The sequence below is a fragment of the Ranitomeya imitator genome, chromosome 8, assembly GCF_032444005.1.
Source record: "Ranitomeya imitator isolate aRanImi1 chromosome 8, aRanImi1.pri, whole genome shotgun sequence".
Taxonomy (NCBI): domain Eukaryota; kingdom Metazoa; phylum Chordata; class Amphibia; order Anura; family Dendrobatidae; genus Ranitomeya; species Ranitomeya imitator.
Window position 1 is genome coordinate 5,221,557 of NC_091289.1, and position 69,978 is coordinate 5,291,534.

General features: G+C 48.6%; 3 protein-coding genes across 4 annotated transcripts; 2 read left to right on the top strand and 1 right to left on the bottom strand.

Moving 5' to 3' along the window:
- Positions 1-391: 391 nt before the first annotated feature.
- On the bottom strand, positions 392-14,412 carry GLYCTK (glycerate kinase). 2 transcript variants are annotated; one of them, XM_069736123.1, is made up of 6 exons: positions 14,378-14,412; positions 9,667-9,924; positions 6,075-6,441; positions 3,395-3,546; positions 2,056-2,231; positions 392-1,982 (listed from the first exon to the last, which is right to left on the bottom strand). In XM_069736123.1, exons 3-6 carry the CDS (start codon positions 6,422-6,424, stop codon positions 1,104-1,106), a joined length of 1,557 nt encoding a protein of 518 aa, XP_069592224.1. In that variant the 5' UTR covers positions 6,425-6,441; positions 9,667-9,924; positions 14,378-14,412; the 3' UTR covers positions 392-1,103. The 2 variants fall into 2 exon arrangements, with proteins under 2 accessions (XP_069592224.1, XP_069592225.1); XM_069736124.1 differs by lacking the exon at positions 14,378-14,412 and having other exon boundaries at positions 9,667-10,104.
- Positions 14,413-14,513: 101 nt separating this feature from the next.
- WDR82 (WD repeat domain 82) lies at positions 14,514-27,456 on the top strand. Its single transcript, XM_069736126.1, has 9 exons — positions 14,514-14,951; positions 18,533-18,630; positions 23,318-23,384; positions 23,593-23,692; positions 23,777-23,893; positions 24,021-24,176; positions 24,252-24,321; positions 24,386-24,528; positions 25,748-27,456. The coding sequence occupies exons 1-9, from the start codon at positions 14,791-14,793 to the stop codon at positions 25,775-25,777; spliced, it is 942 nt and encodes a 313-aa protein (XP_069592227.1). The 5' UTR covers positions 14,514-14,790; the 3' UTR covers positions 25,778-27,456.
- A 1,691-nt stretch (positions 27,457-29,147) lies between these two features.
- Positions 29,148-59,445, top strand: LOC138647239 (inter-alpha-trypsin inhibitor heavy chain H3-like). Its single transcript, XM_069736125.1, has 24 exons — positions 29,148-29,358; positions 29,755-29,909; positions 30,506-30,610; positions 33,028-33,190; positions 34,989-35,099; positions 37,723-37,851; positions 37,919-38,035; positions 38,152-38,320; positions 38,590-38,715; positions 40,495-40,676; positions 40,844-41,029; positions 42,904-43,043; positions 43,294-43,448; positions 45,330-45,347; positions 50,505-50,537; positions 51,680-51,700; positions 54,749-54,769; positions 54,882-54,899; positions 55,079-55,120; positions 55,265-55,381; positions 55,486-55,654; positions 57,424-57,569; positions 59,059-59,134; positions 59,242-59,445. The coding sequence occupies exons 1-24, from the start codon at positions 29,278-29,280 to the stop codon at positions 59,372-59,374; spliced, it is 2,613 nt and encodes an 870-aa protein (XP_069592226.1). The 5' UTR covers positions 29,148-29,277; the 3' UTR covers positions 59,375-59,445.
- Positions 59,446-69,978: the final 10,533 nt, after the last annotated feature.

Below are 69,978 nucleotides of genomic sequence, written 5' to 3' on the forward strand. Positions count from 1 at the left end.
AATAAAGGGGATGGGAGAACTACAATACCCAGATAGATTAGCGAAATTAGGATTATTTAGTCTAGAAAAAAGACGACTGAGGGGCGATCTAATAACCATGTATAAGTATATAAGGGGACAATACAAATATCTCGCTGAGGATCTGTTTATACCAAGGAAGGTGACGGGCACAAGGGGGCATTCTTTGCGTCTGGAGGAGAGAAGGTTTTTCCACCAACATAGAAGAGGATTCTTTACTGTTAGGGCAGTGAGAATCTGGAATTGCTTGCCTGAGGAGGTGGTGATGGCGAACTCAGTCGAGGGGTTCAAGAGAGGCCTGGATGTCTTCCTGGAGCAGAACAATATTGTATCATACAATTATTAGGTTCTGTAGAAGAACGTAGATCTGGGGATTTATTATGATGGAATATAGGCTGAACTGGATGGACAAATGTCTTTTTTCGGCCTTACTATGTTACTATGTTACTTTTTATTAGATTTTATTGTGTCGTTGCAAAAACAAATTCTGAGACATTGCAGTTTTCACATTGGCCACTAGATGTCAGCACAACAGGCTGCACTCCAATGCACTGAGCAAACAGCTTCTTGCTTTACTGCCTGTAGTAAAACAAGTTGGGGTGACTCAATTATCGCTAGAGGAGGAGCAACGGCAGAAAGAGACGTCTGATGTCCGAGAAAAATGAGGAGGAAGGGAATGAGGGGGCAGGGGCACCCAGGGTCACTTCCCACAATGCACTGCTTTCCAGTATTCCTTTAGACTGGTGCATATGGCAGTAGAGAGAGGTGGTAACAGAACAGTCAGCGCAGCTCTGGAGGTAACAGAATGGTGAGCACAGCTCCGGAGGTAACAGAATGGTGAGCACAGGTATGTACGTAACAAAATGGCGAGCGCAGCTCCGGAGGTAAAAGAATGGTGAGCGCAGCTCCGGAGGTAACAGAATGGTGAGTGCAGTTCCGGAGGTAACAGAATGAGAATGGTGAGCGCAGCTCCAGAGGTAACAGAATGGTGAGCGCAGCTCCAGAGGTAACAGAATGGAGAGTGCTGCTCTGGTTGTGACTGGGGCACAGTGTGTCTCCTCACAGGTGCCCCTCACCCACGCTCTCTATTGGTCTTTGTGCCGTTGTACCAGCAGGACCTGCACGTCCATCACGTTGGTCCCGGTCAGTCCGGTCACCAGGAGACGTCTGCCATTTTGGAAGTCACTGAAGAATCCGTACGAGTCGCTGGCGGTCAGGAAGGCCTCTACGTCCAGACCGTTGCGCCGCGCCTGCTCCACCAGCTGTGGGTACGAGACGGCGCCAGCAGCCGGTGTGGGACCATCCTGCCCATCTGTGCCCCCGCTCAGGAACACGACCTCACAGCCCTGCATGGCCGCCACGGACTGATGCCACTGTGCAGCCACCCGCAGTGCCAGCTCCTGGTTTCTTCCTCCTCTGCCCTTTCCCTGCACCCGGACTGTGGTTTCGCCTCCGCAGAGCACACAGATGCCACCTGAAGCCCCGGCCTCCTTCATTTCCTGCAGACGGGCAGAGAGGTGGAGGTCGGGGATGTCCATGGACGAGGCCACGGCCAGGAGGGTCTCCTCCAGCTCAGGCCTCTGAGGGGCCGCCGTGAGATAAGAGCAGAGGACCTCGGCCAAGAGGGCGTAAAACTGGGAGACCAGACGAACATCGCCGCTGATGGCCGTGGAGAGGAGCGAGGTCACATACCCCGACCGCTGAGCCTCCTGCTCGGCCTCCCGGAGGGAGAGGAGGTTGGAGCCGATGAGGATGTTGTGGACGCGGCCGTGATCCTGCGTGGGGTCCACCCGGGGTCTGGAGAGCAGGACGTCCTCCACCGCGGCCGGCACCGAGCCCCGCAGGCCATATTTACTCAGGATCTGCAGACAGTCCTCCACTCTGTAGGCGCTGCAGACAGTCGGGCCACTGGCGATCACATCAAGGTCATCCCCGATGACGTCGGACAGGATGAGACTGACCACCTGGAGGAGGGAGACCGAGAGCGTCAGAGTCCACGGCGTCCTTACCTTACAGCTATCATGTCCCTGTACCGACCTGTGCCGGGTGGGCTGCCCTGGAGAGACCCCCGCCCTTCAGCTGGGACAGACCTCTGCGGACGGTGTTCAGTTCCTGTATTGTAGCCCCTTTAAGTGCCAGCTGCTTGGTGACCGCCTGTTTATCCTGCAGGGTGAGGGGTGGCACGGGCGCGGGCAGGAGTGCGGAGCCGCCACCTAAGAGGGAGAGATCGCTGAGAACAGTGCAACCACCAGAAACCGCCACACTGCGAGAAACCGCCATGCTGCGACTGACCGAAAGCCACTATACCACCAGACTGCAAGATACCGCCACACTGCCATACCGCCATGCTGTGACTGACCCTCAGAAAGCCACTACACCGCCACGCTGCAAGATACCGCCACGCTGCAACCGACCCTCAGAAAGCCACTACACCGCCACGCTGCAACCGACCCTCAGAAAGCCACTATACCGCCATGCTGCAAGATACCGCCACGCTGCAACTGACCCTCAGAAAGCCACTATACCGCCATGCTGCAAGATACCACCACGCTGTGAGATACCGCCACGCTGTAACCGACCCTCAGAAAGCCACTATACCGCCATGCTGCAAGACACCACCACGCTGTGAGATAATGCCACACTGCGACTGACCCTCAAAAAGCCACTATACCGCCATGCTGCAAGATATTGCCATGCTGCGAGATACCGCCACGCTGCAAGATACCGCCATGCTGCAACCGACCCTCAGAAAGCCACTATACCACCATGCTGCAAGATATCGCGATGCCGTGAAATACCGCCAAGCTGCAAGATACCGCCACGCTGCAATCGACCCTCAGAAAGCCATTATACCGCCACGCTGCGACCGACCCTCAGAAAGCCACTATACCGCCACAGTGTGATACCGCCACGCTTCGACCGACCCTCAGAAAACAATGTTCCCTGGGATAAGTATGCAAATAGGCTCCCCCAGTAGGAAGGTCAGTGCCGCCTGTAAGAAGCTGCTCTGGGAGTCAGGCGGCCCGAGCCCATGCAGCCCCACCGTCCCACGTACAGATACCAGCACTGGCCAGTGTTGGGCATGAAACTAATGAACTGCAGGGGTGAAGAACTACAGGAGCTCATGCAGCTGTTGGTGCAGCTCTGGGTGTAACTGGAGCACAAGACATGACGCACATACAGGTCCAGTCCGCCAAGGCGTCCGGTCTTCACCCCTGCTGCTTATTAGGCCAGGAGACGCTGTGACATTGCGGGTCCGAGGAAGCGCCCAAGGTGCCAGGATCAGACGTGTGGCCGCCTCGGCGGACCTGACCAGGGCTCATCGCTGACACGCCACCATTCCTCAGGAGGATATTATCACAGGGGTCTCCCCCACCTGAGATCAGCACCAGCAGTAAATGCCCCCGCTGCAGCTTTTCGGCCACTTTCTGAATTTCTCCGGCCGCCTTCATTGCCGCCTCGTCCGGCATATTGTCTGCAGCTCCTTCCATCACACGAATCCTGGACCCGGGGCTCAGGAGCATATCCCTGCGGAGAGAGGAGCCGTGAGCGGGGGACACAGCGGGGAAGACCCTCACAATGAGGACTGTAAAGCGTCACAAATCTGAGCGCACGGTGATACAAGGAGCTGAACAAGCAGGGCATGCTGGGAGATTTCTGCTATGAAGCTGCAGGACACTGCATAGATTATATAGGAAGCTGCAGGACACTGCACAGATTATATAGGAAGCTGCAGGACACACTGCATAGATTATATAGGAAGCTGCAGGACACTGCACAGATTATATAGGAAGCTGCAGGACACTGCATAGATTATATAGGAAGCTGCAGGACACTGCATAGATTATATAGGAAGCTGCAGGACACTGCATAGATTATATAGGAAGCTGCAGGACACTGCATAGATTATATAGGAAGCTGCAGGACACTGCACAGATTATATAGGAAGCTGCAGGACACACTGCATAGATTATATAGGAAGCTGCAGGACACTGCACAGATTATATAGGAAGCTGCAGGACACTGCATAGATTATATAGGAAGCTGCAGGACACTGCACAGATTATATAGGAAGCTGCAGGACACACTGCATAGATTATATAGGAAGCTGCAGGACACTGCACAGATTATATAGGAAGCTGCAGGACACTGCATAGATTATATAGGAAGCTGCAGGACACTGCATAGATTATATAGGAAGCTGCAGGACACTGCATAGATTATATAGGAAGCTGCAGGACACTGCACAGATTATATAGGAAGCTGCAGGACACACTGCATAGATTATATAGGAAGCTGCAGGACACTGCACAGATTATATAGGAAGCTGCAGGACACTGCATAGATTATATAGGAAGCTGCAGGACACTGCATAGATTATATAGGAAGCTGCAGGACACTGCATAGATTATATAGGAAGCTGCAGGACACTGCATAGATTATATAGGAAGCTGCAGGACACTGCACAGATTATATAGGAAGCTGCAGGACACTGCACAGATTATATAGGAAGCTGCAGGACACACTGCATAGATTATATAGGAAGCTGCAGGACACTGCATAGATTATATAGGAAGCTGCAGGACACACTGCATAGATTATATAGGAAGCTGCAGGACACTGCACAGATTATATAGGAAGCTGCAGGACACTGCATAGATTATATAGGAAGCTGCAGGACACTGCATAGATTATACAGAAAGCTGCAGGACACTGCACAGATTATATAGGAAGCTGCAGGACACTGCATAGATTATATAGGAAGCTGCAGGACACTGCATAGATTATATAGGAAGCTGCAGGACACTGCATAGATTATATAGGAAGCTGCAGGACACTGCACAGATTATATAGGAAGCTGCAGGACACTGCATAGATTATATAGGAAGCTGCAGGACACACTGCATAGATTATACAGGAAGCTGCAGGACACTGCACAGATTATACAGAAAGCTGCAGGACACACTGCATAGATTATATAGGAAGCTGCAGGACACACTGCATAGATTATATAGGAAGCTGCAGGACACTGCATAGATTATACAGAAAGCTGCAGGACACACTGCATAGATTATATAGAAAGCTGCAGGACACACTGCATAGATTATACAGGAAGCTGCAGGACACTGCATAGATTATACAGAAAGCTGCAGGACACACTGCATAGATTATATAGAAAGCTGCAGGACACACTGCATAGATTATATAGGAAGCTGCAGGACACACTGCATAGACTTTATAGGAAGCTGCAGGACACACTGCATAGACTTTATAGGAAGCTGCAGGACACACTGCATAGATTATATAGGAAGCTGCAGGACACACTGCATAGATTATACAGAAAGCTGCAGGACACACTGCATAGATTATACAGGAAGCTGCAGGACACTGCATAGATTATACAGAAAGCTGCAGGACACACTGCATAGATTATATAGAAAGCTGCAGGACACACTGCATAGATTATATAGGAAGCTGCAGGACACACTGCATAGACTTTATAGGAAGCTGCAGGACACACTGCATAGACTTTATAGGAAGCTGCAGGACACACTGCATAGATTATATAGGAAGCTGCAGGACACACTGCATAGATTATACAGAAAGCTGCAGGACACACTGCATAGATTATATAGAAAGCTGCAGGACACACTGCATAGATTATATAGGAAGCTGCAGGACACACTGCATAGATTATATAGGAAGCTGCAGGACACACTGCATAGACTTTATAGGAAGCTGCAGGACACACTGCATAGACTTTATAGGAAGCTGCAGGACACACTGCATAGATTATATAGGAAGCTGCAGGACACTGCATAGATTATACAGAAAGCTGCAGGACACACTGCATAGATTATATAGAAAGCTGCAGGACACACTGCATAGATTATATAGGAAGCTGCAGGACACACTGCATAGACTTTATAGGAAGCTGCAGGACACACTGCATAGACTTTATAGGAAGCTGCAGGACACACTGCATAGACTTTATAGGAAGCTGCAGGACACACTGCATACACAATATGTGACATCTGGGGCCCCTCGGTTGTTACCTCTTTCCCGCCTGTCGGAGGGTCTCCTCTATTCCGCGGGGGACGCTGATCACTCCTTCTACCAAATGCTTCCCAACGATCTGCTCCACCGCAGCCGCCATTCCCAGAACAGCCTTCCCAAACCCCACCAAATAGAGGTTGTTCTCCAGGGGGATCTGCTTCCCTCCGCACTCCAGGACGGGGGGTCCGGCGGTATCCCTGACGATCAGCGCTCTCTGTAACATGCGGGGCGGTAAGACAGCCGACACAGCGCTCCGAAATATCCGATGGGCGTCATCCTGCAGAGCCGCCATGTTTCCGATAAGGCGGTGCGATGGGCGGGAGAAGATGCGTCTTAGTAATTGGGCCATATAGGGAGGTCGGCCACCTGCGGGGACACAGCAGGGAAATCCCATTCGTTCATATTAAACTGGACCGGCACCTGCCCCCGAATCATGGGGACGGGACATCGGAGAAGAGGGGGCGCACGTCCTGTGATCTCCCAGCCATGGACATCTGGCAGAGATTCGGACCCCCCTGTGAAGCTGCCGCTTTGTTCTGTGCCACCATTCCCCCCCCCCCCCCATCAAGGCAGCTGAGCGACGTCTTGCGTTTTTTATTGATGGCAGTATCGGGAACATTCGATATTTTTATAGCGGCGATTACAGAACTTTGATTCTGGAGTTTCAATATTTTTTTCCTTTTAGACGTTTTACGTTCAGGTAAATAATTTTATATGTTAACTGATTGGACATAGGCAGAGACAGAAATATCTAATGGTCAATTTAGAATATATTTTTAAAGGGGGAGGGGGCTTCCCATTCGCAGGTTGTGTGTAGTATTGGCCCCCCATCTGCAGGCTGTGTGTGGTATTGCCCCTTCCCATCCGCAGGCTATGTGTGGTATTGGCCCCTCCCATCTGCAGGCTGTGTGTGATATTGCCCCCTCCCATCCGCTGGCAGTGTGATATTGCCCCCTCCCAAAACCCAGGCTACGTGTGGTACTGCCCCCTTTCATCCGCAGGCCGTGTGTGAATTGACCCCTCCCATCCCCAGGCTGTGTGTGGTATTGGCCCCTCCCATCCACTGGCAGTGTGTGATATTGCCCCCTCCCATCCACTGGCAGTGTGTGATATTGCCCCCTCCCATCCACTGGCAGTGTGTGATATTGCCCCCTCCCATCACCAGGCTGTGTGTGGGATTGGCCCCTCCCATCCGCTGGCAGCGTGTGATATTGCCCCCTCCCATACCCAGGCTGTCTGTGATATTGTCCCCTCCCATCCGCAGGCTGTGTGTGGTATTTCCCCCTCCCATCTGCTGGCTGTGTGTGATATTGCCCCCTCCCATCCCCAGGCTGTGTGTGGTATTGCCCCCTCCCATCACCAGGCTGTGTGGGATTGGCCCCTCCCATCCGCTGGCAGCGTGTGATATTGCCCCCTCCCATACCCATGCTGTGTGTGATATTGCCCCCTCCCATCCCCAGGCTGTGTGTGGTATTGGCCCCTTCCATCCGCTGGCAGTGTGTGATATTGGCCCCTCCCACACCCAGGCCGCGTGTGTTATTGCCCCCTCCCATCTCCAGGCTGTGTGTGGTATTGGCCCCTCCCATCCGCTGGCAGTGTGTGATATTGCCCCCTCCCATCCCCAGGCTGTGTGTGGTATTGCCTCCTCCCATCACCAGGCTGTGTGTGGGATTGGCCCCTCCCATCCGCTGGCAGCGTGTGATATTGCCCCCTCCCATCCCCAGGCTGTGTGGTATTGCCCTCTCCCATCCCCAGGCTGTGTGTGGTATTGGCCCCTTCCATCCGCTGGCAGTGTGTGATATTGCCCCCTCCCATACCCAGGCTGTGTGTGTGGTATTGCCCCCTTCCATCCACAGGCTGTGTGTGGTATTGGCCCCTCTCATCCGCTGGCAGTGTGTGGTATTGCCCCCTTCCATCCACAGGCTGTGTGTGGTATTGCCCCCTCCCATCCCCAGGCTGTGTGGTATTGCCCCCTCCCATCCCCAGGCTGTGTGTGGTATTGGCCCCTTCCATCCGCTGGCAGTGTGTGATATTGCCCCCTCCCATACCCAGGCTGTGTGTGTGGTATTGCCCCCTTCCATCCACAGGCTGTGTGTGGTATTGGCCCCTCCCATCCGCTGGCAGCGTGTGATATTGCCCCCTCCCATCCCCAGGCTGTGTGGTATTGCCCCCTCCCATCCCCAGGCTGTGTGTGGTATTGGCCCCTTCCATCCGCTGGCAGTGTGTGATATTGCCCCCTCCCATACCCAGGCTGTGTGTGTGGTATTGCCCCCTTCCATCCCCAGACTGTGTGTGGTATTGCCCCCTCCCATCCCCAGGCTGTGTGTGGTATTGCCCCCTCCCATACCCAGACTGTGTGATATTGCCCCCTCCCATCCCCAGGCTGTGTGATATTGCCCCCTCCCATACCCAGGCTGTGTGTGGTATTGCCCCCTCCCATCCGCTGGCAGTGTGTGGTATTGCCCCCTCCCATCCCCAGGCTGTGAGTGATATTGCCCCCTCCCATCCGCAGGCTGTGTGTGGTATTGCCCCCTCCCATCCCCAGGATGTAAGTGATATTGCTCCCTCCCATCCGCTGGCAGTGAGTGGTATTGCCCCCTCCCATCCCCAGGCTGTGAGTGATATTGCCCCCTCCCATCCCCAGGCTGTGAGTGATATTGCCCCCTCCCATCCCCAGGCTGTGTGTGGTATTGCCCCCTCCCATCCCCAGGCTGTGAGTGATATTGCCCCCTCCCATCCGCAGGCTGTGTGTGGTATTGCCCCCTCCCATCCCCAGGCTGTGTGTGGTATTGCCCCCTCCCATCCCCAGGCTGTGTGTGGTATTGGCCCCTCCCATCCCCAGGCTGTGTGTGGTATTGCCCCCTCCCATCCCCAGGCTGTGTGTGGTATTGCCCCCTCCCATCCTCAGGCTGTGTGTGGTATTGGCCCCTTCCATCCGCTGGCAGTGTGTGATATTGCCCCCTCCCACACCCAGACCGCGTGTGGTATTGCCCCCTCCCATCCCCAGGCTGTGTGTGGTATTGGCCCCTTCCATCCGCTGGCAGTGTGTGATATTGCCCCCTCCCATCCCCAGACCGCGTTGTATTGCCCCCTCCCATCCCCAGGCTGTGTGTGGTATTGGCCCCTCCAATCCGCTGGCTGTGTGTGATATTGCCCCCTCCCATCCCCAGGCTGTGTGTGGTATTGCCCCCTCCCATCACCAGGCTGTGTGTGGGATTGGCCCCTCCCATCCGCTGGCAGCGTGTGATATTGCCCCCTTCCATCACCAGGCTGTGTGTGATATTGCCCCCTCCCATCCCCAGGCTGTGTGTGATATTGCCCCCTCCCATCCCCAGGCTGTGTGTGATATTGCCCTCTCCCATCCGCACGCTGTATGTGGTATTGCCCCCTCCCATCCGCAGGCTGTGTGTGGTATTGCAACCAGCCTGGTTTGCTTGGAGCTGCGGTACCAGGTAGAGCCTGTAGTAGTGGCCCTATTTCTGGATGTGACAAATGTTTCTAGTCCTGGATGCCCCCATGGAGCAGATGCAGGGGCTGCGTCGGCCTCATAGGGTGCAGGTCTGGGGTCCGATAAGAAACCTCCTGCATTACCTCCTCTCTTCACGGAGCAGCCGCTGTCACCGTGCAGGCATTGTGCCTTCCTGTCATCCGCCTCGTTCTCGGTACGCAGCACACCGCAGATCTGCCGGCATCATCCAAAGTCCAGGATTTTATTTATCTTCCTGAGAAAAAACTTTCACCGTCCCATTAATAATTAGCCGACGTTTACTCAGGACTCGCTGTGGGGCCCCTGGGGACGTGGAACGAGCTGGGAATTAAAGGAGCCCCCCGTCCGTCCTCTGAGGTCACCTGTACGATGACAGGAAGAGGGAGATAATGCGGGACCTTTTATTTTTAATGTAATTTTAAAACTTTTTTCCACTTTTGGTCTCACATCAGCGTTAGCGGCAATCGTTGCAGGCAATCCCTTAGATGCTGCTGTCAATCGCCGATAGCGCCATGTAAACCGTGCAATCCTGCCCAGGTATCTGCCCAATACCCACACGTTGGTAGTGGAGTGTCTGAAGTCATGTGGAGGTCGGTAGTTGAGTGATGGCGGCTCTCGGCTTGGTCTGTTGGTGCTGCCTGGACTGGGAGCGCTCCTACCATACAGTGCGGTCGATCTTATTCTCTACTATATGATGGGAGCGCTCCCAGTCCAGGCAGCACCAACAGACCAAGCCGAGAGCCGCCATCACTCCACTACCGACCTCCACATGACTTCAGACACATTTCACTACAATGCAAGCACTGCTGACATCCTATGGCGAGTGACAAATTCGGGCGACTTCCTTGTTCACTTGATATCTTAGCTGTGTAATTCCATCAACAAGCCCAACAGGCGGCCACCCTAACCTCTACCGACTGCGACCACCTGAAGACCAAGACTGATATGATCTTTCAGGAACGCTTCAAAGTATTACAGGAAAGAAAAAAGATGAAAGTTCCAAAGGGACAAAGATTACCTATAACTATAAAATTTATAGATGGAGCGATTCCTCCACTTCAGGTCCTTGGTGCTCCACCTTCAGGCCAACACAACAGGACTCCTTCAGCTGCTCTGGAAGCGACAGCTCCACTGGCCCTCAACACAGATCCCAATTTTTTATCTAGACGACAGAAGGATCCAAGATCCTTGCGTTCATCCAAGAGAAAGAATGACAACATGACCCCAGGTAAGACCTCGAACCTGTTGGTCAACATCTCGTCATACAACTTATGTCCCATCGAACTGCCTTTCATAGAGGTCTGTCTCTTTGTCTGACTCCCAACTGTAATTTCAGATGGAAGAGGACAGACTTTGGACTATAAGAAGAATCCCCTCTGAATAAAACGCTTCCTACGGGGGACCCTCTAGTCCCGATTTCTCGATATCCCACTTGAGTCTACGTAATCTCAGCAACTTGACATCATGCTACATCAATATCATCGTGGCTCCTTCCTCACACAGCACAATCTATCAACCACTGAAAGGCAGCCAATAAACTATTAACAGTATCAATAATATTTTAATTAAACCCGTGGACAAACATGGGGCCATTCCCATAACGGATCGTTGCAATTATCTTAATGAAAGTTCTCATCAACTATCCAACACATCCACAGACAAGAAAGTCCAGCATGACCCTAGCCAACCATTAGAAACAAGCATTATCAAGCTGTTACCAAAGATCTCTATACTATTGATCAGAAAACCGTGACATTCCTTAGTAATCTACACCCAGAGACTCCAGTCTTTTACATCCAACCTAAAATGCATAAATCTTTACACAATCCTCCTGGCCGCCCTTAGTAGCCTCTAAAGACTTGATTATTTCCCCTCTGTCTATTTATCTATAGAAAATACTCCATCTGCTAGTCAAAAATACTCGCTCCTTCATACTAGACACAGGACAGCATTTTGATGACTCTTGGTGTCAACGGCTTCAAACATGATAAGGGTTTACTAGAACTCAGACTTCTCCCATGAATCAACAACCGTATGCACCGATACTCTTTCCCTAATCTTACATGTGAACTTCTTCCTATTTAGAGACTTCTATCCTCAAATCTGTGGCACCGCCATGGGGTCAAAAGTCACCCCAGCTTATGCCAACTGCTACATGGACAACCTCGAGAACCAATTTGTCGATACCGATGATTTATTCATACTTCACTATGTTGTTAAAGATATATTCATGATGTTTTCTGTATCTGGAATGGTCCCCGTGATGCACTCCTTTCGTTTGTCAACTTACTCAACTCCATCAGACTAAAGTTACAGTTCACACTGATTTGGGACACTGATCTCATTTCTTGACACCTCATCATGGACTTCTATTCTCTGCGGCCAGACACCTGGTGTCACAACTACGATTTCAGATCATAGAGCACGTTCCGGAACCCAGACATGGTGGAAGCCACGTATATCTACTGAAATTTAGAAAATCCCTCTGGATTCACACTCTTCAAACTATGGCTCCAAGGAGTCACAATAGGGAATCTGATGCCTTAAATATCACTAATTGCCACGCTCTTAGGCCGCGTTCCTGTCCGATAACTCCTCCACGCACGTGCCGAGCTTCCTACAGCTTCATGCCTCTCTAGCCCCTCGACCAGGAACTCTCCATGACATAATTCTGGTCTGGCATGGGTATTCCCCTGTCGAAGCTTAGGCGAAACGCGCGTCGGGCAGGTGCGGGCTGCCACGGAGGCTCTGGTACCGGTTAGTATCACTTTGGATTCCTTTTTCCTATGGCATTTGACACTTTACTTCTATGAGACCAGGCATTTAAACTGGCGATATATGCACATATTGTAGTGACTTTAATAAGCACTACATTAGTAATATTTTCTCTTGGGCACTATTTGCCACTACGTCACTTTAAATCTTTGTTATTATGGCATATTATGTCAAATATATATGTGCAGACTCTAGATACTAATGACTTATAACATCTACTTTATTTTTTATATATACTTAATTTTATGCACTATTTCTCTGGATCCTATAGTCAATTAGTATCGATCCTAGATGTAGGTATTGGAATCCATATTGTAAATTATATAGGTACCATATATTAACTATACTTTATACCTTTTAGTGCCCACACAACTATTATTAATTTTATATTTGTATACTTGATAATTTATTGATATTATTAATGTTGTTGTGTTGTACTATGTATAACCAAGGCATATTTTAACTCCGTGACACCCCGCATTTTGTAATCCATCTGGTTTGTTTTTTCCCATATTGTATATTTTGTGATGCTTTTATGATATAATAAAATCTAATTTTCTGGTACATTTGTTGTAGATGTGCATCATATTTGTAGGTATTCCAATCTCTTAGTGGATGCACCTCATATACTCTTTGGTTGTGTATATATATATTCAGGGCCATTATACTGCAAGGAAGGCTATGTGGGGGCCATTATACTGTATGGAGGGCTATGTGGGGGCCATTATACTGTATGGAGGGCTATGTGGGGGCCATTATACTGTATGGGGGGCTATGTGGGGGCCATTATACTGTAAGGAAGGCTATGTGGGGGCCATTATACTGTATGGAGGGCTATGTGGGGGCCATTATACTGTATGGAGGGCTATGTGGGGGCCATTATACTGTATGGGGGGCTATGTGGGGGCCATTATACTGTATGGAGGGCTATGTGGGGGCCATTATACTGTATGGAGGGCTATGTGGGGGCCATTATACTGTATGGAGGGCTATGTGGGAGGCCATCATACTGTATGGAGGGCTATGTGGGGGCTATTATACTGTAAGGAGGGCTATGCGGCGGCCATGATACTGTATGGGGGGCTATGTGGGAGACCATCATACTGTATGGAGGGCTATGTGGGGGCCATTATACTGTATGGAGGGCTATGTGGGAGGCCATCATACTGTATGGAGGGCTATGTGGGGGCTATTATACTGTAAGGAAGGCTATGTGGGGGCCATTATACTGTATGGGGGGCTGTGTGGGGCCATTATACTGTATGGAGGGCTGTGTTGGGCCATTATACTGTATGAAGGGCAATGTGGGAGGCCATTACACTGTATGGGGGGCTATGTGGGGGCCATTATACTGTATGGAGGGCTATGTGGGGGCCATTACACTGTATGGAGGGCTATGCGGGGGCCATGATACTGTATGGGGGGCTGTGTGGGGCCATTATACTGTACAGAGGTCTATGTGGGGGCCATTACACTGTATGGAGGCCTATGTGGGGGCTATTATACTGTATGAAGTTGTGTTGTGGCCACCGTACTGTACGGAGGGCTGTGTGGGGGTCACAGGGGGCTTCATACTGTGTTGTCACCATACTTTGCCAGGGTGTCTTGAGGGGAAGTAATGTAGGCTCATTATACCCTGCGTGTGGAGGGCTCTGGGGGTACCATACTGTGGGGGTACCATACTGTGTTTGGGGGGCACTTTTCTGGCATCGTGAAAATACCTCACAATTTTGAATCCCCCTTCGCCTCCTCAGTAATAAGACCCCAAAAAAAAAACAAAATTGGCGTTACCTCTATCAAAATGAAAAATTATTTAACCAGAGAAATAATTAAAATCGCAGGTTATAAGTCGCCTCCCTGAAAAAATTGCAATAATTGTCGTATTCGCCCAAAAAAGGCGCAATAAACCGTACAGATGGAGGAAGGGGTTAAAAAAAATTACAAGGCGGTGGGGACAGAACAAGACACCGGTCAGACTCCGCCATGTGTGTCACGTCCTTGCCACAGCCGCCCCGCGACCCGACACAGCCCCGTACTCACACGTGACCGCCAGGAGTCAGCATGCCACACACAACATGGCGGATACGTGTGGCTATACGTCTGACGTCAACGCTTCTTCAGCCAATAGGAACCGCCATTCTTTACACGTGCTTTTACGTCGTAGCTCCTCCCACCCGGCTCCTGCAGCAACATGGCGGAGACAATGAGAGCGGCCGAGAGGCGCCAAATCTGAGCCGCCGTCAGCCCGGAGCGGCCTCCCCTGACCGCCGCCACAGACCGTCCCCGGCCGCTGACCTCGGGTGTCAGTGACCCGGAACACGACATTTGTGGGAGGGACTCGTCCCTGAGCAGCGCGGAGCCTCACACCGGGGCTGTCACCGAGAGGAGCCGGGAGAATCACTGGCTCCTCCCCCCGGACTCCTCCAGCCTTTCCTGATACCTCTGAGGGCGCCATGAAGTTAAACGACAACGTGCTACGGAGTTTCCGAGTGGCCAAAGTCTTCCGGGAAAATTCGGATAAAATCAACTGCTTCGACTTCAGCCCAACGGGAGAGACGGTGATCTCCAGCAGCGACGACGACTCCATCGTCCTGTACGACTGCCAGGAGGGAAAGTGAGTGCTGGAGAGGGTGGGGCCTGAGTGCTGGAGAGGGTGGGGCCTGAGTGCTGGAGAGGGTGGGGCCTGAGTGCTGGAGAGGGTGGGGCCTGAGTGCTGGAGAGGGTGGGGCCTGAGTGCTGGAGAGGGTGGGGCCTGAGTGCTGGAGAGGGTGGGGCCTGAGTGCTGGAGAGGGTGGGGCCTGAGGGATGAGAGGGTGGGGCCTGAGTGCTGGAGAGGGTGGGGCCTGAGTGCTGGAGAGGGTGGGGCCTGAGGGCTGGAGAGGGTGGGGCCTGAGTGCTGGAGAGGGTGGGGCCTGAGTGCTGGAGAGGGTGGGGCCTGAGTGCTGGAGAGGGTGGGGCCTGAGGGCTGGAGAGGGTGGGGCCTGAGGGCTGGGGAGGGTGGGGCCTGAGGGCTGGGGAGGATGAGGGCTGGGGAGCGCGCGGAGGAGGAGGCTGCGGCGAGGCCTCGCTGGGGAGCGTGCGGAGGACGAAGCGGTGAGGCCTCGCCGGGGAGCGCGCGGAGGAGGCGGCGAGGCCTGGCCGGGGAGCGCGCGGAGGAGGCGGCGAGGCCTTGCCGGGGAGCGCGCGGAGGAGGCGGCGAGGCCTTGCCGGGGAGCGCGCGGAGGAGGAGGCGGCGAGGCCTTGCCGGGGAGCGCGCGGAGGAGGCGGCGAGGCCTTGCCGGGGAGCGCGCGGAGGAGGCGGCGAGGCCTTGCCGGGGAGCGCGCGGAGGAGGCGGCGAGGCCTTGCCGGGGAGCGCCCGGAGGAGGCGGCGAGGCCTTGCCGGGGAGCGCGCGGAGGAGGCGGCGAGGCCTGGCCGGGGAGCGCGCGGAGGAGGCGGCGAGGCCTTGCCGGGGAGCGCGCGGAGGAGGCGGCGAGGCCTTGCCGGGGAGCGCGCGGAGGAGGCGGCGAGGCCTGACGGGGAGCGCGCGGAGGAGGCGGCGAGGCCTTGCCGGGGAGCGCGCGGAGGAGGCGGCGAGGCCTTGCCGGGGAGCGCGCGGAGGAGGCGGCGAGGCCTTGCCGGGGAGCGCGCGGAGGAGGCGGCGAGGCCTGACGGGGAGCGCGCGGAGGAGGCGGCGAGGCCTCGCTGGGGAGCGCGCGGAGGAGGCGGCGAGGCCTGGCCGGGGAGCGCGCGGAGGAGGCGACGACGGCGAGGCCTTGCTGGCGCCAGAACCCATGCTGTAGATCACACTGGATCCGCAGATCCTCCTGCCATCACTGCGCTGTACAGTGTGAGATCCGGAGACGATTCCGTCCGTGAGCCGCGCTGCACGTTACATCTGGCGATGGCCGTCGCCCCCTCGCTGCTCTCCAGGATCACAGTTGTCTTCAGAGCAAATTTTCTTTTCTTTCAAAACTGTCCGGAGCCGAAACTGCAGATGTGAAATTACTGCACCGAGAAATGGTGGAAAGATGGAAATCCCCGGACGGAGGCGTCACTGACCGGCACTGATGGAAACTGAACGATCACGTCCTCGTGCAGAAATCCCGACACCTTCGGCCTCGGCTGCTGTCACTGAGGTCATTAATGGTCGTCCGAGGAAGGTTCTGCAGCTGATTATCAGGATCCTCCGCCGGCAGCTCCTGTGTAATCACCGACTAATGACGTCCCTGATGGAGACAAGTGCGGAGACCCCGCCTGGGCAGGTTGAGGCCACGCAGGCGGCTAACAGTGCGAGGAACACGCGGCTTGGAGATGTGTGACACGGGAGAAATGGCCGCTCCTCTGGTTCCTACCAGTAATGCAACACTGAACTGTTGGTGACGGGATGGAGACCAGAGGGTCCGAGATCCTTATATTACACCCCCCGCCCACCATCATTTCCGGGGAGGAGGAGCGGTGGCCGTTCACTCGTGGTGTTTCCTTTGTGATCTCCGGTTAGGACAGAGGACAGCCCTCCGCTCCAGCCTCACCTGCCTTCGCTCCAGCCTCACCTTCCTCCGCTCCAGCCTCACCTGCCTCCGCTCCAGCCTCACCTGCCTCCGCTCCAGCCTCACCTTCCTCCGCTCCAGCCTCACCTTCCTCCGCTCCAGCCTCACCTTCCTCCGCTCCAGCCTCACCTGCCTCCGCTCCAGCCTCACCTGCCTCCGCTCCAGCCTCACCTTCCTCCGCTCCAGCCTCACCTTCCTCCGCTCCAGCCTCACCTTCCTCCGCTCCAGCCTCACCTGCCTCCGCTCCAGCCTCACCTGCCTCCGCTCCAGCCTCACCTTCCTCCGCTCCAGCCTCACCTGCCTCCGCTCCAGCCTCACCTTCCTCCGCTCCAGCTTCACCTGCCTCCGCTCCAGCCTCACCTGCCTCCGCTCCAGCCTCACCTTCCTCCGCTCCAGCCTCACCTTCCTCCGCTCCAGCCTCACCTTCCTCCGCTCCAGCCTCACCTGCCTCCGCTCCAGCCTCACCTGCCTCCGCTCCAGCCTCACCTTCCTCCGCTCCAGCCTCACCTGCCTCCGCTCCAGCCTCACCTGGAGACTGCATGTTCCCGCAGCTCCGCTCCTCTATCTGCCCGTGGCTCGGTCTAAATACATCCAGATGTTGTTAGCGCCACAAAATGAAAAAACTCTCTAAAATATAACTTTCAATAATAGTTAAAATTCACTAAAGGTGAATATAGAGATTCTCAATTATATCTTAAAAAGTCCAGTGACGAGTATTAAGTACAAAGATTGGGGAGGGGGGCTAGTACCGCTGTAGTATCGCCCTGACCCAGAGCTTCAGTACAGATTACAGCTTTGACTTTCCTTGAATGATATTTACGTTTTTCTAGGCACAATCTCCTAGATTGAGACTATTTAGTCACCATTCTGGCGTGGGCACTGACCCTCCCAATCATTGACAGCACACTCAGCATTCTTCTACGAGGCACAGATTGTCTCCCCATTAGTGTTTGTTTTCGGGGGGTTTTTGTGTTCCCATTTTTTGGTATGGTTTTGTAGGGTGTTATAGGGTCTTTAGGGACCCTGATGTTGAGTGGGGGCGCCACATCGTCAACAACTAGGGTGTCAACCTCCGCAGACAGGGCCACTATTAGGGCGATACTAGCCCCAGTTCCCAATCTTTGTTACTTAATACTGGTCATTGGACTTTTTTTATATATAATTGAGACTCTATATTCACCTTTAGTGAATTTTAACTGTATTATTAAGTTATATTTTAGAGGGTTTTTTCCTTTTGTGGTGCTCTGATCGACAAGCCCTTATATTTGTTTATTGAGGTTATTTTAATCCGATGTTGTCCCTGTTGTTTCCATTTTCCATCTCGTGCCGATCGGTGGCGTTTCCACAATTCCACCAGTTTTCCTTCCCGCCGCGATAATTCCATTGTTGTGTAGATTGGTGTCCGCCATTTGCGCGGCGACTCCTCAGCAAGCAATGGCGATTGTGCAGCGCTTCTATAAATGTGCTGCAGCGAAGTCTCCCCTGTGCGCTTTCTCCAGATGAGCCGGGCGCCGCGTGTTCACTGCACAGGACACGGCGTCCGGACACCGATGAGGAGCTGTTGTCCCCTGTAGTGACCGCGAGGACGCAGCGACGGATATTCTAACATTGTACATATAGCGCTCCCGAAAAACGAGCTGTTGGTGACTTTTTTTTCTTCCTCACAGGCCCAAGCGGACGCTATACAGTAAGAAGTACGGCGTGGACCTGATCCGCTACACGCACGCAGCAAACACCGTGGTCTACAGCTCCAACAAGATTGATGGTATGACGCCATGCACGCTGAAGGGCCACCAGGCACCCTCCGCTCTGCGGCTGCTCTCTGCTTCTACATCCTTAATCATCGTCTTCAAAGATGGCGTCCATCGATCCTGGAGGTGGTGGCGGAGCGCGTGGGCCTGGGCTGAGGTAGTTGTTTGTACAGTTTAAGGGTCTGTGACATCACCCGCGGTCGGAGATAACTGTACAGGCTACTGCCTTGCCCGGGACACGGCACAAGCAGCGATGACGACTACAGAGCGCGTATATTATATCATTATAGTGCTGTAATATCACCTGATACCTCACCTGGTTACAGTGTGTCATGTGACTGCACCAGCAGAATAGTGAGTGCAGCTCTGGGGTATAATACAGGATGTAACTCAGGATCAGTAATGTATGTACACAGTGACTGCACCAGCAGAATAGTGAGTGCAGCTCTGGGGTATAATACAGGATGTAACTCAGGATCAGTAATATAATGTATGTACACAGTGACTGCACCAGCAGAATAGTGAGTGCAGCTCTGGGGTATAATACAGGAGGTAACTCAGGATCAGTAATGTAATGTATGTACAGTGACTGCACCAGCAGAATAGTGAGTGCAGCTCTGGAGTATAATACAGGATGTAACTCAGGATCAGTAATGTATGTACACAGTGACTGCTCCAGCAGAATACTGAGTGCAGCTCTGGGGTATAATACAGGGTGTAACTCAGGATCAGTAATGTAATGTATGTACACAGTGACTGCACCAGCAGAATAGTGAGTGCAGCTCTGGAGTATAATACAGGGTGTAACTCAGGATCAGTAATGTAATGTATGTACACAGTGACTGCTCCAGCAGAATAGTGAGTGCAGCTCTGGGGTATAATACAGGGTGTAACTCAGGATCAGTAATGTAATGTATGTACACAGTGACTGCACCAGCAGAATAGTGAGCACAGCTCTGGAGTATAATACAGGATATAACTCAGGATCAGTAATGTAATGTGTGTACACAGTGAGTGCACCAGCAGAATAGTGAGTGCAGCTCTGGGGTATAATACAGGAGTTAACTCAGGATCAGTAATGTATGTACACAGTGACTGCTCCAGCAGAATAGTGAGTGCAGCTCTGGAGTATAATACAGGATGTAACTCAGGATCAGTAATGTATGTACACAGTGACTGCTCCAGCAGAATACTGAGTGCAGCTCTGGGGTATAATACAGGGTGTAACTCAGGATCAGTAATGTAATGTATGTACACAGTGACTGCACCAGCAGAATAGTGAGCGCAGCTCTGGAGTATAATACAGGATATAACTCAGGATCAGTAATGTATGTACACAGTGACTGCACCAGCAGAATAGTGAGCGCAGCTCTGGAGTATAATACAGGATATAACTCAGGATCAGTAATGTAATGTGTGTACACAGTGAGTGCACCAGCAGAATAGTGAGTGCAGCTCTGGGGTATAATACAGGAGTTAACTCAGGATCAGTAATGTATGTACGCAGTGACTGCACCAGCAGAATAGTGAGTGCAGCTCTGGGGTATAATACAGGGTGTAACTCAGGATCAGTAATGTATGTACACAGTGAGTGCTCCAGCAGAATAGTGAGTGCAGCTCTGGAGTATAATACAGGATGTAACACAGGATCAGTAATGTATGTACACAGTGACTGCTCCAGCAGAATAGTGAGTGCAGCTCTGGAGTATAATACAGGATGTAACTCAGGATCAGTAATGTATGTACACAGTGACTGCTCCAGCAGAATAGTGAGTGCAGCTCTGGGGTATAATACAGGGTGTAACTCAGGATCAGTAATGTAATGTATGTACACAGTGACTGCACCAGCAGAATAGTGAGCGCAGCTCTGGAGTATAATACAGGATATAACTCAGGATCAGTAATGTAATGTATGTACACAGTGACTGCACCAGCAGAATAGTGAGTGCAGCTCTGGGGTATAATACAGGATGTAACTCAGGATCAGTAATGTATGTACACAGTGACTGCACCAGCAGAATAGTGAGCGCAGCTCTGGAGTATAATACAGGATATAACTCAGGATCAGTAATGTAATGTGTGTACACAGTGAGTGCACCAGCAGAATAGTGAGTGCAGCTCTGGGGTATAATACAGGAGTTAACTCAGGATCAGTAATGTATGTACGCAGTGACTGCACCAGCAGAATAGTGAGTGCAGCTCTGGGGTATAATACAGGATGTAACTCAGGATCAGTAATGTATGTACACAGTGACTGCACCAGCAGAATAGTGAGTGCAGCTCTGGAGTATAATGCAGGATGTATCTCAGGATCAGTAATGTAATGTATGTACACAGTGACTGCACCAGCAGAATAGTGAGTGCAGCTCTGGAGTATAATACAGGATGTAACTCAGGATCAGTAATGTATGTACACAGTGACTGCACCAGCAGAATAGTGAGTGCAGCTCTGGAGTATAATGCAGGATGTATCTCAGGATCAGTAATGTATGTACACAGTAACTGCACCAGCAGAATAGTGAGTGCAGCTCTGGGGTATAATACAGGATGTAACTCAGGATCAGTAATGTATGTACACAGTGACTGCACCAGCAGAATAGTGAGTGCAGCTCTGGAGTATAATACAGGGTGTAACTCAGGATCAGTAATGTAATGTATGTACACAGTGACTGCTCCAGCAGAATAGTGAGTGCAGCTCTGGGGTATAATACAGGGTGTAACTCAGGATCAGTAATGTAATGTATGTACACAGTGACTGCACCAGCAGAATAGTGAGCGCAGCTCTGGAGTATAATACAGGATATAACTCAGGATCAGTAATGTAATGTGTGTACACAGTGAGTGCACCAGCAGAATAGTGAGTGCAGCTCTGGGGTATAATACAGGAGTTAACTCAGGATCAGTAATGTATGTACGCAGTGACTGCACCAGCAGAATAGTGAGTGCAGCTCTGGGGTATAATACAGGATGTAACACAGGATCAGTAATGTATGTACACAGTGACTGCTCCAGCAGAATAGTGAGTGCAGCTCTGGAGTATAATACAGGATGTAACACAGGATCAGTAATGTATGTACACAGTGACTGCACCAGCAGAATACTGAGTGCAGCTCTGGGGTATAATACAGGGTGTAACTCAGGATCAGTAATGTATGTACACAGTGACTGCACCAGCAGAATAGTGAGCGCAGCTCTGGAGTATAATACAGGATATAACTCAGGATCAGTAATGTATGTACACAGTGACTGCACCAGCAGAATAGTGAGCGCAGCTCTGGAGTATAATACAGGATATAACTCAGGATCAGTAATGTAATGTGTGTACACAGTGAGTGCACCAGCAGAATAGTGAGTGCAGCTCTGGGGTATAATACAGGAGTTAACTCAGGATCAGTAATGTATGTACGCAGTGACTGCACCAGCAGAATAGTGAGTGCAGCTCTGGGGTATAATACAGGGTGTAACTCAGGATCAGTAATGTAATGTATGTACACAGTGACTGCTCCAGCAGAATAGTGAGTGCAGCTCTGGAGTATAATACAGGATGTAACACAGGATCAGTAATGTATGTACACAGTGACTGCTCCAGCAGAATAGTGAGTGCAGCTCTGGAGTATAATACAGGATGTAACTCAGGATCAGTAATGTATGTACACAGTGACTGCTCCAGCAGAATAGTGAGTGCAGCTCTGGGGTATAATACAGGGTGTAACTCAGGATCAGTAATGTAATGTATGTACACAGTGACTGCACCAGCAGAATAGTGAGCGCAGCTCTGGAGTATAATACAGGATATAACTCAGGATCAGTAATGTAATGTATGTACACAGTGACTGCACCAGCAGAATAGTGAGTGCAGCTCTGGGGTATAATACAGGATGTAACTCAGGATCAGTAATGTATGTACACAGTGACTGCACCAGCAGAATAGTGAGCGCAGCTCTGGAGTATAATACAGGATATAACTCAGGATCAGTAATGTAATGTGTGTACACAGTGAGTGCACCAGCAGAATAGTGAGTGCAGCTCTGGGGTATAATACAGGAGTTAACTCAGGATCAGTAATGTATGTACGCAGTGACTGCACCAGCAGAATAGTGAGTGCAGCTCTGGGGTATAATACAGGATGTAACTCAGGATCAGTAATGTAATGCATGTACACAGTGACTGCACCAGCAGAATAGTGAGCGCAGCTCTGGAGGATAATACAGGATGTAACTCAGGATCAGTAATGTATGTACACAGTGACTGCATCAGCAGAATAGTGAGTGCAGCTCTGGGATATAATACAGGAGGTAACTCAGGATCAGTAATGTAATGTATGTACACAGTGACTGCACCAGCAGAATAGTGAGTGCAGCTCTGGAGTATAATACAGGATGTAACTCAGGATCAGTAATGTAGTGTATGTACACAGTGACTGCACCAGCAGAATAGTGAGTGCAGCTCTGGAGTATAATGCAGTATATAATTCAGGATCAGTGATGTAATGTATGTACACAGTGACTCCACCAGCAGAATAGTGAGTGCAGCTCTGGAGTATAATACAGGAGGTAACTCAGGATCAGTAATGTAATGTATGTACACAGTGACTGCACCAGCAGAATAGTGAGTTCAGCTCTGGGGTATAACACAGGATGTAGCGGACGTATGATTGGACCAGATGTATGATTGGTCTTGTTTTTATATTTTCTCCTGCAGATACAATCCGATACTTGTCTCTTCATGATAATAAGTACATTCGGTATTTTCCCGGCCACAGTAAGAGGTGAGTGCAGGCGGCGGTGCACGTACTGTGGGTTTGGATGGCGCTCTCTTCTTCTTCCTCCTCCTCGTGCTTGCGGTCTCTCAGTTACATCAGTCAGGATCACACGTTCTGGTGACTTCTTCACTTTTGGGGTTTGGGACGTCCTTGTTACGGGGTCTTGCTGGCCCCCGGCCCTTCTTATTGGCGCCGTCTTCCCTTGTTTCTCCAGGGTCGTGGCTCTGTCCATGTCTCCCGTAGATGATGCCTTTATTTCTGGATCTTTGGATAAAACCATCAGGTTATGGGATCTTCGCTCTCCTAACTGTCAGGTCAGTGTCTTCTCCCCAGCTCGGACATCCAGTGATGCCGCAGAACCTTCCTGCTGACGGGCTTCTTCTCTTTCCTTTTACCAGGGTCTGATGCACCTGCAGGGGAAGCCGGTGTGCTCCTTCGACCCTGAGGGTCTTATTTTTGCGGCGGGGGTGAATTCTGAGATGGTGAAGCTTTATGATCTGCGCTCCTTTGACAAGGTACCTGAGGCCGTGATTGAGGGTTCGTGTCCTGTGGATTTAGGGCGGCGCTGAGGGGCCTCTGGGTATCTGGGCAGTTGCTCATCCAGAGCTATTTAGTGCTGACTTCCATTTGTATTTTTCTCAGGGTCCCTTCGCCACCTTTAAGATGAATCCTGACCGAACCTGTGAGTGGACATCGCTCAAATTCAGCAACGATGGTAAATTAATCCTTCTGGCGACCAATGGCGGCTTCCTGCGGCTGGTGGATGCATTTAAAGGGGCGGTGCTGCACACGTTTGGGGTGAGCGAGCTGTGAGTGATGATGAGCCTGATGGGAGTGATGATCAGAATAACAATGACTGTGTCTTCCCGGCAGGGGTATAATAACAGTAAAGGCGTCACCCTGGAGGCCTCCTTCACTCCGGACTCTCAGTTCATCATGATCGGTAAGATGGCGGCCGGCCCCGCTTCTCCTTTTCTCTGCAGAACGCTGACGTCTTGTCTGTGCAGGGTCAGAAGACGGCAAGATCCACGTGTGGAACGGAGAGAGCGGCATGAAGGTGGCCGTGCTGGACGGGAAGCACACCGGACCCATCACCTGCCTGCAGTTCAACCCCAAATTCATGACCTTCGCCAGCGCCTGCTCCAACATGGTGAGGACCCGGGTGCCTACACTGCCGTCCTGGACTCGGCTCCTTATAGTGAAGGTCCAAGACAATCGCCAGAAACATTCTGAAACCTTGTGGAACCATCTTTTATCAAATTTACTGTTTATTGGTTGGAAATTTAGATCTGAGCCCCCAGACTAGGGCGCTACGGTGCCAAAAGTGCATGGTAGACCCCAGGGACAAGGAAGTTAGACCCCTGGGCTGGCTAATATAAATGTAGGAGACCAGCGTAAAGCAAATAGGAGACCCCCAGGTGTAAGTGAATGGGAGACCCCAGGAACAAGGAAGTTAGACCCCTGGGCTGGCTAATATAAATGTAGGAGACCAGCGTAAAGCAAATAGGAGACCCCCAGGTGTAAGTGAATGGGAGACCCCAGGAACGATGAAGTTAGACCCCTGGGCTGGCTAATATAAATGTAGGAGACCAGCATAAAGCAAATATGAGACCCCCAGGCATAAGTGAATGGGAGACCCCAGCAACAAGAAAGTTAGACCCCTGGGCTGGCTAATATAAATGTAGGAGACCAGCGTAAAGCAAATATGAGACACCCCAGGCGTAAGTTAATGGGAGACCCCAGGAACAAGGAAGTTAGACCCGTGGGCTGGCTAATATAAATGTAGGAGACCAGCGTAAAGCAAATAGGAGACCCCCAGGTGTAAGTGAATGGGAGACCCCAGGAACAAGGAAGTTAGACCCCTGGGCTGGCTAATATAAATGTAGGAGACCAGCATAAAGCAAATATGAGACCCCCAGGCATAAGTGAATGGGAGACCCCAGCAACAAGAAAGTTAGACCCCTGGGCTGGCTAATATAAATGTAGGAGACCAGCGTAAGGCAAATATGAGACCCCCAGGTGTAAGTGAATGGGAGACCCCAGTAACAAGGAGGTTAGACCCCTGGGCTGGCTAATGTAAATGTAGGAGACCAGCGTAAAGCAAATATGAGACACCCCAGGCATAAGTGAATGGGAGACCCCCTTTGGGTGCCTTTATTTGCTCGCGGCGCGGTGATGCTCGTTTTGACAATAGTCTGTGCCACTCTCTCTTGCCTGCGCCCTGGCATTGTTCTTGGGGGTCCGGACGATGTGGTTTTCGGGCTGTGGTCTGACCCCTTCTCTGTGGCACCTCCACCAGATGGGTGCAGGGATTCTTCCATGGTGACTGTCCTGTATGGTAATTCTTTCTTTTTTCCTTTTTGCTTCAGGCTTTCTGGCTGCCGACCATTGATGACTGAAGAGCGCCCACGCCGCACCCCAGCCGCCATCCATGATGACGTTTCCAGCCCTGCGCCCTCCATCGTTACCGCTGCCCCTGGTGGGATGTGGCGCAGCGTTCACTTCTCGTGTCTGCGCCTCGTCCTTTACAGATGGAGGATTTTCCTTTTTTTAATTCCTGCTCTGATCTTTTCCTTTAGTCCCCCGTTAAGTCCCGCTGCTGGGGGTCTCCATGTTGCTGCGGCCGGCGCGCTGCAGTTCTTTTTATATATATGTATATTTTTGGGCACACTGACTGGTCCTGGATCTCACAGCGGGGTGAAGACTTACATTTACAATCCCTTCCCCGAAGCCATTATTGCCAGGGTGCGGGGACTCTTTGGGTTGGGGATTGATTATAGACTTTTACCTTGTGATGGTTGGAAAGCTGAAGCCAAGGAGTGGCACTTGTGCCCGCCGTCCTAGTATTTCCTCTCTATAGAGGGGGTTTCAGCCTCTGTTTTTGGGGGGCTGGTTCACGTTTCCTGCAGTTCTCAATAGAAGCAGATCCATTGGATATTGGGGGCTGCTTCATAGCTTCCCAGCCAGTCAATTGGGGTTGCAGCTTTGGATGCGACTGGAGCAGAAGATAAAGGATTTGCAGGATTCCTCCCTGATGAAATGTCGTATCCCGTTATTGGATCTGCTGTTTTTCTTATGATTTCTGTAGACATCAAATTTCACCTCGAGACGTTGATTATTTTTATTTTATTTTTTTTCTGGAAATGCAGAAATGAAGCTGATTTATAACAGCTAGTATTGGAGGTATTACATGTGTATTCTCTTAAAGGGGTCATCCGGGGAAGCGATGCTCGTTACCTGGGGCTGGATTATGTATGAATGGAATAAACAGCCCTTTATCCAACGCTGGCCCCTAGTTTACCGTCGCCATTCAACCAGTCGGGACCGCTGCGGCTTGTGATCGGCTGCATCGGTCCTGTGACTTCGCCCTGACTCCAATGATTTTTTATTTTTTTTCTAATTTCCCCTGGATCTCGTCACTGCACCACTGCAGTCTATCACAACCCGCAGTGTTTGGATGAAGGGTGACTTTGTAGTTTTCCATGTCGATGCAGACCCCAGAGTGGCCAGCGCCGGAGACTGGAGAGTCTGATTTATATTATTTTTACATAGTCCGGCTCCTCGTGTAGCTAGCGCCTCTTACCCAGACAACCCCTTTAATAAGCCAAGACCCTGATCGACTGGGGCCGCTGTCCGTGACAAATGGCCGTTACTGTTTCTAGAGGTTATAGGAGGAGCGGCTGCCACCTGTAGAAGGGTCTCTGCACTGGAGGTGAGTGATATGGGGGCAGGGAGGGTCCCACACTTCCCATCACTCATCCCATAGAAGACTGTCGCTGTCCGTAACATACATGGACAGTGGGGGCCGATGGGTGAGGGCCCCTCTGACCTGCTGGATAGGTGGTCTCTGCGTATCTCTGACCTCACAGGACATGAGTCCTGATGTATTGTATCTTCCAGTATTAGGTGGTCTCGGAGGGGCCGTTCTCTGCTGCGTTCTCAGCGACTGGTTTTATACACGTTGCGTCCCCCATGTATTCATTGTGATGTGGACAGTGTGTGGATGTTCCCGCAGGAGCTGTCCGCTCCCATTCCTTGTATATATGTTTTTACACAAATAAAACAATGGTTACATGTATTAATGTGTCTGGGATGTGATCACGGCTGGACGGGGCAGTGTGATAGAGGCTGGTGGGTTTCCTGGGGTCCACACTCTTCTGACCCAGGTGCTTTCTGTGATAACCCAGTGGATTCTTAGTATGGTGGAAAACATTGATTGAGAATCTATAAGATCCAGACAGCTCAGGCATGAGTATTGGATCCTGTGGGGAGGAGCTATGGAGACAAGCCCCGCCCCCGAGGAGTCTCCCCGCCCCCAAGGAGTCTCCACCATGGGACATGTGTTTAGTTGGCGCCCATCTGTTAGTGTGCGCTTACAGTTACTAGTGGGTCTATGAAGACCCCATCCTTCCCAAGGAGTAACCATTATTAATTGTTTTCATAAATAGTACATAATACTATAGAAACAATTAATTTTCTATGATTCGTAATCCCCTAATATTACCACAATAGTCCCCATTATCCGATTTAAAGTGTAACCTTGAATTCTTACTGCTATTGATTTATGAAATAATGAACTTAGGATGTGTTACAAAGTTTCATATTTATAAATTAATAGTAATATTGGGAGGTCACCGAATAATAAATGCCTGCAACCGTAACCTCATATTAAACCAAAGGCAATGGGACGTCCGACGTATGAGCCGCAAGACAAAGAGTATAAAGCCGACATGGGGACAAAATAACCCTAAAGTGATTATCAAAATAATAAGGGAAAAATAAGAAGCACCAGAAAATGAGACAACAAGTAATAATGTGTCAGAAAATGTAAAATCCTAAAGGACGAAGGTCGGGACAGGAACCTTATAGGAGGGAGGCCTCTCCCCACCACTCTGCTGACCCCGTAACTGCAGGGTCCAGACCTCCTCTGGTATCGGCACAAACATCTCCCAGGAGCTTCATGGCCGAGCAGCCGTACATCACCAAGCACAATGCCGAGCGTCGGATGGAGTGGTGTAAAGCCACCACCACTGGACTCCGGAGGAGACGGGTTCTGTGCAGTGACGGATCGCACTTCTCTATCTGATGGAGGGGTCTGGGTTTGGTGATTCCAGGAGGACGTTACCCCCTGACTGCATTGTGCCCCCTGTACAGATGGTGGAGGGGGATAATGCTATGGTCTGTAATCGGGGCCGCGGACCCTCCGCTCCAGTGATGGGAAATCTTCATCTTCAGCACAAGACATTGTGGACAATTGTAGCTTCAGCTTTGTGGGAACAGTTTGGGGAAGACCCTTATCTGCCCCCCATGACTGAGCCCAGTGCACAAGCTCCATGCAGACTTGAGGGGCCGCACAGAGCCCGGCCCAATCCTATAATGGAGATTGTGAGCCCGGACCCCCAACATCGGGGTCTGACCCCACAAATGATCTTCTGGTTAAAGAGGAAAAATCTCACAGACGTCTCCAAAATCTTGTAGAAATCCCGGGAGAGCGGAGCCGTTATATCTGCAGAGGACGACTCCATATTAATGACTGTGGACAATTTCGAGGGTGCCAACACTTTCGGACATGACTGTATATCATGTTAGCCTACAGAGACCCCCATAGTCCCCTGGCTGCATCTACATAGCTGCATGTTGGGATGTCCCTTTGTGTCAGTAACTTTGTATCTTTGGGCTTTTACCCCCAGTCTTGACCCTGCAAACAAATGGCCGCAGGACAAGTATTGATCGGGGTCCGTGGTGGGCGGAGATGGGATTTGGACGCCACGTGACCCACAAGTTGCAGAATCTCCTTTTAGGACACTAATGTTTGACTTTCCTGTTTGTTTCTACCCAAACGTCCTCTAAAGAGAGAGTTACCCATTAATCCATAGAGGGACTGCGATCCGTCGGAGCCATGGGGACCCTCCGCCGCTGGAGCCTGCTGGTATCGGCCCTTGTGGCCCTGTGCCTGCTGCCCTCGTGTCGTGGAGGAACGGTCAGTGGTCGTCAGTCACCCTGGACTGAGGCTGATAACGGGGGCTTTGCTGTATTATAATAATATTATCAGATACCTGGGGGCTACAAGCTCTGCGGCTTTATTACAGACTTCATGTGCTGATTTATCACCACTCCCAACATTCTTGTTTAAATTTAAGCTCCTAAATATCTTCCTTCTAGAGCTGAAGGTTTGTTACAGTTTTGTCCGGTCTTGAAAATTGCTCATACATTGTAACAAACTGCTCTGCAGGAAAGACACTGCTGACTATTTTGCTAGGTGCGATGGTGGCAGCAGTCGTGGTGATGATTTCATGGCTCCAATCTCAATCTATGACTTCATTGTTTGTGGAACTACAACTCCCATCGTGCTCTGACATGTTTCTCTCTCATCCAGATGGAGATCCGCAGCATGCACGTTCATAGCCGGGTCTCGTCCCGCTTCGCTCGAACCTTCATCACCACCGTCATCCAAAACGTGTTCAATTCCTCCGAAGAATCCATTTTTGAAATGGAGTTGCCGAAGACGGCGTTCATCACCAACTTCAGCATGTGAGTGACCAGTGGAGCCGGCGGTGTATGTCGTGTGTATGGGTCCATCAGGGGAGGCGGCATGACATCGGGGGAGGTGGTGTGGCAGCAGGTGGTGTGACAGAAGGCGGCGTGGCGTCGGGGGAGGTGGTGTGACAGGAGGCGGCGTGACATCAGGGGAGGTGGCATGACCTCATTGGAGGCGGCGTGACATCAAAGGAGGTGGCATGACCTCATTGGAGGCGGCCTGACATCGGGGGAGGCGGCGTGACATCGGGGGAGGTGGCATGACATCGGGGGAGGTGGCATGACCTCATTGGAGGCGGCGTGACATCGGGGGAGGCGGCATGACATCGGGGGAGGTGGCATGACCTCATTGGAGGCGGCGTGACATCGGGGGAGGCGGCGTGATATCATTGGAGGCGGCGTGACATCGGGGGAGGCGGCGTGACATCATTGGAGGCGGCGTGACATCGGGGGAGGCGGCGTGACATCATTGGAGGCGGCGTGACATCGGGGGAGGCGGCGTGACATCGGGGGATCTCTGCGCTCCCAGCGCGGTCGTCGGATGTCGCTCTTGATACTTTGTTTCTAATGACGAGTTCTGTATCTGCAAGGATCATCAACAACGTGACAAATGTCGGGATCGTTAAGGAGAAAGCCGAGGCGAAGAAGCAGTATCAAAAGTCCGTATCCAAGGGGCAGAGCGCCGGGCTGGTCCAGTACGTATCACCGGCCATCCTGTGTATGGAGGAAGTGCCCCGTGCTCCATCTATAGGATCCCCCCGCGCTCCATCTCTTTAGAATTCCCCCCACGCTCCATTTCTATAGGATCTTCCCACGCTCCATTTCTATAGGATCCCCCCATGCTCCATTTCTATAGGATCCTCCCCACGCTCCATTTCTATAGGATCCCCCCACGCTCCATTTCTATAGGATCTCCTGCGCTCCATTTCTATAGGATCTCCCGCGCTCCATCTCTATAGGACCCCCCCGGCGCTCCATCTCTATAGGATCCCCCGCGCTCCATCTCTATAGGATCTTCCGTGCTCCATCTCTATAGGATCCCCCCGTGCTCCATCTCTATAGGATCCCCACACATTCCATCTCTATAGAATCCCCCCGTGCTCCATTTCTATAGGATCCCCCCGTGCTCCATCTCTATAGGATCCCCACACATTCCATCTCTATAGAATCCCCCCGTGCTCCATTTCTATAGGATCCCCTGCGCTCCATCTCTATAGGATCCCCCCACATTCCATCTCTATAGAATCCCCCCGTGCTCCATTTCTATAGGATCCCCTGCGCTCCATCTCTATAGGATCCCCCCACATTCCATCTCTATAGAATCCCCCCGTGCTCCATTTCTATAGGATCCCCTGCGCTCCATCTCTATAGGATCCCCCCACATTCCATCTCTATAGAATCCCCCCATGCTCCATCTCTATAGGATCCCCTGCGCTCCATCTCTATAGGATCTCCCCGCGCTCCATCTCTATAGGATCCCCCCACGCTCCATCTCTATAGGATCCGCCCACATTCCATCTCTATAGAATCCCCCGTGCTCCATCTCTATAGGATCCCCTGCGCTCCATCTCTATAGGATCCCCCCACGCTCCATCTCTATAGGATCCGCCCAAATTCCATCTCTATAGAATCCCCCGTGCTCCATCTCTATAGGATCCCCTGCGCTCCATCTCTATAGGATCTCCCCGCGCTCCATCTCTATAGGATCCCCCCACGCTCCATCTCTATAGGATCCGCCCACATTCCATCTCTATAGAATCCCCCGTGCTCCATCTCTATAGGATCTCCCCGCGCTCCATCTCTATAGGATCCCCCCACGCTCCATCTCTATAGGATCCGCCCACATTCCATCTCTATAGAATCCCCCGTGCTCCATCTCTATAGGATCCCCTGCGCTCCATCTCTATAGGATCCCTCCGTGCTCCATCTCTATAGGATCCCCCCTCTATAGGATCTATATGTGTGTAGTGACATATGTCTAGGGTTATGTGTGTGACTAGTGATAATGTAACAGCTGTCCTGAAGGCAAGTCGCACCTAGGTGTTAATAGGTACTTCCTTGGGACTAGTAGAAATTGTCTCCATATCTCCCCAGGGGGTCTAGCTAGGGCCAAGAAGAAAGGTAACATTTGGCACCTCCTAGGTCTTGGAGGGGAGATGCTAATTGCGGCCTGAGGGGATCTATTCCTGAGAACCTTTTCACAAGTGTCTCAGGAGAAAAATAATATATTCATTAGTAGCGCGGCCGTGGTCAATCAACAAGCCAGCAATTATTATATTAACCTGAGGGGCCGGTCTAGAAACCTGGCCTCCAGACCAAAGTTATAAATTTAGGCTGCAGACAGAATTGTGTTCACATGATGGGGACAGCCTGAGAAGCTGGTGCGATCCAATCTACATTCTTCATACCCTCAGGGAGCAGAAAGCAACTACCAGTTAGATAATTTCTGTAAGTTTCTCCTGTTTATTTTGATACTGTTTTACATAAGTTGTATGTCTTTTTATTATCATATTTTTATGCCTTTTTCTTATTGTAAGCATTGAACCTTTTGTTATTAAAGTCTAAAAATTTAACAAGTTGAACCTTGAATGTTCTAAAAGAATCCATAGCCTAAGGTGTGTGAGCCTTATGAGTGATAGACATTTTTATTAGTATTATTATTAGTCCGGGACTCATCACCCGTGTATTCGGTGAGTGGCGGCAGCGTGTATGAGCGGGTGTGTAGCCTGGGTCGGTGTGTGATTTATGCTCCCATTACAGCATAGGACAGAGGTTGAATGCTGGACTGCGAGTGGGGAGATAGATTAACGCTTGCAGGCACAACCCCAAGTCATGTGTGAGAGCGGGCACGTGACGAATAAGTGACACCACGGAGAAGGGATCCGTGACAATGGTCTATTCCACGGTCCTCACACCCCACAGTTGGTCTATTCCACGGTCCTCACACCCCACAGTTGGTCTATTCCACGGCCCTCACACCCCACGGTTGGTCTATTCCACGGCCCTCACACCCCACAGCTGGTCTATTCCAGACCCCACACATTACATGTCCCCCCGCCGATCTTGCGTCTTACATATAATAACTTACGGCTCCTGGAATTTCTTTTTGCAGATCTACTGGACGTAAATTAGAGAATTTTAAAATCTCAGTGAATGTGGGGCCTCTGTCCACGGCGACGTTCAGACTGGTCTATGAGGAGTTACTGAAGCGGCAACTCGGGAGCTACGAGTTATACTTGAAGATTAGACCCAAAAAACTTGTGGAAGATTTTCAGGTGAGAAAACTCTCACTACAATGATAAACCTCAAGCTCTGTTCATCCTGAGCCACCTGGTGCATGTATATACACCGTGTTCCAAATTATTATGCAAATGACTTTTTTCTCGGATTTTCCTAAATGGTCGGTGCAGATGACAGTCAGTCTAATAAGTCATCACCCGTTAGATTATACATCGAATTTTATTGAAGAAACCTCCCAATGATAACAGTATAATCTCCAAAAAGAATAAAACCCCACAATGCACTGTTGCAAATTATTAGGCCCAGTAGAATTTCTAAACATTTGATATAAAAACCTGAAAAGTCTCATTTGTGGAATTTGCAGCATTAGGAGGTCACATTCACTGAACAAAAAAGCTATTTAACCCCAAAACCTCCTAACAGCCAAGTTACATGTAACATCGGAGCCTTCTGTGATGTCACCTTCACAATTCTTGCCTCCATTGAACTTGTGAGTTTTTGGAGAGTTTCTGCTCGTTCGTATTTCTCTGCTTGTATTTCTTTGCCTCCAAGAGCACATACTGATAGGGAATTTAGATTGTGAGCCCCGCCGGGGACAGCGATGATAATGTGTGCAACCTGTAAAGCGCTGCGGAATATGTTAGCGCTATATAAAAATAAAGATGATGATTATTATTATTTTGATGTGAACGGCCTCCCACCCTCATAGATCTTTTGCTGGATGATCCTCCAAAGGTTTTCTATAGGGTTGAGGTCAGGGGAAGATGGCGGCCGCACCATGAGTTTATCTCCTTTTATGCCCATAGCAGCCAATGACTCTGATTCTTTGCAGCATGAGATGGGGCATTGTCAGCATGAAGATGATTTTGCTCCTGACGTTTCTGCTTTTTATACCCTGGAAGAAAGTTGTCAGAAACTCTATGTACTTTGCAGAGGTCATTTTCACACCTTCAGGAACCTTAAAGGGCCCCACCAGCTGTTTCTCCATGATTCCGGCCCCAAAAATGACTCCTCCACCTCCTTGATGACGTCGCAGCCTTGTTGGGACATGGTGGCCTCCACCAACCATCCACTACTCCATCCATCTGGACCATCCAGGGTTGCTCGACACTCATCAGTAAACAAGACTGTTTGGAAATTAGTCTTCATGTATGTCTGGGCCCACTGCAGCCGCTTCTGCTCATGAACACTGTTTAGGGGTGGCCGAATAGTAGGTTTATGCACCACAGCAAGCCTTTGAAGGATCCTACACCTTGAGGTTCGAGGGACTCCAGAGGCACCAGCAGCTTCAAATAACTGTTTGCTGCATTGTAATGGTATTTTGGCAGATGCTCTCTTAATCCAATGAATTTATCTGGCAGAAACCTTCCTCATTATGCCTTTATCTGCATGAATTCTATCTGTGCTCTGTTTCAGTCACAAATCTCTTCACAGTATGATGATCACGCTTAAGTTTTCAGGAAATATCTAATGTTTTCATACCTCATCCAAAGCATTGCATTATTTAACGCTATTCAGCAGCAGTGAGATCCTTTTTATTTCTCATATTACTTGAAACCTGTGGCTGCTTAATAATGTGGAATGTCGTTTTTAAGTAGTTTTCCTTTCATTAGAATGACATGGAAAACTAATTATCACATGTGTTTAAGATTGATTTCAGTGATCTATTGAGCCCTGAGACACAAGACCATCCACAAGTTTATTTGAAAAACAAAACAATTAAATCTTTGACACTTAAATCCAATTTGCATAGTTATTTGGAACACGGTGTAGTACAAGGACCATTGGGCCATGAGCATTTATGTAGGAATAGTTTTCATTGATGTTTTGCAGGTTAACATCGACATAATTGAACCACAAGGAATCAGTTTCCTGAAAGCCGTCGGGACATTTATGATAAATGAACTCTCTGATGTGGTCAGAATAAATCGTACAGACAGTAAGGTATCGGCAAAGTCATCTAATGCCGGGACTAACTGGGGGAAAAGATGTGAAATCATGTGTCTGTGGTACTTAAAAACATCCAGACATCGCATAACCATGCAGGAGAGGGAGGACTGTGCAGGAGGGGTAGTGCAGGGAGGACTGTGCAGGAGGGGTGGTGCAGGGAGGACTGTGCAGGAGGGGTGGTGCAGGGAGAACTGTGCAAGGAGGACTGCAGGAGGGGTTGTGCAGGGAGAACTGTGCAGGAGGGGTGGTGCAGGGAGGACTGTGCAGGAGGGGTGGTGCAGGGAGGACTGTGCAAGGAGGACTGTGCAGGAGGGGTTGTGCAGGGAGAACTGTGCAGGAGGGATGATGGAGGGAGGACTGTGCAGTAGGGGTGGTGCAGGGACGACTGCAGAAGGGGTGGTGCAGGAGGGATGATGGAGGGAGGACTGTGCAGGAGGGGTGGTGCAGAGAGGACTCTGCAGGAGGGATGATGGAGGGAGGACTGCAGGAGGGGTGGTGCAGGGATGACTGTAGAAGGGGTGGTGCAGGGAGGACTGTGCAGGAGGGATGATGGAAGGAGGACTGCAGGAGGGGTGGTGCAGGAGGGATGATGGAGGGAGGACTGCAGTAGGGGTGGTGCAGGGACGACTGCAGAAGGGGTGGTGCTGGGAGGACTGCTGGATGGATGATGGAGGGAGGACTGTGCAGGAGGGGAGGTGCAGGGAGGACTGCTGAAGGGGTGGTGGAGGGAGAACTGCAGGAGATGATGGAGCGAGGACTGCAGAAGGGGTGGTGCTGGGAGGACTGTGCAGGATGGATGATGGAGGGAGGACTGTGCAGGAGGGGCAGGGAGGACTACAGAAGGGGTGGTGCAGGGAGGACTGCAGGAGAGATGATGGAGAGAGGACTGTGCTGGAGAGATGATGCAGGGAGCACTGTGCAGGAGGGGTGGTGCAGGGAGGACTGTGCAGGAGGGGTGATGCAGGGAGGACTGTGCAGGAGAAATGATGCAGGGAGGACCGTGCATGAGGGGTGGTGCCAGGGAGGACTGTGCGGGAGAGATGATGGAGGGAGGACTGCAGGAGAGGAGGTGCAGGGAGGACTGTGCAGGACGGGTGGTGCAGGGACGACTGCAGAAGGGGTGGTGGAGGGAGGACTGCAGGAGAGATGGAGGGAGGACAGTGCAGAGGAGGGGTGGTGCAGTGAGGACTGTGCAGTAGGGGTGGTGCAGGGACGACTGCAGAAGGGGTGGTGCAGGAGGGATGATGGAGGGAGGACTGTGCAGGAGGGGTGGTGCAGAGAGGACTCTGCAGGAGGGATGATGGAGGGAGGACTGCAGGAGGGGTGGTGCAGGGATGACTGTAGAAGGGGTGGTGCAGGGAGGACTGTGCAGGAGGGATGATGGAAGGAGGACTGCAGGAGGGGTGGTGCAGGAGGGATGATGGAGGGAGGACTGCAGTAGGGGTGGTGCAGGGACGACTGCAGAAGGGGTGGTGCTGGGAGGACTGCTGGATGGATGATGGAGGGAGGACTGTGCAGGAGGGGAGGTGCAGGGAGGACTGCTGAAGGGGTGGTGGAGGGAGAACTGCAGGAGATGATGGAGCGAGGACTGCAGAAGGGGTGGTGCTGGGAGGACTGTGCAGGATGGATGATGGAGGGAGGACTGTGCAGGAGGGGCAGGGAGGACTGCAGAAGGGGTGGTGCAGGGAGGACTGCAGGAGAGATGATGGAGAGAGGACTGTGCTGGAGAGATGATGCAGGGAGCACTGTGCAGGAGGGGTGGTGCAGGGAGGACTGTGCAGGAGGGGTGATGCAGGGAGGACTGTGCAGGAGAAATGATGCAGGGAGGACCGTGCATGAGGGGTGGTGCCAGGGAGGACTGTGCGGGAGAGATGATGGAGGGAGGACTGCAGGAGAGGAGGTGCAGGGAGGACTGTGCAGGACGGGTGGTGCAGGGACGACTGCAGAAGGGGTGATGGAGGGAGGACTGCAGGAGAGATGGAGGGAGGACAGTGCAGAGGAGGGGTGGTGCAGTGAGGACTGTGCAGGAGGGGTGGTGCAGGGAGGACTGTGCAAGAGGGGTGATGGAGGGAGGACTGTGCAGAAGAGATGATGGAGGGAAGACTGCAGGAGGGGTGGTGCAGGGAGGATAGTGCAGAAGGGGTGGTGCAGGGAGGACTGCAGGAGGGGTGGTGCACGGAGGACTGCAGGTGGGGTGGTGTAGGGAGGACTGTGCAGGAGAGATGATGGAGGGAGGATTGTGCAGGAGGGGAGGTGCAGGGATGACTGCACGAGGGATGCTGCAGGAGAGATGGTGCAGGATGGACTGTACAGGAGAGGTGGTGCAGGGAGGACTGTGCAGGAGGGGTGGTGCAGGGAGGACTGTGCAGGAGGGATGGTGCAGGAGAGATGCTGCAGGAGGGGGACGGTGCAGGAGGGATGGTGCAGGAGAGACGATGCAGGAGGGATGCTGCAGGAGAGACGGTGCAGGAGAGATGCTGCAGGAGAAATGCTGCAGGAGGGACGGTGCAAAAAGACGGTGCAGGAGAGATGGTGCAGGAGGGATGCTGCAGGCTAGGAGCACACAATGTATAACAGAGATATTTCATATTGGCTGCACTTTTCCTCCTATTTTCAGGCCCATATAGAATTTAAGCCGAGCCTCCAGCAGCAGCGCCGATGTCCGGATTGCGAGGCGACTCTTCTGGACGGGAATCTCAGGATAACGTATGATGTGAAGAGGGAATCTTCTGCTGGGAAATTGCAGGTGACTGCTGACTGATTTCTGTTATATCGGATCGTTACTTTGTTACTTTGCCCTTTGTTTCTCCTAGATCATCAATGGATACTTTGTTCATTACTTTGCTCCGGCCAACCTGAAGCGTTTACCGAAAAATGTGCTGTTTGTCATTGACCACAGCGGGTCAATGTACGGAAACAAGATCAAACAGGTAAGAGTGGTGCCCCCCGGGCTGTATCCGGGGATCGCCCCCCACAGACCTGTCCTATCCCCCCGCCCCAATGACACAACAGGACAGAACCGCCCTTCTGTCATTGCTGCCCATAGACCTACGAAGCCTTCACCAGGATCCTGGAGGAGATGCCGCACGAGGATTATATAGGAATTCTTATATTTGATGACAAAATCGAAAAGTGGAAGGAAAGTCTCGTCAGAGCCACAGCGGAAAACATCAAACTGGCAAAGGAGTTCGTGGAGAAGATGACGGCAAGAGGAGGTGAGCCAAGGGTCCGAGGAGCAGGCAGGGGTAGGAGCGGCAGCAGAACTCATTGATGGGGTCCGGAAGGTCGGACCCCACTAACCTCATAGTGATGTAATAATTCTGCAGCAGCTTTTCTGATAATTCTGCTTTGTGCAAGTATTTAATAAACAGATAGGTCCGGAAACCGGACGGATCCTCTGTACACGAAGGGTCCAGACAACTGGGACGCTAATATTTTAGGGGGTCATAGTTTACCATTAATCCTTTCTCATGTTCCTCTGCAGGGACAGACATCAATAAGGCGCTGCTGACTGCAGCAAAGATACTCACTAACGCCACCATCAACAACGCGCTGCCCCCAATGAGCGCATCCATGATATTATTCCTCTCTGATGGAGAACCCACATCCGGTGAGTGAGTCCTGCCTGGAATGACCCCCATCATGTCCTCTGCACTCCATGATCCTGCCTGGAATGACCCCATCATGTCCTCTGCCCCCTCGATCCTGCCTGGAATGACCCCCATCATGTCCTCTGCCCCCTCGATCCTGACTGGAATGACCTCCATCATGTCCTCTGCCCCCCACGATCCTGCCTGGAATGACCCCCATCATGTCCTCTGCCCCCTCGATCCTGCCTGGAATGACCCCCATCATGTCCTCTGCACTCCACGATCCTGCCTGGAATGACCCCATCATGTCCTCTGCCCCCCACGATCCTGCCTGGAATGACCCCCATCATGTCCTCTGCCCCCTCGATCCTGACTGGAATGACCTCCATCATGTCCTCTGCCCCCCACGATCCTGCCTGGAATGACCCCCATCATGTCCTCTGCCCCCTCGATCCTGCCTGGAATGACCTCCATCATGTCCTCTGCCCCCCACGATCCTGCCTGGAATGACCCCCATCATGTCCTCTGCCCCCTCGATCCTGCCTGGAATGACCCCCATCATGTCCTCTGCCCCCTCGGTCCATCATTCGTTCTGGTGTTTGTCCGGTATAATGTAGATAAATAACTTGGCACTCAACTTGGTGGATAGTGATAATCAAGAAAAACGAAATTTATTACTTGAAGTAGCAGTCCAGTAAGATATATAAACGTTTCGGTCAAACATAAAGACCTTCTTCAGTAAACCGACTGCTGTAATGATGGAGTCTATAAGGCACTTATGTAAATGAAAATGAGGGGTCCTATATTGAAATCCTGAAGGACCTAGATAGTGAAGGCAAGTAGCCAAAAAAGAGGATATATGTTCTTATCCACATGAAAGAATAGACTAAGAGGTATAACAAATTGGAGAGATATGTGGCAGGAGGATGGTGTCAGAGACACTAATACTAGATGATCTCCAGAAGATAGCATAAATAACAAAATCCTAGATGAGATTCTAATAAGGAACGGGAACAGCCGTAATCTATTGTATACAGTATATAGAAGAGAGTCCCAAATCGGAAAAGTGACAATCAGTCCTCTCCAATGGAAAGCAGGCTGTAGGAGAACATCAACGCGGTATCCAATGATTCAACCAGCGGTGGATACCGCGTTGATGTTCTCCTACAGCCTGCTTTCCATTGGAGAGGACTGATTGTCACTTTTCCGATTTGGGACTCTCTCCTATATACTGTATACAATAGATTACGGCTGTTCCCGTTCCTTATTAGAATCTCATCTAGGATTTTGTTATTTATGCTATCTTCTGGAGATCATCTAGTATTAGTGTCTCTGACACCATCCTCCTGCCACATATCTCTCCAATTTGTTATACCTCTTAGTCTATTCTTTCATGTGGATAAGAACATATATCCTCTTTTTTGGCTACTTGCCTTCACTATCTAGGTCCTTCAGGATTTCAATATAGGACCCCTCATTTTCATTTACATAAGTGCCTTATAGACTCCATCATTACAGCAGTCGGTTTACTGAAGAAGGTCTTTATGTTTGACCGAAACGTTTATATATCTTACTGGACTGCTACTTCAAGTAATAAATTTCGTTTTTCTTGATTATCACTATCCACCAAGTTGAGTGCCAAGTTATTTATCTACTATATATTTACTGGTGTGGGAAACCTTTCTTGAGCACCGACACAGCTGTGCCACGACATATTTCACTATGTCCGGTATAAGGTGGCGGCCATGTTGTCCTGGTGTTGGGTTGTCGCCCTGATTTTGATCCCGGTTACTTTACAGGAACCACCGACCACAAGAAGATCGTAGACAACGTGCGTCGCTCTCTGGACGGCCGCGCCTCGCTCTACTGCTTGGGATTTGGCAGCAGCGTGGACTACAACTTTTTGGAGAAATTGGCTTTAGAAAACGGAGGTTTGTCGCGTCGCATATATGAGGATTCCGACTCCGCTCTGCAGCTCCAGGTGACCGGCCGACCAGAAGGTCTAACTCCTTCAAGGGGACCTTCATTTTGACACTTAGTTGGGGTCATTTCTGAATTTGGCCCCAAAAGAAGATGTCAGGGGCCCCATAACGCCCAGCATAATCCCAGCAGGTCACCCGGACTATAACCCCCACTCTCCTCTTCCAGGGCTTCTACAATGAAGTGGCGAACCCCATGCTGCTGGACATCGAGCTGCAGTATCTGGAGAACTCCGCGGATCATGTGACCAGGAGCCGCTTCAGACATTATTATCAGGGATCGGAAATCATCGTAGCCGGACGGATAGCCAACAGCAGCGCTGAGACCGTGACGGCCGAAGTGAAAGCCCAGGGCGTGAGTCCGACACCCGCTGCTGCCGGTACAGTGATGTACCGGAAATCTGAAGAAGAGAAATGGCCTGTAGTGGCGCCATATTGTGCTGCCTCTATATACAGTGCAGGGTCTGTAGGTGAAAACGGATGCTCTGCTGACTCCGTCCCATGATGATAATGAGATAACACTGACCCCGCCCATGAGGATAATGAGATAACACTGACTTCACCCACTGATGATGATATAACACTAACCCCACCACCTGATGATAAGACAACACTGACCCCACCCCTGAGGATAATGAGATAACACTGACTCCGCTCATGAGGATAATGAGATAACACTGACTCCACCCCTGAGGATAATGAGATAACACTGCCCCTGAGGATAACGAGATAACACTGACTCCACCCACTGATGATGATATAACACTAACCCCACCACCTGATGATAAGACAACACTGACCCCACCCCTGAGGATAATGAGATAACACTGACTCCGCTCATGAGGATAATGAGATAACACTGACCCCACCCCTGAGGATAATGAGATAACACTGCCCCTGAGGATAACGAGATAACACTGACTCCACCCACTGATGATGATATAACACTAACCCCACCACCTGATGATAAGACAACACTGACCCCACCCCTGAGGATAATGAGATAACACTGCCCCTGAGGATAACGAGATAACACTGACTCCACCCACTGATGATGATATAACACTAACCCCACCACCTGATGATAAGACAACACTGACCCCACCCCTGAGGATAATGAGATAACACTGACTCCGCTCATGAGGATAATGAGATAACACTGACCCCACCCCTGAGGATAATGAGATAACACTGCCCCTGAGGATAACGAGATAACACTGACTCCACCCACTGATGATGATATAACACTAACCCCACCCCTGAGGATAATGAGATAACACTGACCCCACCCCTGAGGATAATGAGATAACACTGACCCCACCCCTGAGGATAATGAGATAACACTGCCCCTGAGGATAACGAGATAACACTGACTCCACCCACTGATGATGATATAACACTAACCCCACCCCTGAGGATAATGAGATAACACTGACCCCACCCCTGAGGATAATGAGATAACACTGACCCCACCTCTGAGGATAATGACATAATTCTGACATCACCCTTGAGAATAATGAGCTAATACGGACACCACCCATGAGGAGGAGATAACACTGACCCCTCCATTGAGGATAACAAGCTAAAACAGACCCCGCCCACTGATGTAATGAGCAATCACTGACCCCTGAGGATCATGAGCTAACACTGACCCCACCCCTGAGGATAATGAGCTAACACTGACCCCACCCTTGAGGATAATGAGCTAACACTGACCATACACAATGATTGTAATGACCTTACACTGACCCCGCCCACTGATGATAATGAGATAACATTGACTCCACCCCTGAGGATAAAGAAATAACACTGACTTCACCCCTGGGGATAATTAGCTAACTCTGACCACTCCCCTGATTATAATGATAACACTGACCCCACCCCTGAGGTTAATGAGATAACACTGACCTTACCCTTGTGGGTAATAAGCTAACACTGACTACACCCCTGATTATAATGAGATAACACTGACCCCACCCCTGAGGATCATGAACTAACACTGACCTCACCCCTGGGGATAATAAGCTAACACTGACCATGCACAATGATGGTAATGAGCTTACACTGACCCCGCCCCTGGGGATAATAAGCTAACACTGACCCCGCCCACTGATGATAATGATACCACAATGAGGATAATGTGATAACTGACCCCGCCCTTTGATGATAATTAGATATGACAGTCATATCAATAAATATCTAACCGGATGATTTCTCCTTTCCATGAAGCTTTCCCAGCCGTTCTCCGAGACTGTGGAGGCGCCGGTGCAGGAGGAGGACGAGGTGTCCAGAGAGCTGCGGTATATCTATGGAGACTTCTCCGAGAGACTGTGGGCCTATCTGACCATAGAGCAGCTGCTGAGCGCACAGTACGAGCGTCTACACCTCTGTATACCCTCTCATTACCTAAGTATATTGTCTATGCCGCCAGACAGAGCGCCCCCTGGGGAACGGCTCCTCTCTACACTGACAGACCATTGATTTCAAAGACAACGGTGTAATTCATCTTATCGCCTGCGGTGGCGCTGCAGGACAACAGAAGACCTGCAGCTGATCATCAGGTCATCTCATCATCATGGAGCCTCATAATGAAACAAACATGATGTTTCTTGTTTGCAGAATTGCAGCTGAAGGGGAAGATAAAAGGAAGATAACATTGAAGGCTCTGGACTTATCACTGAAGTATAATTTTGTGACACCATTAACATCCATGGTAGTGACCCCATCAGAAGAGAAGTCAGATGAGCTGATTGCAAATAAGCCGAAAGAACAAGGTGAGAGCAAATATGGATCAGACCTCTAAATGTTTCCATGGTTCCCGAACACTCAGGAGTAATGGCACCACCGCCAACCTATTGCCCCTCATTCACCCTCTGTTTCATTCTCATTATTTCCACTATACCCACTCTTCATTGTGCCGTTACACAGACAGATAAAGCATGCTGAAAGCCACCACTAGGGGGAGCTCCCTGTATATAGAGATACATGATAAGATCCTGTCTGCAGCCACCACTAGGGGGAGCTCCCTGTATACAGAGATACATGATAAGATTCTGTCTGCAGCCACCACTAGGGGGAGCTCCATATATACGGAGATACATGATAAGATCCTGTCTGCAGTCACCACTAGGGGGAGCTCCCTGTATACAGAGATACATGATAAGATTCTGTCTGCAGCCACCACTAGGGGGAGCTCCATATATACGGAGATACATGATAAGATCCTGTCTGCAGTCACCACTAGGGGGAGCTCCCTGTATACAGAGATACATGATAGGATCCTGTCTGCAGCCACCACTAGGGGGAGCTCCCTGTATACAGAGATACATGATAAGATCCTTACTGCAGCCACCACTAGGGGGAGCTCCCTGTATACAGAGATACATGATAAGATCCTGTCTGCAGTCACCACTAGGGGGAGCTCCCTGTATACAGAGATACATGATAAGATCCTGTCTGCAGTCACCACTAGGGGGAGCTCCCTGTATACAGAGATACATGATAAGATCCTGTCTGCAGTCACCACTAGGGGGAGCTCCCTGTATACAGAGATACATGATAAGATCCTGTCTGCAGCCACCACTAGGGGGAGCTCCCTGTATACAGAGATACATGATAAGATTCTGTCTGCAGCCACCACTAGGAGGAGCTCCCTGTATACAGAGATACATGATAAGATTCTGTCTGCAGTCGCCACTAGGGGGAGCTCCCTGTATACAGAGATACATGATAAGATCCTGTCTGCAGCCACCACTAGGGGGAGCTCCCTGTATACAGAGATACATGATAAGATCCTGTCTGCAGCCACCACTAGGGGGAGCTCCCTGTATACAGAGATACATGATAAGATTCTGTCTGCAGTCGCCACTAGGGGGAGCTCCCTGTATACAGAGATACATGATAAGATCCTGTCTGCAGCCACCACTAGGGGGAGCTCCCTGTATACAGAGATACATGATAAGATCCTGTCTGCAGCCACCACTAGGGGGAGCTCCCTGTATACAGTGATACATGATAAGATCCTGCCTGCAGTCACCACTAGGGGGAGCCCCCTGTATACAGAGATACATGATAAGATCCTGTCTGCAGCCACCACTAGGGGGAGCTCCCTGTATACAGAGATACATAAGATCCTGTCTGCAGCCACCACTAGGGGGAGCTCCCTGTATACAGAGATACATGATAAGATCCTGTCTGCAGTCTCCACTAGGGGGAGCTCCCTGTATACAGAGACACATGATAAGATCCTGTCTGCAGCCACCACTAGGGGGAGCTCCCTGTATACAGAGATACATGATAAGATCCTGTCTGTAGTCACCACTAGGGGGAGCTCCCTGTATACAGAGATACATGATAAGATACTGTCTGCAGCCACCACTAGGGGGAGCTCCCTGTATACAGAGATACATAAGATCCTGTCTGCAGCCACCACTAGGGGGAGCTCCCTGTATACAGAGATACATGAGAATATCCTGTCTGCAGCCACCACTAGGGGGAGCTCCCTGTATATAGATATACATGATAAGATCCTGTCACCACTAGGGGGAGCTTCCTACATGGTGGAGCCTGTGCTCTTTCTTGCCTTCACCTCTATATACAGAGTATAATGTGCCCGGTCACTATCTCCTGCTCATGGTTTGTGTTTTGTCTTTCAGGACTGGATGTGGCTGATTGTACGTTTGATGCTTCTCCATCACTTTTATTGTACCTGTGATGATTGTCCGCGTCTCTGGCTTGTGCCTCAGTTCACAGCAGATCAGCCACATTGAAGGGGATTGGGTTGAAGGACCAAACATACAACCTCTGTCTGGGCTGCAGGGCTCGGGGCTCGGCTTCATCTGATCATTCTGGTTTTCTGTGTATTCAGCTGCTCCATTCATTCAGTGCTTGAGTGTCAGTTCTGTGGCTGCAGCCAGTTTCATTCCTATTTGATGACCTGTGCGTTTCCGCACTCTGTCTCTTCCGCACTCTGTCTCTTCCGGACTCTGTCTCTTCCGGACTCTTTCTCTTCCGGACTCTTTCTCTTCCGGACTCTGTCTCTTCCGGACTCTGTCTCTTCCGGGCTCTTTCTCTTCCGGACTCTTTCTCTTCCGGACTCTGTCTCTTCCAGACTCTTTCTCTTCCAGACTCTTTCTCTTCCAAACTCTTTCTCCTGTGGACTCTGTCTCTTCCGGACTCTTTCTCTTCCGGACTCTTTCTCTTCCGGACTCTGCCTCTTCCGGACTCTGTCTCTTCCAGACTCTTTCTCTTCCAAACTCTTTCTCCTGTGGACTCTTTCTCTTCCGGACTCTGTCTCTTCCGGACTCTGTCTCTTCCGGACTCTGTCTCTTCCGGGCTCTTTCTCTTCCGGACTCTTTCTCTTCCGGACTCTGTCTCTTCCGGACTCTTTCTCTTCCAGACTCTTTCTCTTCCACACTCTTTCTCCTGTGGACTCTGTCTCTTCCGGACTCTTTCTCTTCCGGACTCTTTCTCTTCCGGACTCTGCCTCTTCCGGACTCTGTCTCTTCCAGACTCTTTCTCTTCCAAACTCTTTCTCCTGTGGACTCTTTCTCTTCCGGACTCTGTCTCTTCCGGACTCTTTCTCTTCCGGACTCTTTCTCTTCAGGACTCTTTCTCTTCCGGACTCTTTCTCTTCAGGACTCTGTCTCTTCTGCACTTTGTCTCTTCCAAACTCTTTCTCTTCCGGACTCTTTCTCTTCCGGACTCTTTCTCTTCAGGACTCTTTCTCTTCCGGACTCTTTCTCTTCAGGACTCTGTCTCTTCTGCACTTTGTCTCTTCCAAACTCTTTCTCCTGTGGACTCTTTCTCTTCCGGACTCTGTCTCTTCCGGACTCTTTCTCTTCCGGACTCTTTCTCTTCCGGACTCTTTCTCTTCAGGACTCTGTCTCTTCCGGACTCTTTCTCTTTCAGACTCTTTCTCTTCCGGACTCTTTCTCTTCCGGACTCTTTCTCTTCCGGACTCTTTCTCTTCAGGACTCTGTCTCTTCTGCACTTTGTCTCTTCCAAACTCTTTCTCTTCCGGACTCTTTCTCTTTCGGACTCTTTCTCTTTCGGACTCTTTCTCTTCCGGACTCTTTCTCCTGTGGACTCTTTCTCTTCAGGACTCTTTCTCTTCCGGACTCTGTCTCTTCCGGACTCTTTCTCTTCCGGACTCTTTCTCTTCCGGACTCTTTCTCTTCCGGACTCTTTCTCTTCAGGACTCTGTCTCTTCCGGACTCTTTCTCTTTCAGACTCTTTCTCTTCCGGACTCTTTCTCTTCCGGACTCTTTCTCTTCCGGACTCTTTCTCTTCCGGACTCTTTCTCTTCAGGACTCTGTCTCTTCTGCACTTTGTCTCTTCCAAACTCTTTCTCTTCCGGACTCTTTCTCTTTCGGACTCTTTCTCTTTCGGACTCTTTCTCTTCCGGACTCTTTCTCCTGTGGACTCTTTCTCTTCAGGACTCTTTCTCTTCCGGACTCTGTCTCTTCCGGACTCTTTCTCTTCCGGACTCTTTCTCTTCCGGACTCTTTCTCTTCAGGACTCTTTCTCTTCAGGACTCTTTCTCTTTCGGACTCTTTCTCTTCCGGACTCTTTCTCTTCCGGACTCTTTCTCTTCCGGACTCTTTCTCTTCCGGACTCTTTCTCTTCAGGACTCTTTCTCTTCAGGACTCTGTCTCTTCCGGACTCTTTCTCTTCCGGACTCTTTCTCTTCCGGACTCTTTCTCTTCCGGACTCTTTCTCTTCAGGACTCTTTCTCTTCCGGACTCTTTCTCTTCAGGACTCTGTCTCTTCTGCACTTTGTCTCTTCCAAACTCTTTCTCTTCCGGACTCTTTCTCTTTCGGACTCTTTCTCTTTCGGACTCTTTCTCTTCCGGACTCTTTCTCCTGTGGACTCTTTCTCTTCAGGACTCTTTCTCTTCCGGACTCTGTCTCTTCCGGACTCTTTCTCTTCCGGACTCTTTCTCTTCCGGACTCTTTCTCTTCCGGACTCTTTCTCTTCCGGACTCTTTCTCTTCAGGACTCTGTCTCTTCCGGACTCTTTCTCTTTCAGACTCTTTCTCTTCCGGACTCTTTCTCTTCCGGACTCTTTCTCTTCCGGACTCTTTCTCTTCCGGACTCTTTCTCTTCAGGACTCTGTCTCTTCTGCACTTTGTCTCTTCCAAACTCTTTCTCTTCCGGACTCTTTCTCTTTCGGACTCTTTCTCTTTCGGACTCTTTCTCTTCCGGACTCTTTCTCCTGTGGACTCTTTCTCTTCAGGACTCTTTCTCTTCCGGACTCTGTCTCTTCCGGACTCTTTCTCTTCCGGACTCTTTCTCTTCCGGACTCTTTCTCTTCAGGACTCTTTCTCTTCAGGACTCTTTCTCTTTCGGACTCTTTCTCTTCCGGACTCTTTCTCTTCCGGACTCTTTCTCTTCCGGACTCTTTCTCTTCCGGACTCTTTCTCTTCAGGACTCTTTCTCTTCAGGACTCTGTCTCTTCCGGACTCTTTCTCTTCCGGACTCTTTCTCTTCCGGACTCTTTCTCTTCCGGACTCTTTCTCTTCAGGACTCTTTCTCTTCCGGACTCTTTCTCTTCAGGACTCTGTCTCTTCTGCACTTTGTCTCTTCCAAACTCTTTCTCTTCCGGACTCTTTCTCTTCCGGACTCTTTCTCTTCAGGACTCTTTCTCTTCCGGACTCTGTCTCTTCCGGACTCTTTCTCTTCCGGACTCTTTCTCTTCCGGACTCTTTCTCTTCCGGACTCTGTCTCTTCCGGACTCTTTCTCTTTCGGACTCTTTCTCTTTCGGACTCTTTCTCTTCCGGACTCTTTCTCTTCCGGACTCTTTCTCTTCCGGACTCTTTCTCTTCCGGACTCTTTCTCTTCCGGACTCTTTCTCTTCCGGACTCTTTCTCTTCCGGACTCTTTCTCTTCAGGACTCTGTCTCTTCTGCACTTTGTCTCTTCCAAACTCTTTCTCTTCCGGACTCTTTCTCTTTCGGACTCTTTCTCTTTCGGACTCTTTCTCTTCCGGACTCTTTCTCTTCAGGACTCTTTCTCTTCCGGACTCTTTCTCTTCCGGACTCTTTCTCTTCCGGACTCTTTCTCTTCAGGACTCTTTCTCTTCAGGACTCTGTCTCTTCCGGACTCTTTCTCTTTCGGACTCTTTCTCTTTCGGACTCTTTCTCTTCCGGACTCTTTCTCTTCCGGACTCTTTCTCTTCCGGACTCTTTCTCTTCAGGACTCTGTCTCTTCTGCACTTTGTCTCTTCCAAACTCTTTCTCTTCCTGACTCTTTCTTTTCCGGACTGTCTCTTCCCCACTTAGTTTCTTTCCCAGCCATTTCAATCTCTTTTCTGATCTCCTGCATTTGTTCTCCTTTGAATAATACTTCTGAAACTTGTAGTACCTCTTTACTGGCTCTCACCTCTGCAACAAGGGCCACAAACTGTGCGTTACTTGATATTATTATTCATTTATATAGCAGCATTGATTCCATGGTGCTTTACATGAGAAGGGGTTACATACAAATTACAAATATCACATACAGTAAACTAACAATGATGGACTGATACAGAGGGAAGAGGACCCTGCCCCCGCGGGCTTACATTCTACAGGATGGTGGGGAAGGAGACAGTAGCTCCGATGGGGTTGAGGTGGCCGTGTGGTCTTTACAGGCTGTAAGCTTCCATGAAGAGGTGGGTTTTCAGGTTTCTTTTGAAGGATCCAAAAGTAGTGGATAACCGGACATGTTGGGGCACTGAATTCCAGAGGATGGGGGATATTCGGGAGAAGTCTTGGAGGTGGTTGGATGAGGAACGAATAAGTGTGGAGGAGAGGAGGAGGTCTTGGGAGGACCGGAGATTACGTGAGGGAAGATATTGAAAGATTAGTGTGGAAATATATGGATGAGAAAGGTTGTGGATGACTTTGTAGATCAGTGTTAGTAGTTTAAACTGGATACACTGGGAAATTGGGAGCCAGTGAAGAGATCTGCAAAGAGGGGAAGCAGAGTAGTGAGGAGAGAGATGGATTAGTCGGGCAGCAGAGTTAAGGATGGACTGGAGAGGTGCAAGGGTGTTAGCAGGGAGGCCACAGAGGAGGATGTTGCAGTAGTCGAGGCGGGAGATGATGAGGGCATGCACGAGCATTTTGGTAGATTGGGGGTTGAGGAAAGGACGGATTCTGGAGATATTTTTAAGCTGGAGGCGACAGGAGGTGACGAGAGCTTGGATGTGCGGTTTGAAGGACAGGGCAGAGTCAAGGGTTACTCCGAGGCAGCGGATTTTGGGGACAGGGGAAAGTGTGATTTCATTTATTTTGATAGATCAGGTAGCGAAGATATGCGTGATGGAGGAAAGATGATGAGTTCAGATTTGTCCACATTGAGTTTGAGGAAGCGAGAGGAGAAGAAGGAGGATATGGCTGATAGGCACTCTGGGATTCTGGACAGCAGAGCGGTGACATCTGGGCCAGAGAGGTAGATCTGAGTGTCGTCAGCATAGAGGTGGTACTGGAAGCCATGGGACTTTATGAGTTGTCCCAGGCTGAGTGTATAGATTGAGAAGAGTAGGGGTCCTAGAACAGAGCCTTGGGGGACTCCAACAGAGAGAGGGCGGGATGAGGAGGTAGTGTGGGAGTGGGAGACGCTAAATGTGCGGTTGGCAAGGTACGAGTAGATCCAAGACAGGGCGAGGTCTTTGACCCCAAAGGAAGAGAGCGTCTGCAGTAGGAGGCAGTGGTCAACTGCAGAGGACAGGTCCAGGAGGAGGAGTACAGAGTATTGTCTGTTAGCTTTGGCTGTAAGTCGTTTGTAAGATATAACAAATTGTTCATGGATGCGAAGATTTAGCAAATTTGCTTTTCTTCCCTCAGATGCCCTGTATGACGATGATGCCCCCCATTATGGTAAGTGATGATAGTTATATCCGGTGACTGCACAATAATGAGACAGGGCTTCAATGCAGTAACACAGTGGGCATCACAAGGGAAATAGGACAGGATCAGTGGGCAGGAGTGGAGCAGGATCAGTGGGCAGGAGTGCAGCAGGATCAGTGGGCAGGAGTGCAGCAGGATCAGTGGGCAGGAGTGCAGCAGGATCAGTGGGCAGGAGTGCAGCAGGATCAGTGGGCAGGAGTGCAGCAGGATCAGTGGGCAGGAGTGGAGCAGGATCAGTGGGCAGGAGTGCAGCAGGATCAGTGGGCAGGAGTGCAGCAGGATCAGTGGGCAGGAGTGCAGCAGGATCAGTGGGCAGGAGTGCAGCAGGATCAGTGGGCAGGAGTGCAGCAGGATCAGTGGGCAGGAGTGCAGCAGGATCAGTGGGCAGAAGTGCAGCAGGATCAGTAGGAATGAAGGAGCAGGATCAGTGGGCAGGAGTGCAGCAGGGATCCGTGGTCAGATCACAAACGTTCAGATGTTTTACCAATGTGTTGTAGTTATTAATAAGACACTGTCCTGCTCCTCTCCTGCCAGCAGATTGTGGTTCCTCCTATAGGGTCTCTGCTCACAACCCTCCTCAGTCACCACAGACAGAAGAGGGGAGAGGAGGGAGATGCGGCTGCAGCTTCATTCTGTGTGAGACACTTCATGCAGTTAGAGGGAAAGCAGCAGATGGAGGAGGAAGAGCACAACAATGGGGTCACACCAGGAGGAGCCCACCCTCTACGGCAGGCAGCGCTTCTCTGCTGCGTGTTGGGGGAAAGTTACAATTCAGAGCAGTCATTTCCCATCTTACATTTCCCGTGGTCGGAGTCAGTCAGTGGCCATTAGTATCCGATCACATAAAGACACAATGGGGGCGGACATTCCCTCAGACTCCCGCTACTGCTGAGCAGGGGCTGTGGGTGTGGCAGGGGCGGGGCTGTGTGACAGGGGTGGGGCTGTGGGTGTGCAGGGGTGGGGCCTTCCGCGGAGCACAGGTGATAGTGATGTATGGCGGAATATGATACATTTCATTGCATTTTCTGGTCTTTTTGGAGCAGCTCACAGTGCACAGGCAGTGCAGAGCCGGCGATGTCAGCGCTGTATCTAACACTGTTATTTCTTTTCAGAACAGGAGCTGCACTATTACGGTGAGATCTGGAGCGTCGTAGTCTCCTTTTTTATATAATGTAAATAATCCCGCACCCGCGTGTCCCGTAAAGCCTGAATCACCCGGCCACCCGCCGGCGCCGTCATCACTGCCACCAACATTAAGGGCCTGATTAATTTTTGCGTCGTCTTCGCCTGTTTTTGGTGTTTTTCGCTCTTAATTCATTTATGTCTATTTCTCCCTTTGCTCTTTTCTCTGTTTCCTATGTGCTCACCGGCCTTTTTTCACTTTATTTTCACCATTTTGGGCGGCATTTAGATTTTCTAGATGTTTTCACCTAATTCATCAAGTGCGTCGTTTTAGAAAGTCACAAAATGTGCTGCGAATGTTCTCTGGACCCCCGTCCCCCGGAGCGCTGTTCTCCGGACCCCTGTCCCCTGGAGTGCTGTTCTCCGGACCCCCGTCCCCCGGAGCGCTGTTCTCCGGACCCCCGTCCCCCGGAGCGCTGTTCTCCGGACCCCCGTCCCCCGGAGCGCTGTTCTCCGGACCCCCGTCCCCAGCAGCGCTGTTCTCCGGACCCCCGGAGCGCTGTTCTCCGGACCCCCGTCCCCCGCACCGCTGTTCTCCGAACCCCCGTCCCCCGGAGCGCTGTTCTCCGGACCCCCGTCCCCCGGAACGCTGTTCTCCGGACCCCCGTCCCCCGGAGCGCTGTTATGTGCGCCAGATATGTGGGAATCATTTTTGCACCATTTTATAAAACGTGACTTTATGTGCTGAAAGCGCACAAAAAAGGTGAAATATCAAGAGAGCATCTTTACTTTGCACAAATTTCATAAATCGCCATTTTTTCCATTTTTAAGAACTTGGCGCAAGAAATATCAGCAAATAATATAACAATCGTGCTGCACCAGCTCTCTGGAATGCTCTTCCCCAGACGATCAGACTGATACCTAGCCCCGACCTATTCAAGCGCGCTTTAAAAACCCATCTCTTCAAACAAGCCGACCACATCAACTACTCAGTAAACTAACTTTGTCCTGTTCCCTCCTTCCAAATATTATCTGCATGTGAATCTGCCCCTACTATTCATCTGTCCCCACACCCTCCATGCACGATAACTGCACTTGATACTTGACTATTGCACTTAAACACACGGGCTGATGACCGGATCATGCAGCTTTATATGAAAATCCCTATTTATTATAATTGCCTGACCTGAAATAACGAGCACTTTTCACCTATTGTGTCCCCCCATTTCCTTGTAGATTGTAAGCTGCGAGCAGGGACCTCACCCCTAATGTCACTGGTTAAATTGTCTTCACTTGTACTGAATTTATTGTCTGTACATGTCCCCGCTTAATTGTAAAGTGCTGCGGAATATGTTGGCGCTATATAAATAAAAATTATTATTATTATTATTATTATTATTATAACACAAAAACATATAGTGCTCAGATAACAGCACCATACACTGCAATATAGTGTCTGAGCCCATGTTATACTGCCATATAGTGTCCGATCCCACATTATACTGCCATATAGTGTCCAATCCCACGTTATACTGCCTTATAGTGTCCGATCTCATGTTATACTGCCATATAGTGTCCGAGCCCATGCAATACTGCCATATAGTGTCCGATCCCACGTTATACTGCCATATAGTGTCCGAGCCCATGTTATACCGCCATATAGTGTCCGATCCCACGTTATACTGCCATATAGTGTCCGATCCCACGTTATACTGCCATATAGTGTCCGAGCCCATGTTATACCGCGATATAGTGTCCGATCCCACGTTATACTACCATATAGTGTCCGATCGCATGATATACTGCCATATAGTGTCCGATCTCATGTTATACTGCCATATAGTGTCCGAGCCCACGTTATACTGCCATATAGTGTCTGATCCCACGTTATACTGCCATATAGTGTCCGAGCCCATGTTATACCACCATATAGTGTCCGATCCCATGTTATACTGCCATATAGTGTCCGATCGCATGATATACTGCCATATAGTGTCCGATCTCATGTTCTACTGCCATATAGTGTCCGAGCCCATGCAATACTGCCATATAGTGTCCGATCCCACGTTATACTGCCATATAGTGTCCGAGCCCATGTTATACCGCCATATAGTGTCCGATCCCACGTTATACTGCCATATAGTGTCCGATCCCACGTTATACTGCCATATAGTGTCCGAGCCCATGTTATACCGCCATATAGTGTCCGATCCCACGTTATACTGCCATATAGTGTCCGATCTCATGTTATACTGCCATATAGTGTCCGAGCCCATGCAATACTGCCATATAGTGTCCGATCCCATGTTATACTGCCATATAGTCTCCGGGCCCATGTTATACTGCCATATAGTGTCCGATCCCATGTTATACTGCCATATAGTGTCCGATCCCACATTATACTGCCATATAGTGTCCGATCCCACGTTATACTGCCATATAGTGTCCGATCTCATGTTATACTGCCATATAGTGTCCGAGCCCATGCAATACTGCCATATAGTGTCCGATCCCATGTTATACTGCCATATAGTCTCCGGGCCCATGTTATACCGCCATATAGTGTCTGATCCCATGTTATACTGCCATATAGTGTCCGATCCCATGTTATACTGCCATATAGTCTCCGGGCCCATGTTATACCGCTATATAGTGTTTGGGCCCATACTATACCACCATATGGTGTCCAGGGCCATATTATACTGCCATATAGTGTTGAAGCCCATGTTATACTGTTATATAGTCTCCGGGCCCATGTTATACCGCCATATAGTGTCTGATCCCATGTTATACTGCCATATAGTGTCCGATCCCATGTTATACTGCCATATAGTCTCCGGGCCCATGTTATACCGCTATATAGTGTTTGGGCCCATACTATACCACCATATGGTGTCCAGGGCCATATTATACTGCCATATAGTGTTGAAGCCCATGTTATACTGTTATATAGTCTCCGGGCCCATGTTATACTGCCATATATCCAGATTTTTCCAGATGAAATGTCTGAATCTCCTTTAGAAACGTTAATGTGATTCTGTCTCTTTCTGTCCCTATAGGACACCACGACATGGTGGCAGGTAGGTGCTGCACGCTCCCCTCTCCCCTCTTCCCTAATATTCTCCTGTGAAATTTTTTTAAAAAAAGATTTGCACAAATTTGTATCTAATTTACGATTTATGTCTTTTTCAGATTTAGACCAGGACCGCGGTGCGTACCCTTTACGGTCCCCTTATATAATTGTTACTTTGTAACCCTGTCCGATGTTGGGCACCAATGTAGCCCCAGAACTGAGGGTGGGAGAACACCTAGCGCAGGGAGGAGGGGTCTGCAGTTTTGTGCGGAGTGTGGCTGAAGTCGCTGCCATCTTCTCTCTTCTCGATATCTAGGTCTCTCTAGGATGACGATGGTGACAGACGCAGCGCCGACGCGTAAGTTGTTTCTGTTGGGGAAGTTGTCCTACGATGTAGATTATGGGACCCCTGCCGTTCGCTGACCCCCGGGCCCCAAGCACACACTGTATGAAGTAGGAGCCAACCATCACCCCTCTCCCCATTTTGCGACTTTTTTTTCAGCATCGTGTGAGACGTTCCACGTGATAATAGGAAATCCAGATGAATCAGACAGAGTCTGCGCCAGGATCACGGAGGCGGACGGTGCTGCTGTCAGCTTATATCACGATGGACGGGCCGGTAGGTGACATCTATGCGTTTAAAGGGCGTCCCCCAATCATCCCCGCCGCCGCTTATCTCCGGTGTCAGCAATCCTTGATTGCAGCGCGACATTCTCTCCCCAGGTGTCACAGTGAACGGAAAACTGAGCGAAGACGGCGGCGGCTTTGTAAGATTTGGTCTGCAGAACAAGAACTTGCATCTGAAGATCGACGTGAATGCGAATAATATCACCGTAATCCGGGAGGAACATGTCGCTCTCTATGACTGGACAGCGGCCATCGAAAGTCCGGGGTCAGTGAGGCTTCTATATAAACCCTGATACAATGTAACCTCATGGGTCAGTGCTGGATCTGATGAGGCTCATTACTTCATTATTAATCATTCATAATCAATAGCTGAAAGATTAGTCATTGCTGTTTGCTTTCAGCATTCGTTCGTTCATTCATTCATTCATTTGTATTATTTGCTCATTCTGTACATTTGTGCACTTGCATCTATTCGCTGTTTCCTTTTTTTTAATTATTGTCTGGTGTATTTTTCTCAGACAATCCTCCTCGCACTCATTTGTTTTCTCATTCATTTATTTCAGTGTTTATTCTTCATGCGTTTTTCATTCTCCTTCATTCAATCATATCATTTAGATTTGCACTTTGTTTCATTATTTGTTTTTTTTTCTTCAGTTATTTCTCTTTCATTAATTTCTTCGCTCCTTTATTTATATCATTTGTTCCTCCTTCTACTTTAAATTGAGAAGCCTCAATAAGAACCGGCCCCGAGAAAGTCACACTGCACAAACGAGACACAACAAAATCTGTGATACTTATCCGACATATTAGAAACATGATTAAAAGAGGCTAAAAATGTCACTAGGTGATGGAGACATAGAGGCGACGTCTCCAGGTATATGAAAAGTGATGAAGACGGGGAGACGTGCGTCGCGGTTGGCGCCATCTCAGAGGTTATGTCTATGATATATTTGACCGTAGTGAGGATTTCTCGTCAGTTTGCATTTATAAACTTGCATTAATTGCAATGTTTAATCTATATTCAGGAGCTACTTTTCCCATTTTGTTGCGGTCATGAGACTGTAGACTCTGGGCCTCTTCTTTCTGCATTTCTTGCTTGTTATTTGGCACTTTTTGCAGTTTCACTGCCTCCTTGTGTCCATTTATAATACTTTCATCTTGGCAATTTTTTTTTTCTACCATTTGACTGTTATGTATCCATTCTCTGATGTTTTTCTTTTACCAGATATTTATATCATATTATCAATGTGATTTTTTTTCATTTGTGCTCATACATCCGATGTTTTCCGTCCGGTGATGTCGCCTCTTCTCCCCTATCGTGTGATCCCATTTCTAACCTTTGGCGCCAGATAACGTGTAGCACAGATTTGCTTATGTCTCTTATTTGTGCAGTGTTACTTCCTCGGCCTCGTATCTTATTGTATCTGCTCAGTTTATGTCGTAGACGCGTCAGGTCCCGTCTACTGGGATACGGCAGAAGAATCATCTATTGCTGATCACAAATACTTCTCACGTTCATGCCTTCTATGATTTCGCCACTTTTGGGATCCCCCCCTTCTCTGTTTGCTTCTCGTGTGCTTCGGAGTGTATGGTAGAAGGGGGTTTTATTGCTCTGACCATAAATTCCAGGCTCGAAGCAAGTTACTCAAATAAGTTATTTGCTTATTCACCTACATGTACTCATTTCATCTGCGCTTTCTGATTATTGATATTATTTGTTCACTCTTCTATATTGGTTCTCATGCTTTATAGGTATTTGTTTTTATCCGTTTATTCAGTTCTTTATTTTTCACATACAATCATTCCTGCATTCGTTTATTTTCTCATTTCTTAGTTTGTTTCCTTCATTGTTTTATTCATTCATCTTTATGTCGTTACTTGCGATTTTTTCCTGAGTTCATGTATTTGCTCCTTCATCTTCATTCATGTGTTTGTTTGCTACATGATTTGTATTCATTCATCTTCATTCACATCTGCACATTTCTCCTGGTTTTCTGTGATTTCTGCCGGAGACTTTGCCATTTTGTTTTGTAGATTTCTGAAATTAAATAGTAAAAAAATGACTTTCCCTCTCGACATCGGAGCCAATTTGACCATCGTGCCCAGCGGACACTCGCTGCACCAGTCCTTCTATGTGGACGGCAGATACTCGGCGGGGAATAGCACCATCGGGGTAATCGGTAGGTCGTGACAACAAAACATTGGCGAAAAATGGTAACAGAGGGATTAAGGAAGCATGGAGGAGGCAGAGGAGACAGGAGAGGAAAGGAGAGAGACAAAGGGAGAAGAGAGGAATATGGGAAATAAAAGAGGAGAGGAGAGGAATGGGGGGAATAAAAGAGGAGAGGAATATGGGAAATAAAAGAGGAGAGGAGAGGAATGGGGGGAATAAAAGGGAAGGAGAGGAATATGGGAAATAAAAGGGAAGGAGAGGAATATGGGAAATAAAAGGGAAGGAGAGGAATATGGGAAATAAAAGGGAAGGAGAGGAATATGGGAAATAAGAGGAGAGGAATATGGGAAATAAAAGAGGAGAGGAATATGGGAAATAAAAGGGAAGGAGAGGAATATGGGAAATAAAAGGGAAGGAGAGGAATATGGGAAATAAAAGGAGAGGAATATGGGAAATAAAAGAGGAGAGGAATATGGGAAATAAAAGGGAAGGAGAGGAATATGGGAAATAAAAGGGAAGGAGAGGAATATGGGAAATAAAAGGAGAGGAATATGGGAAATAAGAGGAGAGGAATATGGGAAATAAAAGGGAAGGAGAGGAATATGGGAAATAAAAGGGAAGGAGAGGAATATGGGAAATAAAAGGAGAGGAATATGGGAAATAAGAGGAGAGGAATATGGGAAATAAAAGGGAAGGAGAGGAATATGGGAAATAAAAGGGAAGGAGAGGAATATGGGAAATAAAAGGGAAGGAGAGGAATATGGGAAATAAGAGGAGAGGAATATGGGAAATAAAAGGGAAGGAGAGGAATATGGGAAATAAGAGGAGAGGAATATGGGAAATAAAAGGGAAGGAGAGGAATATGGGAAATAAAAGAGGAGAGGAATATGGAAATAAAAGCGAAGGAGAGGAATGTGGTAAATAAAAGGGAAGGAGAGGAATGTGGGAAATAAAAGGGAAGGAGAGGAATATGGGAAATAAAAGCGAAGGAGAGGAATATGGGAAATAAAAGGGAAGGAGAGGAATGTGGGAAATAAAAGGGAAGGAGAGGAATATGGGAAATAAAAGCGAAGGAGAGGAATATGGGAAATAAAAGGGAAGGAGAGGAATGTGGGAAATAAAAGAGAAGGTGAGGAGAGAAATGGGGTAAATAAAAGGAGAGGAGATGAATTGGAGAAGTAAAGGGGTACAGGGAAAGGGATCGGTGAGCAGGATGGCAGTGTGAAGGGAACAGGGACTGAGTGGATGGCAGAGAAGTTTGGCGATGACTAAATGGAGATTAGAAATGAGGCAGCAAAATTCATAGTGAAGAGGAAAGGGGAAGAGTGAAATAAGCAATAAAAGAGGAGCGGACGAATGTGGGAGCAAGCGTGGAGTGAAGCAGTGAGTAACAAAGGGAGGAGAAGGATTGGGCACATACTGTATGCGGGCGGAGGACCCCCTTAATGACATTGGACAGATTCACTTTTCACTTTGTTTCATCTCTTGAATTTCAGGTCAGATTGTTACCAGCGATGTCCGATTATCCGCAGATTCTCTCCACGTTGGTGCGAAGGTCGTCCCCGTTCACAGGTAGAACATTATTATATCCAGGCGTCACCTCTGTTCTTACCCCCCCCGACCTGCAGAGACCTCGGAGGAAACCAGCGGCCACATAACTGTTTATTTTCTACTTATAGGACCCCAGATTGCGATTTCGGCCCACACGGGGAGCAGCGCCGGGGCCACTGTCAGCACGTCCGCCTCAGCCCGGACAGCCCCCTCCGGGGAGCCGGATACATCGTATCAGACGTCTTCACAGTCCCACAGTAATGAGGATAATAGACATGTAATAACACAAAGTGGCAAATAATCTGTGAGCGGATATTAAACCATTTCCCGCATTCTCTGTCAGTCATCATCATTGTAGGGGATGAGGCTCCGCGGACCTGGAACTGCGCTGATACATTGTAACGTGCTGCAGATGTGATCACAGAAGACTCAATACATTGTAACAAACTCTCAGCAGCGAGAAGCTTTAAACAGGAATAAAGTGAATGGCAGAGCTGCAGTGAAGACTGACACCTCTATAGATAGTGCAGTGTGAGCAAGAGACCTATAGAAAGCTGGGTGACAGCTCTGTAGGAGGTGGTTGTCAGAGTGCTGCCGCCTTGTCACATGACCTCTTTATCTCTCGTACCTTTATTAGTGAAAGTTACAAAACCTAAAAGAATAAAAGCAAAAGGCAACAAAGAAATATTAGTAAATACTAGTTGGCCCGTGCAAAATATTCGCACATTGGTAGTCGGGGGCGCAGGCAATATCAGGAAAATGAAGCTGGTCAAATGTTAATGTGTTTAATGAGATGATGAAGACAGAGAGGTATTTATATATGTAGATTGGTTATACAATAAATTGGTTTGATAAGTAGAGGCCAAAAAAATGTTTTGAGGTTGTGGTGCCACCTGCAGGTTATTGTTTTTTTCTGCAGGTTTCTGAAAATGAATGTTTAAACTGTATTTATTGATCAAATGGTGAATTTGTGATTTGTTTGTGTCTTTTCTTGCTGAAGGGGGCAAGTTTACCTTTCCAGTGTTGTATTATTTGTGTGTGTGGGGTGAAGTAATCACCGAAAAAGCAGTGCATGTTTACAAATGTGTTTACATATGTGACTCACCATGTGTGTGTGGGGCGAAGTAATCACCGAAAAAGCAGTGCATGTTTACAAATGTGTTTGTATATGTGACTCACCTGCAGTGAAGTGTGCAATCCTCGAATTTGCCTGAAATAGGCTGGGCAAGCACTTCGGCCAGCTGGAAAGCCCCCAAGGCAAATGCCATCTGCAGGTAATTTGACCTTTTAAAATGGTGGATCATTTGTGTGTGTCGGTGGAGTATAAACGGAGCAAGTGTGCAATTGAATAGGCAGTGCATGTTTACAAATGTGTTTGCATATGTGACTCACCTGCAGTAAAGTGTGCAATCCTCCAATGTGCCTGAAATCGTCTGGGCAAGGAGTTCGGCAAGGTGGAAGGCCCGAAGGCAAATGTTAGGATTTGTTTGTGATGTTTGTAAGCAGCTTTGGGGTAGTTTTTCCTTACTGCAGGTTAATGAAAATTAATGTTTAAACTGTATTTTGTGATCACATTGTGGATGTGTGGTTTGTTTGGCTATTTTCTTGCTGAAGGAGGCAAGTTTACCTTTCAAATGGTGTATCACTTGTGTGTGTGGGTGCAGTATGAACGGAGATACAAAGAAATCACCGAAAAAGAGTGTTTATAAATAATATAGAAGGATAACAAAAGCCCCGGGATGCGGAGACCGCGGAGCCGTCCATGGACCTCACACTTGTCTAACACTAAAGACTCCTGGACAACAGGAATGAGGAGAATGTAGGAGGAAAGTGAGAGATGAAGCCACAAAACAGGACAGTGTGAACATGCGCTTAATGGACGAGGTGTGGACAATCCGGAGGCGCTCAGCCTCATCTACGCCGAGGGCCTTCAATATCAATACATGCAAACCCCGAGCGTCCGTCCTCTGGTATCTCCGACTGACCTCCAGGCACTGTCAGAGGAGACCGGCTCAGGTCTAGAGGCACCACTCCTCCCTCAACACACTGCAGCTCTGGGGGTGACTGGAGGATAAGACACAATGCAACAGCAGAATAGTGACTGCAGCTCTGGAGGTGACTGGAGGATAAGACACGATGCAACAGCTGAATAGTGACCGCAGCTCTAGAGGATAAGACACGCTGTAACAGCCGAATAGTGACGGCAGCTCTGGAGGATAAGACACGATGTAACAGCAGAATAGTGATTGCAGCTCTGAAGGTGACTGGAGGATAAGACACCATGCAACAGCAGAATAGTGACTGCAGCTCTGGAGGTAAATGGAGGATAAGACACGATGTAACAGCAGAATAGTGACTGCAGCTCTGGAGGTGACTGGTGGATAAGACACGATGCAACAGCAGAATAGTGACTGCAGCTCTGAAGGTGACTGGAGGATAAGACACCATGTAACAACAGAATAGTGACTGCAGCTCTGGAGGATAAGACATGATGTAACAGCAGAATAGTGACCGCAGCTCTGAAGGTGACTGATGGATAGGAGTATATGTAACAGCAGAATAGTGAGTGCAGCTCTGGAGGTGACTGGAGGATAAGACTAGTGATGAGCGAGTATACCCGTTGCTCAGGTTTTCCAGAGCACGCTCGGTTGGTCTCTGAGTATTTGTGACTGCTCGGAGATTTAGTTTTCATCCCGGCAGCTGAATGATTTATAGCTACTAGCCAGGCTGAGTACATGTGGGGGTTACCTGGTTGCTAGGCAATCCCCACATGTAATCAGCCTGGCTAATAGCTGTAAATCATTCAACTGAGATGAAAACGAAATCTCCGAGCACTAAAAAATACTCAGAAATCACCCGAGCAACGAGTACACTCGCTCATCACTAGATAAGACATGATGTAACAGCAGAATAGCGAGTGCAGCTCTGGAGGATAAGGCTTGGTTCATATTGCGTTAATGTGACCGCGCTAACGGACAGCGTTGCACGGCGAAATTAACGCCGTGCAACGCGTCCGTTAGCGCGCCCATTAACAGCAATGGGGACGCGCATCACTAGCGCGTGCCATTTTCGGCACGCGCTAGCGATGTGCTGGTGTTTTGTGGCGCGCCGAGGACGCTGTTTGCAGCGTCCGCGGGGCGCCCGAGGTCCGTTCCCCGCTCTCGCAGATCGGAGATCTGCAAGAGCGGGGACGTTTAACGCGACCCCATAAAACAACATTGCGTTAGCGCAATCTGCTAGCACTAGGCGCTAAACGGATTGCACTAACGCAATATGAACCTAGCCTAAGAGACGATGTAGCAGAAGAATAGTGACTGCAGCTCTGGAGGTGACTGGAGGATAACACACAATGTAACAGCAGAATAGTGACTGCAGCTCTGGAGGATAAGACATGATGTAACAGTAGAATAGTGAGTGCAGCTCTGTAGGTGACGGGAGGATAAGACATGATGTAACAGCAGAATAGTGACTGTAGCTCTGGAGGATAAGGCAAGATGTAACAGCAGAATAGTGACTGCAGCTCTGGAGGTAACTGGAGGATGAGACAAGATGTAACAGCAGAATAGTGACTGCAACTCTGGAGGTGACTGGAGGATAAGGCAAGATGTAACAGCAGAATAGTGACTGCAGCTCTGGAGGTAACTGGAGGATAAGACAAGATGTAACAGCAGAATAGTGACTGCAACTCTGGAGGTGACTGGAGGATAAGACAAGATGTAACAGCAGAATAGTGACTGGAGGATAAGACCTGATGTAACATTCCAGTATCAGCAGATGCCGCTCATTCTGCCATTTTTCCGCTGCGGCACGTTGGGACATGTTAGGAGTTTCCGCAGCGCTCCTTTCACCTCCTTGTTCCTCAGAGTATATATCAGGGACGTTATGACGGCGTAGAACACGGTAATGAAGCGATTTGCTGACGTGTACACTGACATTGTCTGCACATACACAATGATCCCGGTGCCATAGAATTTGGATACCACCAGTAAATGTGCTGCACACAGCTAGGAGGGATAGCTCACACTAGAGAAGACAGAGAAAGGATGCAGAAGGATCTAGATAAGCTTGAACAATGGATAGTGACTAATAGAATGGTATTTAACAGGGAGGGACGCAAGATTCTACATCTGATCAAGAAAAACAAAAATTACATCTACAGAATGGGAGGAATAGAACTAAGCAACAGCACGTGTGAAAAAAACTTGTGTATACTAATAGATCAAAATAAAAAGGAAGAAGCCAGCGCCTCTTATGGTCAGAACATACAGCACAGGATGAACCTACTTATAAGGTACCCATATATAGTATAGCCTCCCTGAAAAATGTATCCTCCAACGCGTTAATTCCCCTGTTAAGGGGATTCATCAGGGGAAATTTGAATAAGCTCAATATGTTACTTGCAGTGGCAAGTTCAACCCGGCTAACCCAACTGGTGTCATTGCCTCTATACAGGGATAAATGGTCTGTATACAGGGATAAATATCCCTGTATAGAGGCACTGACAACACCAGTTGAACTGCAAGTGACCTATTGAGCTTATTCAAATTTCCCCTGATGAATCCCCTTAACGGGAAGAAACGCATTGGGAGGATACATTTTTCAGGGAGGCTATATTTTATATGGGTACCTTATAAGTAGGTTCATACTTGAGTATTGCCCTTGTCAGGGCGGGAGTAACACAGGGGCACGACAAGGAGAGATAGTAAGACGGTCTTGTCTTTAACCCAAAATTTCCCTCCCGCTCTAGTTATCTAATTCCAATAAATAGGTTTGGAGAACGAGAAGGAGAACCTGCATTGGTGAGATTGAACCAAATTTTTTATTTGAGCACTGGTAATCATGAGCACTCACATGATGGTATATTGTATGTTTGTCTTAACCTTTTGGTTTTAATATATTAATAAATGTTAAGTGTCACGGATCCCTTCTCTGTGCTGTCACTTATTCGTCACGTGCCTGCTCTCACACGTGACTTGGGGTTGTGCCTGCAAGGGTTAATCTATCTCCCCACTCTCAGTCCAGCATTCAACCTCTGTCCTATGCTATAATGGGAGCATAAATCACACTCCGACCCAGGCCACACACCCGCTCATACACGCTGCCACCACTCACCGAACACACGGGCAATGAGTCCCAAACTATTAATACTAGTAATGTCTATCACTCATAAGGCTCGCACACCTTAGGCTATGGATTCTTTTAGAACATTCAAGGTTCAACTTGTTAAAGTTTTATACTTTAATAACAAAAGGGTCAGTGCTTACAATAAGAAAAAGGTATAAAAATATGATAATAAAAAGACATACAACTTATGCAAAGCAGTATAAAATAAAGAGGAGAACTTACAGAAATTATCTAACTGGTAGTTGCTTTTTGCTCCCTGAGGGTAGGACGAATGTAGATTGGATCACACCAGCTTCTCAGGCTGCCCCCATCGTGTGAACACAATTCTCTGTCTGCAGCCTAAATTTATAAGTTTGGTCTGAGGTCAGGTTTCTAGACCGGCCTCCCAGGTTAATATCATAATTGCAGTCTGTTTGATTGGGCACGGCAGCTCTACTAATGAATATATATTATTTTCCTCTGGAGACACTTGTGAGATGGTTCCCAGGAATAGCTAACCCTCAGGCTGCAATTAGCACCTCCCTCCAAGACCTAGGAGGTGCCAAATGTTACCTTCTTCTTGGCCCTAGCTAGACCTCCTGGTGAGATATGGAGACACAATTTCTACTAGTCCCAAGAAAGTACCTATTAACACCTAGGTGCAACTTACCTTCAGGACAGATGTTACATTATCTCTAGTCACACATATAACCCTAGACATATGTCACTACACACATAGATATATATACACATATTTCACCACATTAAGTTTTATTGTTTTCGACTGGCTATGCTGTAAGTTATGGTATGAACACAATACAAAAAGTGCACATGCGAATATTAAATTAATGTCTATGTTTGGACCTGGTTGACCTTTATCGGCGCGTACCCCTTCTGGCGCCATGGGAGTGATTCTAAAATGCTACAGGTACAGTTTGCATTCAATATGGTCCCGCTTTTAATACATTTAGGAGGCCGTAATGGCACAACGAATATAAAAAAACGTAAAGTGGGATTAATGTGGTCTTGCTTCCAACACATTTAGGAGGCCGTAATGGAACAGCGAATACAAAAATTGTAGATTAGGACTGCCCCATTATGAGAATGCCTTGGCATGGCGGGTTGGCTCAAAGAATTGATCAATTGTTTGATAAATGTCCATTTTGATATACAGTTAGAAATTAATATGTGCATGTTCACTTTTGTATTGAGTTCTGACCATAAGCAGCGCTGGCTTCTCCCCTTTTATTTTGTATACTAATAGATCACAGACTGCACAGGAGTCAACAGTGTGATGCAGCAGAAAAAAAGGCAAACACAGTTCTAGGATGTGTTAGGAGACACATAGAGTCTAGATCATGAGAAGTAATTATCCCTCTACTCCTCGTTGGTCAGGAATCATCTGGATACTGGGTCCAGTTATGGGCATCACATTATATAAAAGACATTGAAAAACTGGAGCAAGTTCAGAGAAGAGCGACCAGGATGGTGTGCGGACTGCAAAGAATGTCCTACAAGAAATGGTTACAGGATCTGGGAAGGTTTAGCTGCAAAAAGAAGGCTGAGAGGAGATTTAATAGCTGTCTATGCATATCTGAAGGGCCGTCACAGTGTAGCGGGAGCATCTTTATTCTCATTTACACATGGAAACACGAGAAGCAATGGAAGGAAACTGAAAGGGAGAAGATACAGATTAGATATTAGAAGAAACCTTTTGACAGTGAGGGGGATCAATGAGTGGAACAGACGGCCACGAGAGGTGGTGAGTTCTCCTTCAATGGAGGTCTTCAAACAAAGGCTGGACAGACATCTGTCTGAGATGGTTTAGTGAGTTCTGCATTAAGCGGGGGGGGGGGTTGGACATGATGACCCTTGAGGTCCTTTCCAACTAACATTCTAGGATTTTATGATCGGGAAGACGTTGGATCGGAATCTGATATCATTCCACTATGGCCCTTTAAATGAGGTTACTGGTGGAACCAGGGTTGAGGTAGGCCGACTTGACAAAACAGCTGCCGTCCGTATCCTGACACTGACAGTCAGTGATGGAGAAGAATGATTTTCGTCCAGGGTAACCTCTGCGACAAACCTTAGGCTCAGGCATTTCCCGGTCTCTCCAGGCAGGAGCGGATTACATGGTCAGGACTGGTGGATCTTCTGACTATGGTCATCTTCACCTGGTCTACCTGCATGGACTCAAGAGAGGGTGCCAGAGCTAAGGTTTGCTGCATGGCTGATCTTTGAAAGGTAGGAGCCAGACATCCTGGTCATCTCTCGCGGTTCACTTCCCCAGAACCCTCTATCCGTGTGGCTATAGACACCAGGTCATCCAGTTAGTCCTTGATTTGCCCATACAGGCGCGCGCCCTAAGCACCGTGCCAGGGGATCTGCGTACTGTGCACATGCCCAGTACATCAGCAGCAGGAGAGGGGGGAAGTGTAGGACCACCGTGGTGAGTGAGTCGGCATCTCTGCTGGGGAATGGCGGAAGAGCACAGAAACGCCGGCGATACAGTAACTCCCCTTTACGCCCTGTCTTTTTCAAGCCCACAAGGGCTCTCTCCAGGAGGAACAGGGCATGGATTTTCTCCCCGGGCTCCTAAGACCTCCCTTGGAGGCAGAGGGCAGAGACGTCGAAGCTGCAGTACCTTTTTTTGGGAGACCGTCTCTTTGATGTAGGTTCAGAGGGTTAGTCCTGGCAGTTTCGTCTTCAGTTCTCTGCTCTCTTGTCTCTGGAATCCCAGTGGTTTCGTGCCCCATCCTTGGTGATCCACCATATAATGCACTTCCATTCTAAACTCTATTTTCCTCAGTGGTCCAGTGGCTTTTCGACAGATCCCTTGCGATACATATTCTCCTGGATTATGTGAAGGTCCTCATCTACAGTCTTTTCTCAGCCCTATACTTGCTGTACTGGTTTCCCAGCTCCCAGTCCCTGCTGGTCTTGTGGTTTGAGGTTTGGTCAGTGCTTCATCTTAGGCTTCGATCTTCATTTCTTGGTGATCTAGTGGATACATTCTCACCCTAAGGTTCGGTAATCGCTTACCATGTCCTTGTGCTTTGTAATGGTTGATGAATATGATACCTGCTCCTTGGAGAATCACCAGGGACTTTAGCTTCCATAAATGTAAATCAAATGTTGGAAAATCTAAAAGTTTTTATTGCCAATGTCTGCTGTGTGTTTGCATTTACTTTTAATACATTTTACTGTTAATTTTTTTACTTTTATTTGATTATTTTCATTTAAAAAAAAATGTCAACTGATAATTGATACAATTTATCCATTGATAGAACTTTACAATTGTTTTCTGTTCCGCGCGGCGCCCGTCATCGTGGACTGTGAGGCCAAAACCTTTATTATTTGTTACACAAATGTAAATAATTATAGGAATAAATTAATTAATATTTCATTGATGAATGTGAGCCTGTCCCTTATAGTCTATAATTTACAATTATATTTTTTCAGAACTTTCTAGATCATGTCTGTTGGGGATTAGGAGTAGATCCAGGTATAATTAGCTGCCATATAATCATCATCGTCACCTCTGCACCTTGTTATTAGCGGAGCCTAGCATTATACTGATTGCAGTGATTTTAAAATCTCAGATGGACAAAAATGAAATTACTAAAATTATAGGGTCAACTTATTTCCTAGAGGAAAACCAAAACCTATAAATGGTGACGAGACGTCTGATGTCCTGCAGTAGATGGAGCGATGCCCGCACGGAAGCGCTGCCCGCCGCGTCCCACGGTGAGACTGGCATCGCATACAATAGACATTATCTTTTATTATTAACAGTATATTTACCCGGTTATTGTAGGTAATATTCTAAAAAGTAAAGGCAGAATGTTAAACTGTGTCCATTTTGCAAATTATAATATTCTTCATTACACATGGTAAAGGTAAGGGTTTTTTTTTACATTTTTGACCATTAATTTTCCCTACTTAAAATTTACCAATTAATAATATTTTCAAATTATATTTTACATGTCATAATTAAATTCTAAAATAATATTTTCCAATTGTTTCTGAAAAATGTTCATTTTAATTTTAACTTACATTTTCAATATTTAATAAAAATAAAATTCAGTGCAAGTAAAAGATGTCTGTACTACACTATGGAAAACGACTATATCATATTCAGATGAGGAGGCAAAGACTGGAAATAATATCAAACGTTCTCTTTATCTTTTATAGTTTGACACCAATCAAAATAAAAATAAATCTAAAGCAAACGTGAGACTGTAATACAGAAAATACAGAAAAAAATCTATACATAAAATATCTATATATAATTTATCTATCATCTATCTATCCATTATCTATTTATCGATTATCTATAATCTATCTATTATCTATCTATTATCTATCCATTATCTATCATCTATTTATCATCTATCTATTATTTATCTATGTTATCTATCTATCTAGTATCTGAATATCTATTATCTATCTATTATTTATCTGTGTTATCTATTATCTATCTATTATTTATCTGTGTTATCTATTATCTATTATCTAAATATCTATTATCTATTATTTATCTATGTTATCTATCTATTATTTATGTTATCTATCTATCTATCTATCTATCTATCTATCTATCTATCTATCTATCTATCTATCTATCTATCTATCTATCTATCTATCACACTATGTAACACAATTTTTGTTCCTGGCTTCCAAGTGTAATATTTCAACTGCTTATGTTTAAAGACTATGGAAAAAACTACTTCATTCAGCACAAACTTTGGTTTTATGAGCACAGGGCAGAAAATTGTCATATACAGGATATTGTGTCAAAAAAAAAGAAATTACACTATAGCAAATTCTTATATATTTTTTGTTCCTGGGTCCAAAGTGTGATTTCCTAACCTGTAATGCCTGAAACAAATAGAAAATAGTTGTTGTTCCACAAAAACTTTTGCTTCTGTGATCAGGACAATGACATTTTGAAATTTGTCTGTTTTCGGGAAAATTCTCCATTCGTATTCAATACTGAGGAGTCTTCATTGTCCTGATCACAGAAGCAAAAGTTTTTTGTGGAACAACAACTATTTTCTATTTGTTTCAGGCATAACGGGTTAGGAAATCACACTTTGGACCCAGGAACAAAAAATATATAAGAATTAGTTACATAGTGTTTATCTATCTATCTATCTATCTATCTATCTATCTATCTATCTATCTATCTATCTATCTATCTATCTATCATCTATCATCTATCTATCTATCTATCTATCTATCTATCTATTATCTATCTATCATCTATCTATTATCTATCTATCTATTATCTATCTATTATCTATCTATCTATCTATCTATCTATCATCTATCTATTATTTATCTATCTATTATTTATCTATCTATCTATTATCTATCTATCTATTATCTATCTATTATCTATCTATCTATTATCTATCTATTATCTATCTATCTATCATCTATCTATTATCTATCTATTATTTATCTATCAATTATTTATCTATCTATCTATTATCTATCTATCTATCTATCTATCTATCTATCTATCTATCTATCTATCATCTATCTATTATTTATCTATCTATTATTTATCTATCTATCTATTATTTATCTATCTATTATCTATCTATTATCTATCTATCTATCTATCTATCTATCTATCTATCTATCATCTATCTATTATCTATCTATTATTTATCTATCAATTATTTATCTATCTATCTATTATCTATCTATTATCTATCTATCTATCTATCTATCATCTATCTATTATTTAT

Excerpts from the sequence above, each read along its gene's own strand:
- GLYCTK (XM_069736123.1), bottom strand. The coding sequence starts at position 6,424 with ATGGCCCAATTACTAAGACGCATCTTCTCCCGCCCATCGCACCGCCTT. Across the intron at positions 3,547-6,074 it reads CTCCGACAGGCGGGAAAGAG|GGATATGCTCCTGAGCCCCG; the intron begins GTAACAACCGAG and ends CTCTCTCCGCAG. Across the intron at positions 2,232-3,394 it reads ACTGCTGGTGCTGATCTCAG|GTGGCGGCTCCGCACTCCTG; the intron begins GTGGGGGAGACC and ends TCTCCCTCTTAG.
- WDR82 (XM_069736126.1), top strand. The coding sequence starts at position 14,791 with ATGAAGTTAAACGACAACGTGCTACGGAGTTTCCGAGTGGCCAAAGTC. Across the intron at positions 14,952-18,532 it reads TACGACTGCCAGGAGGGAAA|GCCCAAGCGGACGCTATACA; the intron begins GTGAGTGCTGGA and ends TCTTCCTCACAG. Across the intron at positions 23,693-23,776 it reads TTCGCTCTCCTAACTGTCAG|GGTCTGATGCACCTGCAGGG; the intron begins GTCAGTGTCTTC and ends TCCTTTTACCAG.
- LOC138647239 (XM_069736125.1), top strand. The coding sequence starts at position 29,278 with ATGGGGACCCTCCGCCGCTGGAGCCTGCTGGTATCGGCCCTTGTGGCC. Across the intron at positions 40,677-40,843 it reads ACTCCGCTCTGCAGCTCCAG|GGCTTCTACAATGAAGTGGC; the intron begins GTGACCGGCCGA and ends CTCCTCTTCCAG. Across the intron at positions 55,655-57,423 it reads GCGGCCATCGAAAGTCCGGG|ATTTCTGAAATTAAATAGTA; the intron begins GTCAGTGAGGCT and ends TTTGTTTTGTAG.